This window comes from Anomalospiza imberbis, chromosome 17 (assembly GCF_031753505.1).
Source record: "Anomalospiza imberbis isolate Cuckoo-Finch-1a 21T00152 chromosome 17, ASM3175350v1, whole genome shotgun sequence".
NCBI lineage: Eukaryota > Metazoa > Chordata > Aves > Passeriformes > Viduidae > Anomalospiza > Anomalospiza imberbis.
The window spans coordinates 4,980,011-5,052,099 of NC_089697.1; the positions used below are offsets into that span (position 1 = coordinate 4,980,011).

At 44.6% G+C, this 72,089-nt stretch overlaps 1 long non-coding RNA gene across 9 annotated transcripts; it reads right to left on the minus strand.

Moving 5' to 3' along the window:
• Positions 1 to 13,148: 13,148 nt before the first annotated feature.
• Positions 13,149 to 39,729, minus strand: LOC137484011 (uncharacterized). 9 transcript variants are annotated; one of them, XR_011004719.1, is made up of 5 exons: positions 39,516 to 39,674; positions 38,690 to 38,876; positions 37,083 to 37,711; positions 19,487 to 19,569; positions 13,149 to 13,329 (listed from the first exon to the last, which is right to left on the minus strand). It is a non-coding gene; the product is annotated as an uncharacterized lncRNA (long non-coding RNA). The 9 variants fall into 9 exon arrangements; XR_011004721.1 differs by lacking the exons at positions 13,149 to 13,329; positions 19,487 to 19,569 and adding exons at positions 26,831 to 28,818; positions 32,676 to 32,776; XR_011004720.1 differs by lacking the exons at positions 13,149 to 13,329; positions 19,487 to 19,569 and adding exons at positions 26,831 to 28,818; positions 32,676 to 32,787.
• Positions 39,730 to 72,089: the final 32,360 nt, after the last annotated feature.

Consider the following 72,089-nt stretch of genomic DNA (forward strand, 5'->3'; position numbering starts at 1 on the left):
TTCATGTTATCCTTGTGACCACTTTGCAACTAACTCCTTACATAGCAGAGATAATGTTTTAGTCTTTCTGAACAGATCACCTGGCTGACCACGACCTCAACAGAAAGTAGAAAATTAAGCCAGAATGATTGACAACTGTATTTTCATTTGTTTTGCATTATCCCATCAGCACTAATTGTTACCTGGTTTAATAGGATATGGTTTTATTGGTATATTGACCCAGGATCTTGAATTGGTACACAGTCAAAGTCCTGTGCTGCTCCAAATTAGGTCACCTAAAGGAATCCAGCATCTGTGCAAGTCCAGGTCACAGAGCTATTTGTGGAATGGATACTGTACAGTCTTTGTGAGTGCATGATATATGAACTGTATGTATTACCTTGATAAATTGTTTTTAAATATTTCCTCCTTTTTATTAATTGAAGAGGAAACTCATGCATCAATGACATTTTTATGCTGGTTTACACATAAATTATTTCCCTGTGATGTTCATTTTTATTATTATTGCCGATATTATAGCAAATGCATTTTTTTTGCCTTGTAAACAAGATTTTGCTTACAGCTAAATGAAAAGAAGAGAAGTTAATCACGTTGAAATAATAGGTTTAAAAAGGTAATTCAGTAATGTTTGGCTGATGTTTAATCTTCCCCAATAGAAGCCATGCTGAGAGCAATGACAGAAATTCTGCTTTTGTAATTAAACTGTATTCATCACTGGCAGGGCAGCTGAAGGAGAGCTGAAATAATGCAGTCCCTGCTGACTCCTGGCAGAGCCTTCCAAGCAGGGACTTCAAGGTTTGTTAAGTGGCAATAGTAGTTGCAAACCTTGAAAATAAAGAGCATCATCACAGCTTCCAGTGTAAGAACTTGACATTATGGGTCTTTTTTGCCAGAGGGTGTGAAGCTTTTTCTGAGACCATGAGAAAAGCTGCCTTTGAAAGCAGCACCCATCTCTCTGCAGTAGAGTAGAAACAATCACCCAAGATATGTCCAGGGGCCTTTTTCCCACAAGAGCTCAATGTCTTCACATGTTTTTCTGAATCTGATCCCTAGCCAACCACTCTGTATCCATCATCTCTAGTTCCAGGTCTGACTGCTCCTCCTTAGCACTTTTGAAAGAAATCCAGCACTGGACAGGACCTGGGAGTCCAAAGCCTACAAGGAGCAGTGGAAAGCTCAGAAGGCTTTGAAGCTGAGCTACCCTTGCCATAAGTCATCTTCACATTGTCTCCCCATAAGTAAGTCAGTAGTTCTCAGCAGCTCAGAAGCCCAGCAGATTTTTTTTGCATTTGTTCCTAGGTCTGCTTTCTGCTCAACAGCTGAACAGTCAAATGGCATTTAGTACGTGAATTCTGAAGGAAAGTTACATTTCCCTTTTTCGCCCTCTTTAATTTGAACCTCTAGCAAACTTCTCCCTGCAGCTCTGGAAAATATAAACAATCCTTTTGCTGTTAGAAGGCAGACATGACCAAGATTTGATTTGTAATTTTCTAGGGAAGAACTATAATCCCTCAATGAGAAGATCTGTACATTGGAGTGGCAGAAGCAGGTCAGTCTCAAGCAGCATCTAATTAGGCAGATTTCTGTTGTTTAGCCAAGCAGATGTATTCATCACTGAACATTAGATGCTGCATCATCTGCTTACAACAGCTTCCAGCTCCTTAAAAATGCAAAAATAGGACATCTCCTTTGCTTCTTGGCTGGTGCTTTGACCCATGCAGTAGCAGTCACTTCCAAGGTATCAGTAAGAAAATTAATCAGGTAGCTGGGAATGAGCTCAGTGGTTCCCCAGCTTTGTGATCTGTGTTTAAGGCATTTCCTAACAAAAGGAAAGCAATAAAAACATTTGATTCTTTCCCCAGGCAGGTTTTCATTCTCTCCCACCCTCTCTAAGATCAGGTGAAATTTTTCTCAAGGAGGTTAAAAGGTGATCAGGTATTAGTTGTATTTGATGGAACAAGGAGTCTCTTCAAACAGTGCTGCTCTGGGGCTCATTGGTCCCTGCACTCAGCCCTGCTTGGAGGAGCCAACAGGAGTAACTTCAGTACCACAAGGAGACAGTTTTCTGCCTAAAACCACCATGCCCAGGCTTTTCCTCAAGCCATGCTGCAGCCAAACCTCACTAGTGCCTGCCTTTCACCAAGAAATGGGCAGGAGTGCAGAAAATCCTGTGCTGCACCATCCACAACATGTCCCTTGGCAGGATCCCACATCCCACTCTTTCTATCATGTCCCAGTGTTAAGAATAATACTTAGAGCTTCCTAGAGAATGATTTTATCCAGCAGGACTGGTGGGAATGATGTGCTTTTGGTCTGCCCTATCACCCTAATTTTAAAATAAGCTGATTCAGAGAGCGCTGTGTGACTAAACCCTGGGATCTGGTACCATGCTCACCTGTGCTCACAGGTAACTGAGTCATCTCCATGGTCCTACTGCTAAAAAAAAAACAAGTTTCTATGTCAGTGTATTGATACTTTCAAACATTTTTGCCAAGTGGCTTCAGCTTCCAAGTCTCATATACCTTTCTGGAGCCTGGGGTAGTTTACACTCAGAAATCACAGCAGATTAAGGATGATCCCTCATGACCTGTATATCCATTATGCATCTGACCAAGGTTTCACACAATGCAACAACTTTGCTAAATAACAAGAGCCCACAGCATGTCATGGGAAATGTATTCTGAACAGAGCAGGGGAGCTTAATACACAGAAATTACTGTTTGCCAAATAAAATGCTTCTTTTCCAACCCAATTTGTGTGTGTGTGCGTGTGAAAAGACTGATTTTTCTATTGAAGAATTTTCTGCTTTTCCATTTTTATAAAAATGAAAAATGAAAGTTTATTTTTCCCATTGGTTCCAAGGGACTGTATGGATTGAGCATCTGCAGTGCATGCTTACCTAAAACTATCAGCATCAGCCCTGTAACCTGTTTGAGGATCACCTGAACTCAGTGCATAAAGGGATTTTTTTAACATAGTGCTATGTATTACTAAGGTTTTAGAAAGTTATGAAGATGTTTTTACTGAGGAATATTTGCAAGTTTCAGATGGCTGGCAGATGTGTTAAAGAACATATGATTCAAATAGAAAACCTTTCTTTTTATTGCTGAAACACTAATAAGAGTGCACTTTAATATGCCTTAATGTGTTACTCCTTAATTGACAGCAGATGTTTCCTGAACAGCATTTTTAGAAGACGTGCCGCACTTCAAAACAAGCAGAAATAAAGCCTTACTGTACATACAAGAGCTTCCAAAAACAACGCCTCCCCTTGCCAATAATTGTTTTTAAAAACAGCATTCTGGATTATTTGAAAATCAATATTAAGTCCCATGGAATATGTCAGAGTAAATCTGATGTTATTTCAAGGGAACCTTAACACAGATTGTGTTCAAGGTCTCCTTTTGCTTTCCCTCCAGTCTCCGAAATGGGAACCATCACCCAGCCCTCGATGCTGGTTCACAAGAGAATGGAAAAATCCATCCTCTAAACAGGAAGCCAAATATCCATCTACCTGGTCAGACAGAGAAAACTTCCAGCACAATCAGTGCACCTCACCTGAGGAGCATGACATTATTTTTATGCTTATGTGTAAAATATTCCAAGATTTGGAACCTCCTCATACCCTGTCTGCTGGCATGACACCGAGGAGACAGGAGAGGCTGCTCCTTCAGCCTGGGGGTTCCACAAGTTACAAATTCCAGGTTACAAATGGCAAGGGATTGTCACAGATGTGAGCAGGATTGCAAAACTTCTATCATCACTGGCCAGAAAAGGAGGAGGTTTTCCCTTATTATCTTGCCAAAGTCTTGCTCCAGCTCCAGATCAAAGCAGCTCTCTCAAGGTATCTCAGAGCACACAGGGACTTTCAGAGGGGTGGAGTTCTCACCATTCTCAGTATAATCCCCAAGTACTGAAAATTTGTAAATCTGTTTATTACTGAAAATGGGTATGATTTCAAAGGGCTAGAGAGGGCTCAAGTTATGTGAGAAAAGAGAAGAAAGAAAATAATGCAGCCCCTTCTCCTTCCAAAGTCTCTTGGCAGACTAGACCATGCTTTGGAGTGCAGAAATGATGCCCTGCCCAGTGCTGCTCTCACTGGTGTCGCTGCAGACCCTTCAGCAGGTCCTGTGTGACCCAGGACAGGGCACAATCAACCTGGGCATCAGTTCTGAAGAGCTTAACTTCAAATCTTCTCATGCTAAAGGAGGAGTTAATCCGAAATCAACTTAATTTATTTCTTCTTCCCCTTCCTTTGAAAGGTTAATCACGTTTTTATTTCCTCAGCCTTAATTTTGAGAATATTTCCACTGTGTGTTGTTGCAGGACAAGTCTAGTGTTGCAAAGCAAACACCACTGTGCCAAATCCCAGAGAGATGAGCCTGGTGCTGGGCAGGGGACATGCTGCCTCTGGGACCCATGAGCTCCAGGCAGGTTCTGGTGTTGGAGTGGGAAAGGCCACACATTTGGATCAACTGAACACTCTTTGCAGACCTAAATGGCTGCAAAAGCAATAAATACCAAAAATAATCAGCATCACAAGGCAAGCAAGAAAAGAAAAAACATGGAATTTTATTGTCTTCATGAAAGGAGATGGATGAACATAATCAAATTATTGATAAGGAGAGATCAGAGAGTGACCATCCTTTGTAATCGCAGGATCAGCCTCAGGAACAACCTTTGTAATCACAGGAGCAACCTCAGGAGGCCTGCTGGTGTCCTGGGAAAATGAGACTTGCAGGATTTACTGCTCGGCCCCCCAAACCCAGGCAGGAGCAGCCCCCAATCCCCACCCCTCCTGCCCGGCGTGCGCCGGCCCCGCGCGGGGCTGTTTGATGTGTGTGTGATGCTCCCACGCTGGGCTCCCAAACCCTGCTGGGATCTGTGGCAACAAATGACAGAATCCTTAAATACAGCCAAGCTGTGGTCAGTGTTTATTTACTTTTATTATGTAAACAACCCATCGCTTTGGGTGATTGCAGTTTAGCTTGAAAGGCATTTGATAATTTAAAATTACTTGCTGTTATAACATCTTTTTCTTAAAAAAAAAAACCTTGTTAAAATACTGAGTAATTGACAGTGCTTTTTGTTATTCTGCTTATAAAATACAAATCATAGGGCAATAAATATTATTCATTTAGAGCTGATGCAAACCAAATGTTTTCTTCCTTAAAATACCCATAAAAGTGAAGTTTTATCTTCCATCTGGCAATGCCTCTTATGCCAAAATGTTCTGAGTGGAATTGCATTAATAAGAAGACATCAAGAGAAATATGTTACTTGTATCCTTTAATATGCCTTTGTAAACTGAGATACACATTGGCCTTCTATCAATAAGCATCTCTACCTGTGGGGTTTGAGAAGGATTAATAGAGAAGAACCATTATAGGATGAAAGGACAGAGCATGCTGGGAGAAAAATGAAAATCAAATATCCACCAGTGCATACACTTCCTTCCAGGATAATATTTAGATTTTATTTTATTTTCTTAATTTAAATATATATATATATATATAAATAAATAAAACATTTAAGCTGGTTTTAGAGAGCACACATCTGTACTGCAATAAGGCTATTTTCAAAAGTACAGCTCTCAGTGGGATATTTATTTAATTCGTATTGGTTTTGGACCTCAGCCTATAATGAGAAAAGATATGGGCACATGCTAGAGATGGTGGCTGCAACTGGGACTTTTTTGAACATTAAAGTAGAAAAAGCCTTTGCATGTAGGAAGGGTTTAGTGAAAATTCACTAACTTTTGCTTCAGACACTGTGCTTCAGAGCACTAACAAAGACAAGAGAGAACTGATGCAGACACTGAATTCATGACCAAGCTGCCTGGAAAATGCCAGCCGGATCTGGCAGCATTCCCCAGCCTTTCTCTCTTTGGACACTTTTCACCTTTCTGTTCAAATCTGAATTTGAAATCAATTTCCAGTCCCCCTGCATTAGTCACATCTGAGCTGTGCAGGGATGGTCTCTCTGTGGGGGTGTCTGACCTCACACATCCCTTTCTGCGTTGGTCCAAGAGGTGTTTAAGGTGTTGCTTTCCCAAACTGAGTTAAATCTGCTGCTACAACCACTGGTGCTTGTGCCATGCTGCCTTTGCAGCCCCACAAAGTGCAACCACAGCATCACAACCTGCCCATTGCACAAGCACTGTGGTTTTGCATCAGATTCAGCAGTTTTGAGAGAGTTTTCATGCAGGGGAGAGGGCAGAAGGCTTTCTCCAGGAGGCTGGAGTTTGTCAGGGTCTCTGGGCAATCTGTGGGGCAGCTGAGAGTTGCTCTGTCAATCCTGCTGCTGTACAAACCAAAACTAGACATGAAGCAGGGAAATGTTCATCATCCAGACACTGTACATCATTTCCTTGCTGCTCTATTGTGAATCTTACCCATTTTTCTGCACCTTAGGGCCCAATTCAATGACTAAAATTGATTTTTGGTACTTCAGTGGCCATGTGTGGGAACCAGAAATATTATTTTTTTATTGAATACAACCCTTAGAGCACTGGCTCACAAGCTCTCTTCAGTACACTATAATAAAGTAATACCAACATTTCCCAGCTCTTCATAACTTCATTACTCTGTGTCTCTTTGGGACACTTTTGTCTCCTACCCAGACTCTTTCATGGATGGTGGGTTTTTCCTTAGCTGACACACATGTGCACACATGCTCAGCATTATCTGCCAGATTCTGCCAAGAAAACAGCACATCCATGTGCCACCCAGAAAAATGCACTTGACTTTCGAGGAATTGTTTTCATTAAAGCAGGATCAGGACCTGCCTGCAGACCCAGAAGCGTGAATGGAAACAATTTCCCCACGCAGGAATCTCAGCTGACGTGCAGCTGCCAAGCTCTGTGTTCCCTTCAGCTATGTTTTCCCTGAAACCATAAATAGTTCCTAAAGTCAACATACAACTCCCAAGTTTATGTTGACATAACATAAAAGTTGCACAGAGGTAACATCCCATTGAGAGCACCAGCTGAGGGGGCCACCAGCACCTCCTGTGCTTTACCTGCGAGGTGTCTCCTGCACCCCTGGCTGACTTTGCACATCTCCCTCACCTGGGCCAGAGGGTTTCCCTTCTCTGTTTGTGCAACCCCAGGCATGACTGTGCTTGGAGCTCTCCTACACTCCAGGTGCACAGTCACAATGAAAGCACTGTCCCTCTTGTGATAGCCTTAACTGTACTCCCTCTCTTTCCTGCTGCATCTTCAAGGACCACTGGGATGAACAACCAGATAGGCTGCTGGAAATTCCTGCCTAAAATGAAAGCGCTGGGAAAGCCATGAAGTTATAGCTGGAAATATGTTAGAATTATTTAGGGCTTGATGATCCAGCCTGTTCAGCCCTTTCCCTCCCTCCCCAGCACTATTGAAATCAATGGGCATTTTCTGAAAATCAAATCCGGGTTAATGACGAAGGGTTTTTAAAGATGGAGCAGTGGAAGCAGTGATTACTGGGGCAGGAGGAAATCTCCTGCAGGTATTAGTCTTACAGGACGGCATGCCAAAGGTCACTGTGGCGCCTGTGATGTGGAACAATGATGAAATACTATGGGAAAAGCAAGTCCCCAGCTCCAGTGCGTGCATTTGGTGGTCATGGCTATGCACCACTTGTGATCAATGGCTGTAAAGTCAGGGTCAGGGCTGCAGCAGCCGGAGATGCTGGTGCTCTGCTATCTAGCCAGGCCCCAACCAAGGGGCTGAGTTTCCACAATTCATTTATCATAAACCAGCAATTTGCAAATGTTAGCACTTTTCCCACACATCATGAGCCCTGATGGACTTTAATAAAGGGGTGAGCTAGAGAGAGAGAGAGAGAGAGAGAGCAGGAGAGGGAGGGGGGAGAGAGAGAGAAGAAAACCTACATAATTAACTAAAGTTCCTAGAATGGCTTTAATTGTGAAGTGTTACCTTTTTGGAAGTAATTGCTGTACAGGTTTTCATTTGTTTTCTAGTTTCTGGTTTTTTATACTGGTTTCACTTCAGTTAATTAGCCAGTTGTCTCTGTTGGTGGGGTTTTGCACCTCTCTCTTTTACCCTTATGGCTGTACAGGAAAGATTTTCCAGTTAGTTTGACTCAGGTGATCATTAAAATTTGATTACCTGCATTAATTTGGTTCCTGCACTGCTTTTAAGTGAAAGGCCTCTAAAGGGAAGGGATAACAAAGAAGAATAAATTGTAAACAAAGCTTGAAAATATATGAGAGTGAGAATCTGCAAAGCTGTGCAGATTCTGAGAGAGATGCTCATCAGAGTCGCTGGCAGGTATCAGCAGCCAGCTTCAACACCTCTGAGCTCTGAGGAAGTCCTGCTCTGTGTCTGCTCTGGCCTGTCTCTAGTGTATAAATGAGTAATGTGGCTGAAAGAATGAAATCTGTAGATAGAAGAAGGAACAAGAGTTGACACTTTTCACTAATATCAATGATAGCATCACTTTAACATGATTTTCCAGGTGTCTTTTTTCCCCAGGCTCATATTCCTCTTCCCAGAGTGAACAATAACAGAGATTTCGGTGACAGGGATAAAACATTCAGAGCTGTGATTATCAGTGTTACTCCTACTGTTTCGGGAAGAAGTTGCTCCTCTCATTGAGGGAAAAATATCGCAGCTCTTGGTGCCTGTAGATGAAGTAATAGAACAGAACTAGATGGTGCATGTTTACTTGAATATTTTAGGTAGAGCTGATCCTGCTTTGGAACAGAAACATCATCTGGCTGCTCATCGTCTGAGTTCTCTTGCTGATCAAATCTACCAATGTCAGCCTTGAGTCACTCTCTGGAGGGCTCTGAGCAGGAGGTGGTGGCACTCAGGGAGCATTGAGGCTGGGTTAGGCCAGCAGTCCCATGAAATGACACTGCCTTGCTGCAGCCATCAGTATTAGGTGAGAAAAAATGATTGCTCTTGTTGGCCTTGGGCTCTTTGGTGGCCTGGCCAAGCAGAAGTGGGGACCTCTGGGCTTGCACACCTCACAATCCCCAGCAAAAAGGGACTTGTGGTGAAACCTGACCACTTTGTCACCTTTTTCACCTGCAATTCAATTCCAGTATCATAAATCTCCAAAAATGTCTCATCAGGATCCTTCTGTAGTGTGCTCAAACATTCTTCCCAAAAAAATACAGTTGTAGGGTTAGTTTGTCCCCTGATTTCCAAGCCTGCAACACATTTCCTCCCAGCCAGGCTCTGCAGCACGAGAGGCTCAGAGCAAACCCACCTTACAAAAAACACAATCCCTACGGTGTTGCTCAATTCCAAGCACCACCATCAGAAAACACCCGAAACCACAGAGACAGCAGATGAAAAACCTCCAAAACTGGCAGGACTGATGCTTCCTTGGAAATCCTTGGAGCTGCAAGTTTCTCCCAACCAAAGCCCTGTTCCCGGTGCTCCCCCCGTGGTGCCATTAGCACTGGGCTGAAGCCTCTTCCCCACCTCATTCCAGCTCAGGCAATGGCCCGAGGTGGTGCTGGATGTGAAATGAACTCACAGAGTAGCTGAGCACTGCATATCTCTCAGAGCATCTTCCCTTTATCACATCTCGTTTTTTTCTTCCTTTTCATGACCTGCTGCCAAAATCTCTCTGCTAATGTTTCTGCCACCATCGATGCCATGCAAGAAAAGTGTCTTTGTTAACACATTTAGGGCCTGCTTTTAATTTCTACAGTATTCCCTTTAATAACAATGTCTAATTAAAACATCTGTTAAAAAGTCTGTAACATTAACTTTACAGGGAGAATTTAATAGAATTATATTTGAATTGCAGCCATTTAACGGGTTTCCTAATTAGGCTGTAGAGTTTTTATTTTTTTCAACAAAAACATTACACAAATTAAAATCAGGCCCAGTTTTTTATTATTATTATTACAACACGGAGTGTGGTCAAAGAAAGGCAGGCAGTATGTGATGGTGTGTGAAGGGTGAAAAAACTCAATGCAGCAGCCAGGGACTGAAACACTAAAATACATAAAATGAAAGAAATAAGAGACAAATGTTTGAAAGGGGGAGGGGACTAAGAGACAAGCAGGGAAAAATTCTTTGGCCTTTAATTTGCACAGTTTATTTTCAAAAGGATCCCTGTGAGTATCTCAGCATTTATCTGCCCCATTCCCTTTCTATTTTTCTCAGATTGCACTTGTTTGGATCTTGTCTCTAACTGGGGGGAAAGAGGGAAGAAGTCTTGAAAAAAAATTACTTATGCCAGGTTTGTGTTTGCCTGCATTTCAGAAGCTTGGACAGGTTTGTTCCTAGGCAGAGGTTTTCTGCAGTTCATTTCATAAAGCTGAGCTTTTTCTGTAAAACTTTGCACCCATTGACTGGCACCATTTACAGAAATATGGAACATCCAGCATTTTCAGGAAAAGCTGTGCTCTGGGCTTTTAAAGGCAGGATTTGACAAATATTTTTTAAATACAAGAAACCACAGATAGAGATTTTAAAACAGATCTTCCCATTCACATGAAAACTTCATTATTAACCTGTTCTAAATCAAAATGAAAACCAACAGGAAAAAAATCAGATCTATTGCATGAAGAAATATAGTAACTGCTTTTAAAATCACACATTGCAACCCTCAGTTTGACCACACCAGGATAAGGCATCTCACAACTGAAATGGTATGATTTTCATAAAAGAGTGGTGATTTTCCAGTGAGATGGGGTCATTTTTGTGTTCAGAATGAGATGCAAGAAAACAATACAGTTTCACTCTTCAACATAAATATTTCATGTGGCTCTCAACAAGATGCTAAAGTTAGTGCCTGTACAAACATCTTGAGTGAAATCCTGGCCTCTGAGTTGTCAGTGATAAAACTCTTACTGACTTCAGAAAGGCCAAGACTTCATCTTTTGTCTTTAAATTGAACTTACAGTTGTAGTGAGCACTGGCAAGGGAAAACCCACTTCAAAGGAAGGTTCTGACAGTTGGACACTTATCTCCCACTGATCTAAACTATCAAAATCTCTTTTTGTTTCCCAAGCGAGCCTGGAAATCCCATTGAGAGCAAGTTCATCAAAATAGTTCTTTTGTTCTTCTAATTTACAGCAAATCCAACGAAGAACACAACTTCCCTCAAGGAATTTTCAGTAAGGCACAGGCCAACCTCAGACAGAAAGGGCAGGTTTAGTAGGAAAAAAATAACAACAAAATGTTCACAATAAAGAATAAGAAATGCATTAGCATTCTTCTGAGACCCAGGACACTGGTGAGGCCTTTGATCTCCTCTGCTCTGCCATACTGCATTGCTTTTGTGGCTTTTGGACTTGTAACAGAAGTCGAAGTCTGTTTGGGTCTTGTGGAAACCATCTGGACTCTTCTAGCCCAAATATCTATTCTTTAGTGGCTGTGAGGGGCCTCTCCTCATAACCAAATTATCTGTTTCAGGCCTATATTTCTTCAGCCCACCATTCTGCACATTCTTTCTTTCCAAGGGAAGAAGCTGAACCCAACTCAAATGTAAATACCAGACCCAGTGTCCAGGGGATGGATTCCATTCCCTACACTCACACAAAGCAGCCACCCAGCTCTTACAATATCTTACAAAGTTCCTCAGAGCACGTACTCCAAAACTGCCTTTCCTCACAAAGAGGGAACTTTGTACAGTGACTTGTAGGGTGCTACCCACAAACATTTATGGTCGCCAGCCCTCTGCAAATGCCCGTCCAAGAATGAGCTCCAGGGAGCTTTGCAGGACAAAGTTGCACACAGGAATTATCACAGGACTGTGGTCAGTGTGATTTCTGTGTACTTGGAGCCTCAGGGAATAAAGTTGTTTTGGAACAAATCCTCAAATCTGCTTGGGTGTTGGTGGGGAGAGGACATTTTGGTAGTTTCAAATGGCATTACACATTTGTGGAGTGGAAATTACAGTTCAGTATGTGGGCATACTTGATTGGACAATCTTTCAGTTGATGGCTTCTTCTGTTCAATTACTATTAAAATTCATCAAATGGAACAGAGTGGTTTTAATGCCCGTAATTGTTGTACAAAATGCTCTGTAATTGGTCTTACAAATGAAGCTGAAGAGCAAGATCAAACTCCATTGAAAATGAATCTGTCTTTCCACTGAAGAGTTCAAGAGTCACTTTGAAAATCCATTTCACGGGGAAGTGTTTAGCCAATTCCAATTCTGGTTCGTTTTGTGTGGCATTTTTTATTTGCTTATTTTGGCCTCTCATATGCAAATGAATCTGCCAACTCTTGAACTTGGTTCCACGTGTTCCCCTCACTTGTTAATCCAGTCAGGCAGCAGCAGGCAAACTTCAAACCCTTTCAGGTGCATTTTTGAGTGATATGGGAAGTCTGGCACTTGGGCAGTGTGAGGTGAGGAGCTGGCATGTCTGTGCTGTGCTGCCTCTGGTAGAGGAGCCAGTTTCAGCAAGCCTTGCCAACCTGTGCCTGGTGGTTTTTTGTGGATGAGAGTGAGTCTTTTTACCCCTGACAGATGTAAGGAGAGGCAATCTGAGACATGTGAATAAACAGATAGTCAGGATTTCTTACATCACTTTTGCCACCAAGAGTAGCATAACCTAGAACTACAACATGGGAAATCAAGGAGGAGTTTGGGGCATTGGTTTTATTTGGTGCTCCACAAAGAATTCACTTGCTCAGAGATAATCCTAAATTTCCACCTGGAAGCTTCCCTGAACATCAGGTGCTTTTCCCAAAGGTGGAAAACACAGTACTGGTGTGATGAGGGGATGGAGCAGCCAAAGCAGCTGGACTCTCACTCGGGCCCTTCCTGAGCTGCCTGTCCTCGTTTCCAGCACCTGGTGTGTGTTTGTGCCTCCTGCCATCAGGGTCCTGAGGCCCTGGCACAGTTGCCCAGAGAAGCTGTGGCTGCCCCATCTCTGGAAGTGTCCAAGGCCAGGTTGGACAGGGCTTGGAGCACCCTGGGATAGTGGCAGGTGTCCCTGGCCATGTGGCAAGGACTGGAACAAGATGACCTGTAAGGTGCCTCCCAGCCCAAACCAAACCATTCTATGATCCATGATTCCATGACAGAACATGATGGATTTAACCACTGGACCCAGCATGTCACAAGCTGATATTTAATTCTGTCTTCCTCCTAAAGACTCCAGACAAAATCCTCTCTCTGGCCCCTCTTCAAAGCCACCTTCTTCTTCTTCTACCCCTTGCCTCAGCCAAAAATTTTGTGGTTTTCACTATCGATTCTGGAAAACACAGCTTATTGTTCATGCTGCTTCAGTTCTTTTCTGCTTTGTCTACTCTCAAAGAATTAAAAAGAGGGTTCAGAGGGGATCACTCCTCTTTATATAGCAAGTAGAGAGCATTTCGTGGCACCTCCCCATGGAATTAAGTGATGGCTGTGGAAGAAGAGCAAATCAGAACTGAAACTGGAAAAAAAAAAAAAAGAGAAAACTACATGCTGCTGTCCCAAAACCATTTAAAAGACACAAATCCCTCTCCATGCTCCTGAGTTGTTACCAGGGCATGTTATTCACACTCACTCACACTGAGTCTGTCATCATTAATCTGCTGAGGGCGTGTGTGACAGGAGCTCAGCCCAGCAGCTCCTGGGGATATCAGAGGAGCAGAGCAGGAGCACCGTGAGTGTGTGAGCTCCCCTACGTGCCTGCGAGCAGGTAGCTGGGTTAGAACAACCAGCCCTAATTAAACTGCAAGTGTAAATAAATAGAGCAGAATTTCAGATTACATCCAACAAAATTAAGAAAAGGTCATGGACAAGGTTTTATTTTTTAAAACCTACCAGCTCTGTTTATTAAATGGGATTGCTTCGTACACACTCAGCACTAATTGGATTGCAGGTTATTTTGTATTTAGGTGGGGGTGGGTGAGAGAATAGAATAGGGAAGGGTGGAACACACTTCTAATGGCATCAGTTATGTCCTAAAATAGTCTGTTAGTCAGCATCCTGACCTTTTCTTTTCCCAACCCAAGTCCTGAACAAAACACCTTGAATTTTTGTCTGGATTTTTGTTGCTGATAAGCAATTCCACTGTGGTCTCAACCTCTGGAGCTCTTTCTGGGATGTTTGTGTGTGTGTATGTTCATGTACAGCCAGGAAAGGTCTGTGAAGCTGCAGGAAAGGCCCTAACTGCAACTAAATCACACACCTTCCTCCACATGTATCCTTGCCTGTGTAGGCTGAGCTGTTCAGGTGTGTGTTTTAAGTCACCAGGTGAAACCAGAGTGAAACAAAGAAGTTGCGCTGTCAAGAATAAGCAGATAAAAAATTTCTATTACAGAAAAGGTACAGCAGAGATTTCTCTTTGAGGGGCACTCTGGGGAGGCTGGAAAGGTTTGGGTGGAGGAACCAGAGGTGATGCCAAGTGGTGCCTGAGACCCTTCCTCACCTACAGAGGGAGAAAATAGGAGCAGAACTCTGACAAGCCACAGGGGAAGCTATTCCTGCCTGTGCCTCACCTGCCTTTAGCTCATCCAACAGGGCACAGGGCAGAAAGCAGAGCCCTGAGGGCCATGGCTCCTTTTATCCCTGCCGACCTCGGGGACTGTGTGCTGCTCAGCACTGGGTGTCAGTGGGTTTGATGAGAGACACCCACACACCCCCATTGCCAACATCCAAAGTGCCCTTTCTTCCCTCTGCCTGGGATGGACATCCCTGGTGGGGTGGGGGGGGCACTTTGTCTTTTAGAGGGTTTCCTTGTCCCCCCTTCCTCTCCCTTAGTGTCCCCAAGCAGGAAAACACAAAAATAACCCCAAAGCCTTGAAGCTGAGGGTGGGTGTAGGACAGGGCTGGCAGGAAAAATCAGAGTTGATCGTTCATGGGGCTGCCAGTGCTTGGAGTGCAATGTCCCCCAACTCTCGCTGGCTGGGCAACACCAAAAATTCTTCTCATCAGCACAACTCTGCAGGCTGAGCTGGGCTGGCTGCTCCAAGGGAGCTGCTGGAGAAGCTGGGATGGGGTGAGGCCCTACATGATCCTGCCCTGCTGCCATGGGGTGGGGGCTCCTCATCCCGCTCCATGTAAAACCCTGCAGTGCTAGCACAGATGCCAGTCTCATTCCAGAGAGGATTTTATTTAAATTGCACAACTGAATGATAAGTGAACTGACAGCCAGAGTTGGGAAGTGGGACTTACAAAAAGACCTGGAAAACGTTGAGTTTTCAGCCTAACATACTGAACATTTTTTCTCCTGAAAACCAAAATATTTCATTTCATCCAGAAGCATTGCATATTTTGGTGAGGAAAACCATGCCTCTGTGGCAAGGGAGCCTTGTCATGAAAGGCAAAACCTAACTAACCTAACTAAATTCCAATTTTCTGTTGAAACAACCATTTTGATTGCAATTTTTGGGTTGCACTAGCCATTTCTCCCAGTTCATTAAATCATGTGTCACTTTGTAGCCACAAATAGTTCAAAATCACATTGATTCATTAATTAAAATTATTCCTGGATTTTTCTTCAGCAATAATTTGTTGCTAACAAGAATCTGAATATTTCTAGTCATACCCCTGAATCAGCACTCAGAGAGCTGTTTTGGTCAGGCAGCATCACTCATTTTCTGTTTCTTGTGTAACTAAACAGCAAGCTGAGAATTGCTTTAGCTGGCACCCGAAAGGATAGTGCAGTTTACCGTATGCAGACTCATAAGTGAATTGCTGGTAACACAAGTAAGAAGATGAATTGTTTTCCTTAGATCAAAATGCACCTTCAAAGTAAAAACAAAAACTGTGGACTGATTTGAGCCTATTTTAATGACGATAACAACAAGAGGAGGCAGATTAAGGTCTTTAGCAGGGAGTTTGGGGGAAAACTGGGATTGCTAGAAATAGTTTCCAAGATCGATTGGCTTGAATAATACTCTGGGACACAGAGAAGAGAGAGAGGCAATGCCTGAAGAGAATAAATCAAATATCTTACGGCATTTTAAGCATTCTTTCCTTTCCTAGACACTGCTTTTAGTTTCCAGAAATATGAACAATTCCAGGCAAGCAGAGAATAGCCTGTTCATTTCCCCCCATGATGAATAGTTGCACGTTAGCCTGCTCATTTAATGACAGCTATATATAGTGTGTATAATAAATCAGACTCCAGCACACAAATGCCTTCTGTTTACCTTTGAAATACTCCTTTTTTTCCCCTGAGAACTGTGATTGTTGCAGGAGTCTGATGAATCCACCTACATGTACAGGGATCTGGACAACAAATTACCAGAAACTTTTGGTTCAGTGAAGTCTCCCATCCTCCCAGGACTGCTTGATGTCCCAAGACCCCAGGGCCTTACAGGACCAAAGTCTGCACAGGCTCTGGAAAATTAACTCAGCTCAGAGGGAATCTCAGTCTGAGCTTTGCATAAAAAGTCTCATTTTAATCAGGGAACTCAGTCAATTAGTCTGATTATTGCATTATAAACACTTGTCAACTTTTATAATATGTGCTTTTGAAATACGATGCCTGAACTCGTCCGCCCAGAAATAGCATATTTTTAGGCTGAAGTACACTGTGACTTCCCTGTACAGTAATTTACCAGTTAGAGTTTATATATACATATACTGTCATAGATATATGCATGTGAGTGTGTGCTGCTATTTGTTGGATGAAAATATCTGATGTTTAGAAAGTATCTGAGATATCTCACTTCTAAGAAAAAACCAGAAATTCCTTTTCCGTATAAATATTACCAATTTTATCGGGGCTAGAAGATCCACATTTCAAGTCATTCTCTCCTATCCTGAGCCACTTCCCAGCAAGCTGGCACAGCACTAATAAGATGATCTGATATTCCCACTTCCAAGATGAGAAATTCACAGATTGGATTCCCACTCTGGTTCCACTCCCAAAATATTGTTCTCCAGGGAAGAGAAGGAGCAATTTCTATTTTTTCCTCTATTTTGGGAAAACTTTTCATGCAAAGAAATGTAGTAAAAAGTATTGAGAATTGCTGAAAGACATACAGATTATGTATGTTTTTATAGCCATGAAGTCACTCAAATGGCTTTGTCTCCATTTCCCTGTTTGGCATAGATCACTTATTGTGCATATGTTTTCAGACGGAAATGCTGAATTAGACTATGGTGAAATGGATAATGCAGCCCTAATGCTGGCATGAGCTAATAAGAAAACAGCAATGAATCCACTGCTGCAGATTGAAGTACATGCATTTCATATTATTACTCAAGGCTTGTCTCTCCGATTAGATGATTGCATAACCTTAATATTATAAATCTTGCATGATGTGAATTGTTCAGCTGTAACCATAATCAGTTTTTACTAAGGTGGCATTTCTGTCATCTTGTTAAACACAAACATTATATATGCTCTAGCCATAATTCTATAACAGTTGCTTTTAGCGGGTGACGGCTTTGTCAGTCAGGAGATGCTGTTTAGCTCAGATACTCAGTGCAAGTGCTTAAGACACTCATAATGGCAGTATTTGCTTCAGAAAACATCTCTTTGTAGATATTTTAATTTTCTGAGTGTAAATTTCTCTTCAGAAGAAATGCAAAATCTCGCCAGGTCTTAGACAGAAACCTCTAACAGCCGCTTTTCAGATCCTCCAAGAACCAAGTTTATTTAATCAAGTGAAAATGGCTGTACACTCCACAGAAATCATGGCATGCTGCTGGTAGTCAAGTTCTACTGTTCAGCTCGGAGCTCCCACTTGTTTCAGTCCAATTTTCCACATGTCCCAGCTCCCCATGTGTAAATAAATTCCCCAAGGCCCAGCTTTATGGGGACCATGCTGCCGCCAGTGTTTAAGGGTTTAAGACCCACCATATAAACCTCAGCCAGATTCCCTCCTCCCATCAATTCACTGGGGATTTACACAAAAAGCTCACAACGGGGTGATAAACTTCAAGGCATATTGTAGGGAGAAGGGGACACGGTCAGTGTGGTTGTGCTGCAACACCATCCTTCATGCAGAACCCGGGGATTAGTTAATCCAATTTACGTCTTCAACCAATTTATTGGCTTAGTCAGATGCTCTGTAGAAAAAAAAAAAAAAGGCTAAATTCCCGCCTTCTTCGGGTAGTGGACACTTTCCTATTTTTCCACTGTAGATCTTGTGTTGAGACACTCCTTTACAGAGAGGAATATGCTGAAGAGATAAAGGCAACATGAGCACTTCCACATTTCTTCAGGTTTAGGAAACCCTGAGACTGCATAATCAGGGAATCAGGAGCATAAAACAAGAACTACCTCATCTTACTAGCTCTACAATAAATCTAATCATCCTTGTTGGTTTTAATAGCAACAAAATTGGCCCTATACTCCATAATTTTATACTCAAAATTACACCTTAACTTTTATGTAAAAACCAAGTTCAAATAGCTTTTATCAGGCAGCCTGTGGATGTGATTTTTTTTGGTAGAATATATAAAACAATCAATTGCAGCGGTCTTTTTGTTGGAGAATAAGAGTCTTTCCTGTTTTCTAGTATGTTCAGCATCCCTGCAACAGAACCTGGCACATTTGTAATCATGGAAAGCACAAGGGACAAAGAGAGCAGATTTAGATTAGATATAAGGTATAAATTCTTCCCCTTGAGGGTGGTTCATGCTTCCCAGGGAAGATGTGACTGCCCTAACCCTAGGAATGTTCAAGGCCAGGTTGGACAGGGCTTGGAGCAACTTAGTCTGGTGGAAGGTGTCCCTGCCCACGGCAGGGGGTGGAACTGGATGAGCTTTAAGGTCCCTTCCAACCAAACCATTCTGTGCTTCTATTAGGAGAATGTTTTTGGAGGTGAGCATTGTTGGTGAGAGGTAAAGGTAAGAGGGCAACAGCAGAAGATTTGCCTGCTCCATGCTCCTGGGGACCAGAGCAGAGATGAGAACAAGCCAGCCCAGCACTCCCTGAGCAATTTCAGCCTGACACGAGGCAGTGCCAATGAAATCTCACACACAGCCAGTCCTCCCAAGCAGTTCCCAGACCACCTGTGGCACTGTGTCTGGCAGCAGCTGCCTGTTCTCTGCCTGCATCTTGTGCTGTGGGAGGGCTTGCAGAGCCTTGTGGGAGAGTTATTACGAATGGGTTTATTTTATGGTTCAGAAAGGGACCTGCAAAAGCCTTGTGTTTCTAAACTCTCTGAAGCACAGGGCTAGCCCAGCCCCAGAGCTCAAGGTCCACACCCAGGTGTTCATGGGGTCCTATTGTACATGACTCCATGTAGGCAAGAGGGGGATGGCTTGGGTGGCAACTCGTCCTGCAGGAAAACCCATCCAGTGATTATCCTCAGTGCTCTGCCAGCTGCTTTACTATGCTGAAACTCTGACACCAGAGAGCCTTTCTTACATGGTTGGGAGGGAAAAATAGTTTTTAATATCAGATTTTTAAAAAAAGAATGTATGGCCCCTATAAACTGTTAAACTTCACTTTATTGATCATAAATCTGTGTTTTGCTCAATGCAAAAGTTTTTCATCTTGCACAGAAAACTGCTGAAACAGCTACAAATGTCAAAAACACAAAGTTTTCTCTCCTGGACAATTTATATGGAAGTTATTGGATTTTTTTGTTGTTGTTTAAAAGCACTCTTACCACACTGCGCTCGCCCACTGGGTTAGGAGAAATTGCCTTTCATTGCCAAGCTTTGTTCCTGCCCTTCACTGATGGGAAGAGACCTGAAAAATAAAGCAAGGGTGCTAGCCTCTCCTACATGCCACTAGGGATAGAAGGGCTCAATTGGATAAGAAACCCAAGTGGAAATAAGACCTCAATAATAGCAGAGAAGGAGACATTCCTTGGCAAAGCCACTGCTAAAGTAGGGCAGAGGCAGTGAAAGTGCTGGGGCTCAGAGCAGAGAGACACCTCACTGAGATTTATCCCGAGGTCCACACTCAAAAACAACAGCTGCTGTCAGAGCAGGATGGGCAGGCCAGCCCTCAGGGTGACATTGCTGGAATTAATGTGGCCCTGGGGTGCATCCCCCTGCTCCGTGACCAAGGGCATGGTCCCACCAGTGTCCCAGCCTCTCTCTCTGCCAGTGGGTCGATGCACCTTGGGACTAAGAGATTAACAGCCCTGTCTTGGTATTAATGACCTGCAAAAGCTGTGAAGGTGCAGAGCAGGGCCAAGAAATCTTGATTTATTAATGGTAAAGGAGAAAACTGGAAGGAAAAAGTGGAAGAAAAAATTCCAGCCCAGCCAAGGGTGGTATCGAGACAGATTTACCCTGTTGTATCATGCATTTAAAATGGGTCATTTCAGCTAAGGCAGCTGTGTGTTAGCACATTGAATATATTTGGTCTCCTCTATTTTTTTTAAATAATACATCCCATTCAGGAAGATGAAAAACAGGAAAAAAAGGATTCTTTTCTTCTTTGTATCCAACTGTCCAAATTACAAAAATTGCGCTTTTCCCTCATAAGCTGGAAGCCTTCTTTTTCTGCTTGTTCTCCATCACATGGTACAACAGGTCTCTGTGCTCCACTACAGTGGTCAGCATCTCCCTAGAGATAATGGACTGGATCATCACCTGGATGCAATTCTTCCCTTTGGTCATAAATCATGATGGGAATACAGTAACCAAAAGCCATGAAATATGAAACCACATAAATAAAGGAAGGAAAGGACTGTGAATTGTCTGGGGAAATCTGTGCAAAGAAAGGGAGGAGGAGAGACTTGCACTGTTGGAGGAACCACGACAAATATGCATCCTGATTTTAAAGTCAAACTGTTGCTATAATTATTTAAGATTCTCCTGTGTCTCACAGGATGAGGCTTTGTCCTCCTTTCCACTAATTTCATGTTCTTTCTGTTCCTCTTGGGCTTTGCTTTTATTTCTGTGCTTTTCCCACTTCTAGTAGTTCTGTCTACAAATACCCCTGTTATTTCACCATCCCTCCCAGTCCCCAGCTTCTGGACTGTTTCTTCTTCCTTTACCTCTGTTCTGTTGAAATCACATGATTTTTGTTACCAACCTGAGAACTCCAAACCTGAGCTCCTACAGGGAAAACACTGGTCAGCCAAGTCAACAACTTCAACTCTTACCCACATTCAAAAGGTGACATCCAAGCACATCTAAATGTTTAATTAAATCAGAAATGTTAAATCTTCCTTCACAGCTGCCCAGCACAAATATGATCAACTCTACAGTTTTGGAAACATGATGAACAAAATTTAGCATATTGTCCTATTAGGAAGAAAAGTTAAAAGAAACTGAAAACAAAATATTGAAAAGTTTAAAAAAGGAGTCCTAAAACCTTACATGGGGATCCTTAATTAAATTAATATTTGATTAAATAATAACAATAAAGAATAATAATAATAAATAATTAAACTCTGCTTAATCTTGTAGGCAGCATTTTACCCTTTAGATTTCCTGAAATCAAGGCAAGGTATCTGTCACTGCTTCGTTCTGCACCAATAGCTGGAGTAAACCTGCATGTCCATTCCACTGTGGAAAGAGCTCTGTTTTCCTCAGAATCATTGCAGACATACCATGTAGTCTAAAATACCCTGGGATTTATAATTTGAGCACAGTTATTTTATATATGTCAAAACCAGTGGCTGATCCTGCTGTCCTGAGGCTACTTCCATGTACTACAGCACTAAACACTTTTTTTCCAAACTGCTGGCTGCCACCACAGTTCCCTTGTCCCTGGGAAACTCAATGTTTCACAGAGCTGAAGGACACTAATTATAAAAAAACTAGTCCTATTGAAACATGCATGATACAATTTTTGAAACATATTTTATTTTCATTGGATTTTAGCTTGTCCTTATGGACACAGTTATATATTCACATAGATACTAATATTTAAGATTTGACAAACTACCACTTTTAGTGGCTGGTTGTTATGTTCCATTCTGGTTTCTCCTAATGAATTAAGGCATCGATGAGGATTTTTACCACTGGTGTAATTTTATTTTCTATAATAACACACATCCATCTGTTTGGTGATGGGTGCATATTAGAAGACAGGATAAAACAGAGTGTGGAGCTTTGGTTTGAACCATGTTTAAGTGGTACAGGTAGAATGGTGTTTCTTTTGGATCAGCTGCTTTTCTTCAGCTCTGCAGTGCAGTTAATAAACACTGCAGACTGCTCTTTCAGAGCTTATAAACTTAGCAGAAATAAAAGGAACTGAGGGGTCTGACAACTGAGTGAAGCTTATAAATGTCACTGAAAGCCTTTGGGGCCCCAGCTCCTGGGGAATATATCAGAGCCCCTGCAGGGTCTATAAATTCTGCCTATTTATGGGCAGGTTTCTCTCCTGACCATAAAAAACACAGGTCAAAAAGCACTGCTAGAGGGGGAACACAAAGCCTAGACTTCAGTCAACTCCAGCTTCTTCTTTCACAAGCCCGTGCAGCTCATCAGCAAAGCTGTGGTGCCTGTGCTGGGTGTCACACCGAGCCCATCACGGGGAAAGCATCTGCAGCTCCTGGCTTGATGTAGGACTGATCCCCTGCAGATGTGAGCTCCTGGCACCTGCTCAGGCTCTGCTTGCAAAGCTCTTCACAGCCTGGAGGACCGACCTTGCTAGGTAGCTCAGATGGGAGTGTTTTGGGGCCAATGGTTTAGAAACACTAAGATGGCTGAGCTGCTTCTCAGCAGAGGACAAGCAGGGCCTCGGGGCTGTGTCACTGCTCACCTTGTGTCCCCCAGGGTCTGAACAGCCTCCCAGGCCCCCAGGACATAAATCAAAACTGCTGTTTGCACCCCCTCTACAAGCCCACCTACGTCTCAGCTTCAAGGAGGCTCATGAATAGACAATTTTTTTGTAGGAACCCAAAAAGCCTTTCATCAGTTCCGTGCTCCTGAGTGCTGTAGGCAGTCATCCACCTAGCAGCAGGAGGAGAAAGCACCATGAGCACATCAGGTTTCCTCTCAGCATCCTGATCCCAGCTCCATTCTACCCCACCCACTGTCTGACAAGCTGCCTTAATGGATGGGCACTGGCCTTCCGTGGAGGGGCTAAATGTAAAACTTCCCTATGCTTCTCTTGTCAAAGTTAAAAGCTTTTCACGTCTGCGTTAATGTTTCTTTCTTTTTTTTTTTTTTTTTTCCCTCCTGTCTGCTGGCACCAATGACAAATACTACATCTTGCATTGAGTAACAGTATATTGAATGGCTGGCAGAGGCAGAACACGGCACCTGTGATTTATCTCCGGGAGTTTGGGTTGGATGACACTGCTGGGAACAGACGGGGGCTCTGAGCTGTCACCTGATTACTAATTCTAGGATTTCTCCTCCGAGAGTGAGAAGGAGTGAGCTAGAATGAAGGGTACAAAAAGCAAATCAATAAACAGGTTAGTGTTTGCATCATTATTAACACTCGGGCTGTCAACACACCCATTGAAACTATCGCTCAGGGCAGCTCCAGATTTAATGGTCAGTGTAACAGATTTACTGTAAATGTTAGCTAAGGCAGGAGGGAGGGGGGATCTCACTGACAAATAACGGAGATTTCAGCGGGATGCATGGAACCCTTTATGTGTGTGCATAAATAACACCAGGATTGCCAGGCAGAGGCAGAGGGCTTTCTGCAGTACTTCTTCTGGCAGGGCTGTGGTGTGTCCCTGTGCTCCCCTTCCCTCCCCAGAGCCCCTGCCTCCCTCCACTCACAGGCAGCAGCTGCGCATCAATTAAATCACCAAGGGAGCTTTGATCTTGGGAGCCCCTCACAAACCCCTTAATAGCCTGGAGAAGGGAGGGGAAGGGAAGGGTGGTGCTGCCATCTTCACACTAAATTAGCCTGTGATAAGAAAAAGCTTCACATGAAGTTGGGTTTTATTGGTTTTACTCAGCTGATAGGGTCCTGCCATTTTCCCCTCTCCACAGATAGTCACGTTTGCAGAGGTTTCTTAGGAACACTCCTGGCATTGCCCCTTCCCTGCTGATCTGTCCTCACACTTTCCACGAGTAACACACGACCAAGCAGCTCTGAGCTGTATAAACGAATGCACAATCAAATGTCTCTGCTTAAATTACTGATGAAATTATAAATCTGCTGCAGAGTAAATTGGCTGAAGACGAATCTTTCCAAGCCCTGTCGGTGCTGCCACTTTTTCAAATGAAAGCACTCATAAAGAAATTAAACTGGTTAAAATGAAAAAGTATCTAAATTCAAGTAGCTTTTGCAGGAGAGGGCTTCCCAGATTGCACTGTCATGTCACGTAGATCCTTCTCCAAGAACACTCTGCTGCTATACACATTCATAATAGTCCATCAATCTCCAGGTAACTGCTTCTGCTCAGTGCTGCTGCCAGGAGAAGGAGGGACCCAGAGGCTGAAACTTCTGAGTGTCAGATGTACCAGTCACACATAGCTCTCCCTGCCTCCAGGGCTGCTCACTGTCCTGGAGGTTTGGGCCTAATGGCAAAATAAAATATTCTGGAGCTGCACTGCTTTGATATTCCCAAATTCTTCATCTCCTGCCCTCCAAACAGACATCTCAGGAAGTGCCTACTCAGTGCAACCTCAGGAAGTGTGGGTTTGTACTATGAGATAAATCCCCTGCGTTCCAGGCTTAAGGAATTCTTCCTGAGAATGCCCACCCCTGTGGAACTCTGCCCTCAGAGCATGGGCTCAGGACACAGTGAAAGATGTTTGAAAGGTCCTAGCCATGTCTCAGCTAGTGCAAAAGCCTCTCACAGGAAACTTCCACTCAGAACACCTAGAGACCCAGCAGAGACCCGGGGCAGAGTCTGAGACCATTTGAGAGTCACATCTCTGCAGGGCACGGATCAGTCACAGAGCCCAGGGAGGGGGAGACTGGGCACCCAGGAGGTATCTCAGGAGCAAGAGCAGCACAACTCCCTCTCCCCCTTGCTCCAGACGGTCCCAGCCCTCACCTTCCTCGTGCATGGTCTCAAGGTGCTTTTTATGCTTTTCTGCCCCAGTGATGTTGATAAGCTCTGTCATTAGTGCAGAACTTTGAACACACAATGTGGTGAGAACAGTCTTCTCTCAGCCCTCAATTTCATTAGAAACAAACCCTAGATGAAACCCATGGAGCTCACAGATTCCTGAATGCCCTTTTCTGCCAGGACAAGCCTACAACAGTGGCAGAGGATTTACTTACCTGTTAGTACTGGCACCTCTGGGACAGCACCTCCTGGGAATGTCTTCCACACTCTTGACTTGCATTACTTGCCAGGACCTCGAGCTCTCTTGAGACCCAATAGGAACGTGCAGGAATCAGAGGTCTGGTGGAACATGAGGGGATGCAGGCAAGACTTTCTGAGGTTACAGTTTGTAAGTGCCAGTACTGAAACCCTTCAGTATCTGACCCAGGCCCAGCAATGCGGATCTCCTCACATCACTTGATTTTGTGATGCTATGTTGTGGTTCAGCCCCAGATCCCCAGAGCAGATCTGGTAACTCTGCCCAGTGCACAGGGGCACCTCAGATCCCCAAAGTGCTTCTGGGATAACCTGAGACTGTCATCCACTCACACTCCACTGTCAGTGCTGAACTCCTCTCCAGAGAGCACATCTACTTTGTGCCACAGCAGTGTCAGCTCAGACTTCCAGGCTTCCTGGGACTTGCAACATTAGAAACTCAAACCCAAATGCAGCAGCTGCAAAATCAGCATTAACACATTTCGGTTTGATTTTGATTTCTGAAGGGCTGATGGCAAAGAAAAGCTCTGGAGGCTCTCTGTGGAGTTGAGCTCTAATTCCTGCAGAAGAGAGCAGCCCCATGAGTTCAGAGCTCTGCTTGCTCCCTTTAATCCCTGCACTATTGACTGGAGAAAGAACAAACCTCCTTGGAAGCCTTAATTGGAGCAAGTGGCGTCTGACGATTTTTGTTTAAACTGTAAAAGAAGACTCCTCCCTGGTGGGAGATGTTCAGCAATCAGAATGAGGAGGAACAAAACAAACCCTTGCTGCACACAGCTTGGCTGTGCTGTGGATAACCCAGCGGAGAGCAGCCCTGGGAGCTGCTGGAATATTTGGACAAGGTGACCCTGCACCGAGCACATTAGCTGCATTATCAGCCTATAAACTGTCTGCCTGCTTTACATATCTGTATGGCCCACATATTGAAGGGGAAGATTAGCTTGATTATCAATGGGGGAATGAGCCAAACAATTACTTTCATTATTGAATATCCAATTAATTATTCAGGAGGCAAATCAATTATTCATATCTCATTTAAACTGGGTCGGGGGAGAAGCGTTGCCACTTGACAGAGCTGTTCACAGCTTTTCTGGGTGCAGCAACAATTCTGCTGCAACAGGGAGGAATTGTATGGGGAGCAAAAGCCATGCCCAAAATTATATTCCCCAGACCATATGGATATCCATCCATACACATTTGGTGGCCAAGGCCAATTCCAGAGAACTGTGAGACTTTGGAACTCCCTGCAGGGCCTCCTCAGCCATGATTATTGCTACCTTTCTAATGTGCTACAGAGCATCCTCCAGGCCAGAACCAACAGGAGTTCAGAAGCCCATGGGAGTTGAGCATGTGCTGCAGGAGCACTGAGACGTAGAGGACTCAGATGTATTTGGTCTTATGTGAAAGAAAGAAAAAAGCTCTCATGCAGATAGCAGGAGGGAATCTCCTGGAGAACAGCAGCCTCAACCATTTTTCAAAACCTGATATCATCATAGAGATATTTTACTATCTCTATAGTAAAAGAGATAGTTTTAGCAAAATATCTGTGTCTTGCTTCCCTCACTTAAATAATGGAAATAATAATAAAAAAAAAATTGTTTGCCCACTCTCTTGTTGTATTTGCTTTCTTTGGAGGCAGGAATGGGAGCACCACATGCAGTATGGTCTGAATCCAGAGAGCAACACCCCAGTGCTGCAGTGCCCAGTACATCCACTCACTCTTTGCCACGGCCACACATTGTTCTTCCATCCAAAGCATCAACAAACAACTTACTGCAGTTCCAGAGCACCCATGGCACTGTGACAGAGAGAAAGGGAAGACTGAGACAAGGCAAGGAGAGAAACACAGCCTGGACAGAGCAGATCCAGGAATATAACCAGGGTGAAAATTGTATGGAAAGGCCAAGGCCTGAAAACTCTGCTTTTCTGTAAAACTACCCACACAGGCAGTGACAGCTGGCTGCAAATGTTTGAAAAGCAGGGAACCAGAAGCAATCATAACTCTGTGTGTGTGTGTGTGTGTGTGTGTGTGTATTTCCAAGACAAATGGGTCCCTGGGACATTCCGTGTCTGGGAACACTCCTTTCCTCCATGCTCTCTTACACAGTCACTTGTCCTCACTGCAGCCAAGCCCCAGCCCTCCAGTAATCTCAGTTTTGTGTCTTTTTCCTTCTTTTCACAAGCAGAAGCAAGTGATACCATATTGGAAATAAATTGTCAATTACTGAACAATCAAGCCCTCCATTTGTTTGTTAGATTGACTCTCAAATAGCCCGATTAATTATAACAGCACTAATTATTAAGATACACTGGTAGTCATCTCCTATTCCAGAGAGAAGAAGAAAGTCTTTCCTTCTGCTTTTGCTGTCAGAGTAGCAGTCCTACCCAATAGGGTGATTTATCTCTGTCAAGCCACTAAAATGATAATGCCAATTAAATCACACAAGTAATTGCTGTTGGGGTCCCCATGGATTTCTCCCAGCAGAGTCAGGTGGAATATGAATGCAGGCTGTCCAGGGAGGGCTGGATTCTGCTCAGCGAGAGCTCCATCCACACTAGTCCCTGTCCTGCTCTGATCACTGTCGTGGGGACCACAGGAAAAGCTCCCCAGCTTGTGTTCTCAGGGTCCCCAACATTCCCAGCTGAGCATTTCTGCAGCCAGGAGTGGGGAAAGTCACTCAGCCTCACACAGAGATGCCACTGAGCACTTCAGGGCATGAAGAGGCACAGGGCTGCCCCTTTTTGTTCTCTGCAGATTCAGCTGCCTTGCAGCTTCTCATGGCTTTGGGAGCCTCCAGCATCTCCTGCTCCTGTCCTGCCTGGACCTGGGCTGTGTTCCCCATCCCCTCAGACCAGAAACACAGATGAATCTGGTGTTACAGGCCTTCCTGGGCACTCACACAGTAAAACAAGGATATATGTACAGCACAAACCCTCTGTGGTCCAGAGAGGGCTGAAGGATCACAGACACAGGTAACAGTGGCTGTGACTGATACAGCTGCTGCCCCCATCCCCTGTCCTGTGCTTTTGCTTATTGTAATGAATCGATGTCTCTGTGGCTGGGCAGACCCCACCTAAAAAGAACAGTGTGATCTAACCCAATCTCGCTCCTCATTCGATTAAACCCCGTGAAAGCAGGCATGTAACCTTGTTAATATCACATTTATTAGAGGGAAGGGGGACAGAAAATTAAGATATACTTCATGTTGTTGCTAATTAGAAAAATTGAGACTTTGCATCTGTGCAAGGCAGAGCAACATGTGGCATTAACAGATGTGAACTCATTACACAGCTGCATCAGAGGAAATTGTGCCACCACAGCGACAAAAATCTCAAAATCAGATTTCCCCCAGTGCCTCAGCTTCCCATTGACTTCTTCTTCCTTCCTCTAACAAAAGTTTGCTCTGAGGTTATTGGGGTTTTTTTATTGTTTTTCTTGGGGAGCAGAGAGGAAGGGAGGCTTTTCTTTTTGCAAATATACACTGAAGCCCCCAGAGAAGCTCGGAGCAGAAACAAGCCAGGCTGCAGCACGACAGCACAGCCTCTGGCTCCTGCTGAAACACAAGGTGCTCTGCAGCTGGAGTAAAATCTATCCTGCCTTTCCCTGGCTAGAGGAACCACAGGGAACCAAGCAGGGAAGTTGCAGGCAGCCTTTTCCCGGGGGCTTTCCAGACATGACTTCCCTGCAAGGTGGAGGGAAGTGGGAGTAATACCTTAAATGAGGTGTCACATATAACGTGCTTCAAATCCTGCCTTTCAATCCCCTGGGAGTCATCTAAGATCACCAGACCACTTGTCATCTACAGTAAAGAGCAGCCAAACAGCATGAAAATAGGTCACTTTTTTATAATTTCCTCTGTATGTTCTGCTTAACTTTTTGTCTCAGATAGCAGAAGCCAATCCCAGAGAAAAATCAGAGGTCAGATTTGGGATTTTTCCCTTGCAGTCCTCCCAGGAGCTGATTTGCTCCCTGGCACAGCAGAGAGCAGCCCAGCAAAGCAGCTGTGTAAAAATGCACCAACTTTGCTGATGCTTGTTTCATTTGTGCCTCATTCAGCTCTGGAGAGGCTCAGCTGTATTTCTGGGCAGTCAAAAACATCATGGTGTTATCAAGAGGCATCACTCTAGCAGGCTAACAGGTTTGGGGATGCACAGGCAGGCTCTTGGGGTATGGGGGCTGGAAATCACTTCCCAAATAGCTGGGCATTGGATTTAAAAAAAAATAGAGACTTGAAAATTAGTTCCAAAGACAGTTTTTTGCCTTTCTCTGAAAAGATTTTGCAGGGACAAAGGAATTTTTTTTTCAGCAATGCCAACTCTTTCCAAACCACCTCAGGGGCAGAGTAAGGTACAAGAGGTACACCTTGGACAGCATCTGGAAAGTGAGATCAGCTTTCCTCCTGGCCATAAGCTCAGATCCCTGGACATTTTGCTAAATGAACTCCTCTGTTGAAGAGGTCTGCTGAAAAAAAACCTTCAGTGATTTGCCTGCTGCCTCCCTCATCAAGGAAAACATTGAAAGGGCAACAAAAAACCCCAAAACCTTATTTTTAACAAAAAAAATCTGGGTGGTGGGCATGCTCTGGACTGTCTGGCAAAGTTCTTCCCTTCATTTGCACAGGCAAAGGGCTGGTCAGCACTGGTTTCACACCAGCTGCTCTGGTAGAAATGTTCCTCACTTGCACCATTTCATTGCAAGCCCTTTATCATCCCTTTGTCCCAGGCAATCACAGCCCGTGCAGCACAGAAACCCGTCACCCCACACGCTGCTGAGGCCCTCAGTCCCTTTGTGCAGGCTGTTTCATTTCATAAACTCAAGGGTCACTTTTATTGTGGTCTCTGCTAAATGAAATCACAAAAGCAATTTAAAATCGCTTAAGCAAATCATGAAAGATGCAATATGAGGAAAGGGCTGTGAATAATGGTTAGCCTAAAGCATTGCAACAAAGGGAGTGACTGTGCTTCTGTCAGGTCCTTTCTCTTGGTCTGTATCCTTCATGCTGAATTCCTCATCTTCTGCCTAAGATTTTGGGCAGGAACTCATCAAAGGAGAAAGCCACTCTTATCAAATTTCTAACATTGCCTGCTATTCTTCATGGAAAAATGATCTGCAGGATGTAGAGAGAGCTGCAACTGAGTCTGGCATTTCAGATATGCAGTAGCCAGAAAATAATAACAAAAACACAGGATACCATTTTTATCCTGGAAATTATTTTCTGGGGGGGAAAAAAAAAAAGTCAGTGTAGCCTGTGAACTTCATCCTTATCTGACCAAGATTCAGAAGAAACTTCTGGCTGCTTTGTCCCAGTAGGAAATAGTCCAATATAGAACAGAGTTGGAGGTGACTAAAATGGCTGTGAGACAAATTCTCAAGCAACTTTTCTTTCCATCCCATCTCCCATCATCAGCAATATGCTTCACAGAACATTTTTGTTGCTCCAGGATGACTTTCTTATAGCTCTGAAATGCTCTGTTCACCTTTCATCAGGCCTTTTACATGTATGGCACTGGCTCCCATGCTGCCTTATCCTACAAGCAGAACAAGTGTTCTCTCAGATATTCCTTGGTGTCCTGGATCCTGTGAGATCAGATTTCCCAGCTCTCAGTGCCCAGGTAAGGGTGAGAACTCTCCTGAATGCAGCAAGAGGCAGCCCCTCTCTGTGTCTCCCAAGATAAAAGATGCCTGGGGTCACTCACAAGCCAAAGTGATGCCTGAGAGCTCCACTGCTCCAGGTTCCTCGGTGTCAGAACTCACTTCTACCCATGTTTTCTTGATCCAGGTTTTCTAAGGCAGCCACAAGTCAGCAGCATTCAAAGAATTTACAAAACCAGCAGTCAGCTTTGGTGGCTTCATTTCTGGCTGGGGTGGGGAAAGAAGAAAAGGAGAGGATTTGATGCAGGAGTCTCAAAGTGAAGGTCAGAAACTGCACTCAGCATCACAAGAGGCTTTTGAAAAGCCTGTACTTTTGCTGTGGTAATGCTCAGCTCTGTTGAGGAGGAAGGAATACCCAAATTTCCCTCTTGTGGCCAGCACCTCACAGCTTCCCAAAACTGAGGCTTCCAGCTGGATCTATTGGACAATATTCAAAACTGGATTAAGGTGCTGCAGCAGACTCTCATCTATAAAATGTGATCCAAGCAGAACCTGCACATCTGAAACAGCAGAAATTCTGCAGATGGTGGGCCAGATATGCCCTTATTTTAAGCCAAGGATCACAATGGATCTCAACAACACCTTCTCAAGTGGCCACACTCTGCCAGCCACAAAAACAATCCTGCAGAGACACAGCCCACGAGCCTAAAGATCCCCAAAAGCTGGAGAGGATTGGGTGCAATGGAAAGGTGAATTTCCACTCCAGCTATTCATAAGATCCCAATCCTGCTGCATCACCTGACCACCAACCTAAGGATCCCCAGAGTGCCTGGACAGGTCAGCATGAAAGCAGTAAAGGAGATGGCCCAGAAAAGAAGAGCATTTTATTTCTTCCCTCAAGAAGGGTGCAATAAACGCTTTCAGCATACTCCCCTTCAAAAAGAAAATCTCTTCTAAGCTTATGCATGATAATAACATTTCCCACATTTTCAATTAGCTGAAATAATCTTGCTAAAAGCTATTGATACCCCACCTTTAGCTGCTGAGCACACGTGCACCTGTGTGTGCAAGGAGACAAGCCACGCCTGACAGAGGGAGAGGCAATGAGAAATGAACTGCCTGAAATTAACTTTAAGCGTCCAAGTGATTAAACCATTGTGCTGTGATTGTGTAGGATACTGCCTTTCTTCGGCAATTAAGACTGTATTGATCAGCTAGCAGGAGGAAAGGGGCCGGCAGAGCGATGCTCATTCAGACTGCCATAATTAAGAGTGATCATCTATTGTTCTGGAGCACACGGCACAGCCCAGCCCCATCAGGCTCTTCCCTCTCCCTTCCCTGGCCCTCACTCCCATGAACACGTGGACTGAGCATCTGCTTGGAGTGAGAATTGGAGCAGGAGCTGGCTGAAGTTGCTCTGTAACAGGTCAGGATTAAATCTGTATTTTCCACCACCCATTCAGCCCCAAGAGAAGTAGCTTCTGCTGTTTACTAGCAAGATAGGGAAAAATGGGGGGGGAAATGGAGCATGAGAGAATACAGACCACCACATCTGAAAGCAGTTCTTGGGCTGACCATGGGGCAACAAAGCTCACCAAGGCTTTGGGGAAATTGTACCTCTGCTTTTGTGTGGGCCACTCCTCCAAGAACAAATGCTTCCCAGAACAGATCCTCCTGCTCCCAAAATTAATCTTTTTTTAAAAAAGTCATTTTTAATGTATTTTTTCCCTTCCCAAATGTACTCAAACCAATCTTCTACCCTTAAAAACAGCTTGAAATTAGCTTCTTATTTATATCTTAACTAGCAAAATTATTTCTAACAACTTCTGCTGAACCCTTGCTAACATGTGTTAGTGTTGCTTTGCCTTTCTTCAGTTTCATGGCTCCAGCCTGGGAAAACTGGCATGGAATAACAGCATTTAATATATCAGCTGACAGACTGTAAGTTCATGATTTCTATGACAGCAGTCCTTGGGCATTTAAACTCTTGTGGTAAAGGGTATTTCCTTACTTAATTACTCTAGTTCCCAGTATATCACTTCTCAGGGTATGGATGGTACTTACTGTGAGCCTCAGAAAAACGATCCATGTCAGTCAAAGTGTGTTATTGTGGGCTTGAGGGAGGATTTGGATCGTTTCCTCATGAAAACTACAGAATACAGCACCTGAAAACACACTTGCCCAGAAAGCAAAGGAACGTACCACTGAGTCACAGCATTCCAGAAGTGATGCAGTGATTTATTGTTCATCAACAAGACCTTGAAAAACCCTGATGCTGGAATCTAAAACATGGTGATAATCACTGATATTTTCCTTCATCTCCATCGATTGCTATCAAACTTAAAACAAAGAGAAAATATTTGCATACCTGGGTGACATTACTTGCCACAGCCACAAAACAAGTAGCCTAATTTTCATGTTGGTCCTTTAAAACTAAATGTGTCTTCCCAGCTGTTTATTGGAACCCACAAGTGTGACTGAAGCTTTCTCATTTTCCATGTCTGTTCCAGCCACTGAGCTAAAAGCATAGACTGACAGGTAGGGCTGGCACACAGTGTCTGTGTGCAGCCCACACCCATGTAGTGCCTTCCTTCATAATAATAACTCAAGGGCTCTGTCCTATCCTCTCAGCCTTGTCAGTCTCCCTTCACTTTAAATACATCTCACTACTTTAGTCACAGTTCTTGTTTAAGTAGATGAGATGTGGCCTTGCCATTGTTTTTCCAGTTCTCTCAGTCCTGGCCCTTGTGGAGATGATTGTTCATCCCTGTTAGCCCATGTTTCCTGCTGAACACAGCTCTCCTTCCTGCCCTTCCATGAGGAGCAGTTGCATTTCCTGCTGCTTGACAAAACCCCTACCCATGAAAACAGTACATCCAGGTCCTGGCAGTCTGTACCCTGGCACTGTGCAATTTCTTTTCATTGCCCTACCTCAATCCTGCCTCCTTGCTGACTTTTAATGCTACAAGCTGCCGCAGGACAAGAGTTGGAGATCTCTGCTTTGCTCCTTTCCTTCCTCTCATAAGCTCAGTGTTACTGAACAGCTCTTTCCCAGGCAGAGTAAAGGGTTAATGATGAAGATCTGGAAGAGGCAGTGCTGTCCTGTCACAGAGCTGCTCTCTTGCCTCTTCCTCACACATCCACACTGCTCACATAGCCTGCATTCCTCCCCGTTAACACCATTAAGCTTTGACCTGAACTAGACATAGAGCTAAATGTGTGTGCACCTGTCCCCTTATAATGACCTGCTATTATCATTTTCCACCCCTCTTTTTTGATTGATGGATATTATATGCAGAGTGACCCTCAGGATTTTTCCCCCCCTCTTTTTGTTAGGCCTTGCTAAAGCAACCTGCAAATTAATTTAATATCCTCTTTTGGTTGGGAGCTATGAAACGAGGGCTCGAGGCTGATGATGCGTAAACCATTTGTGGCATGTATTTAATCTCTGGACAATGGATAGAGATGTTAGTGCATGCTACACTAAGTTCTATTTACGCTGGCTATTAAGTGCAGTCAAGCTGAAGGCAATCGGAGCACATTACAGGGCCTAATGGGAGAGGATGCTACACAACAGTACATTAAAGACTGAAAATGAATTAAGAAGGAAGCATGGTAGAGAAAGCAGACAAGGAAAGGGTTCTGTATACAGATAACTCTTATTGACAGCACAAATATTCATGTACTCTGAGTTCCCAAATCCAATTTTGGTATTGGATACCACTCTAGAGGGAATGTTTTGAATTCCATTTTCATGCAGATACAAAATGACTCGAAGCCAGCCTGCCCCTCCCACCTCCACCTCAGTGGTTTACATAACCCGATGCTGGGAAATGCATCCCCTTTTTCTGCCTTGCAAAGCTAAGCCTCTTGACCACCCCTCTTGACCACCTAAATCAGGCTAAACTTTCTCAGCCTGCTCCCTGAAATGAGTCTATCCCAGGAATGACAAGTAGACCTTGCTGCACTCCCAGTCCTGCTCACTCTCCTTGGCACTTCTTGCTCTGGCTGTCACTGAGAAAATTCAAGCCCTCTGGGAAAGACAGGAGAAAAATGTACAGTGGGAGCAGCCTGCGAGCTGTGCACACTCTATCTTTGCTCTTGCCTTTTTTGTTCCTGTTATCTGGATGGGAAGAATTTAGAGATGACAAAATACTGGCCTGCTGTCTTCTCAAAAACCTAGCTCCAGAACCCAAGAGTGGCACTGCTTTATTCCATCTCAAATATACAATTTTATGAGCTTACTTTTAGGCGTAAAAATCACTATTTGTGAAGATATTGACTTGCTATGTCTTCCTGAGCATGGTGGCTTCACTTAGATTGGTGAAAGAAAAGTCCAGTTTATAATTAAAAACTTGCACATAAGGAAAAGAGAAGCAGCAACCAACCTGCTCATGCTCACACTGATCAGCTCTGCTCATCATTCCACCAAGGCTTTCCCAAGATCCAGCTCTGACTGACACTGTTCCTGCCCAGCTTGCAGACCCTTACCTGACCCACTCCTTGCTCCCCCAGTGCAGGGAAATAAACTGTGCCCTGAAAGCATCTGCCCATGGTAGTTTTGACACTTATTTTAGGACAATATTCCTTTGACTCAAGGTTTCCCTGCTTGTCCTGCCAAGAGCTTCACTGACTGTCAAAGGCTGGCCACCAATCCTGGCAGAAGAGCCCCACCCCTGAGATCTGAGGACAAGCCCAAGGAGTGTGTCCTCTCTTCCTTTGCAACTCCCAAAGGTCAGACTTGCCTCTGACAAGAAGCTCCTTGCTGCTTTTGGCAGGTTGGACTTCTCCACCAACTTGATGGCAGCACAAAATACCTGTTAATAATCAGAAAAACAAACCCTATTTATACCCAGTGAATGCACCATGAATGGACAGAGAGCCTGCAAGGAACCAGGTGCACTCTGACATCCCAAAAGCATGAGACTACACCTGGATAACACAAGAGAGTTTTCCTTCAGAATAAGATTGTGCTAAAGAAAAAAAATTCTTTCTTTTGTGTGTCCAAGACTTTATTATCTCCTCTTCCTTCCATTTCTTGAAGTGTAGAGTGAAGGGCATAAAGGAATTAGTTTTCACATAGTCAGTTTACTCTAAAAGCAGTTCTGGCAATAAAAGAATATTAGAATCCTTTAATAACCATCCTGGTTTGGCAGCAAGGAAGAGTTTTGGGTCTTTTAAAATGCTAGCAAAGTAAAAAAGTCAATTCATTGCTAACACAAACAGAAGTATAGTGAAACCAATACCTGAGCTTAAACTACTACGTACACAGGAATTCAAACAAATCTGTTCAAGCTAGGCATTGACTAGCCAGTGACTTTGTCTGGTTACAAGGAGCAAACTTGCAGTTAAGCTCTGCAGAAAAAGAAGTGTAGTTGTTTGCAAGCAAACCTCCCAAGTCCAAGACAAATTACTTTCACGCAGTATTTGGATAGTGCTGGAAGGAAGAGAAAGGAAAGAAGTGTTGTTTCAGGGAGGTCTTTCTTTCCTTGGCTGGTGAAACACTTCCTTCTCTCGAGGATATTCTTGTAACAAGTGTTCCTTCTGTTTTCCAGAGCAAAACATATTCTGGAATAAATATATAATTTATATTTTCTGTTAAACATACCTTAATTATTTATTTAATACTTATTTCCCTAGGAAATATAGCCTTGCTTACGCTTATGGAGATTTGAAACCATCTCATATTTCTGCAGGAAGTTCCTTTGGTCACGGTCATTAGAGTTTAGAGCCTGTTGTGATACCAAGACAGTCTGAATTAACTCTGGGCTGTTTGTAGGAAGCAGATGCTACACAGCTACCACGGGCTCTGCTGTGTCTGATAATTTTAGCACAACTTCCTGCCCCACTCCTGTAGCCACAGTCTTGCACACTCAGTACTCAGCTCATAGCCACAATCTTTCAACAATGCCCCAAGAGTGATGAGGCAAATTGCAAGCCCAAAAAGTGTTCATGGGCTTCTTGTCCCTTTTTGGGTGTTGAAGGTGATGCTCAGCTGCTGTGATCTGCAGAGTAGTTCAAGAATGAACTGTTTTGACATCAATTTACGATCCTTCCTATTTTTAAAAGCATCTTGGGAGGAGGAACAGTAAGGGAGAGAAGTGAGCAAGAGTTTCCTTCCAGCTATCACTAAAAATCCAATCACAGCTTTCTTTTTCACCTTCTTCTTAAGAGTTTCCCTGTCTTCCCATCCCCACCGAAAGACTGGGTAAGAAGAAGAAAGAACAGGCAGGGGAGGAAATATTCTCAAAACTCTTACAGACCTCAAAACTTCTCATCAGAAGAGAAACGGCTGAATGAAATCAACTTGCAGCCTTGGAGTAAAGAAGAGGGAAGGAGAAGTGAGTCAGGAAGCAAAGCAAGTATCACACACAATCAGCAAGCAATATTTATCAAAGACCCAAAGGTCCTCTTTTCCTGTGGTTAACAGGACCAAATTCCCACTGTGGCCAAAGAAGAAGGTGCCCCTACCTTCAGAGCACCCCTCACTGGTCATTGGTGAACCAGGAAAATTCTCTGAGGCCACCTGCAAGGACCTGTGAGTAACACAAGGCTGGCAGCACTTTGCACTTTGCTTCCTCACTGAGGGTTATCCAGCTTAACAAGTTCTCCACGGTTCAGGGAGTGTTTAAAAGGTTCAAAGTTCCTTGTTGTTTATAAGAAGAGTGTCTGAGTTTATCATCAATGCAATAAAGCTGCTGAAAATAATCATCATAATCAGAGGATGCCCAGCAGGAACGTCACAGTCCAAGGCAGCACCTTCCCAGCCCAGATACAGCCATCATCTGCTGATCATTAAACTCTGAAAGCCAGTGCACAAATGAGAACCCATTGGGCACTGCCATGACCCTTTCTCAGGGGTTAAAGCAAGCAACAAGGCAGGGTGAAGGACTTTGAAAATAGCCCTGTGAACACTTATCTGCTGGGATCCAGCCTCACCATCATCATCTTGTCAAACACACCTCTCTGGGCCCTCTGCACATCCTCAGATGGCCAAACCACTCCTTGGTGCTGTCTCACATGGGCTGACATGAGGTAAGGGAGCAGAGTCTTCTGGAGTCACATTGCCATTGCAACACCATCAATTTGAATACACTGCTCTAGAAGAAAACACTTGTTTTCATTATTAAAACAAAACTACATTTCTAAAACTGTCACTGTCTCTGATCCACTGGTGTGTCCGGAGAATATGCCATTGCTCACACTAACATGGGAACATTCCCTCTTCATGCAGGCAATCAGAGAAATCTGTGGGGTGTGTGGAAGGAGGGGGCAGGACAAGCAAACCCTCAAGGACATTAAAATCTTCTATTGAAGGCAGAGATGAAAGACAGAGAGAAGAGCGGGAAGGCAATACATTAAACAAAGCAGAGGAATGCACTGCTTTGTCCAGCTGCTGCTGATGATGAGCAGAACAGGCCCACGTGATGTGAAGTGGAGGAACCACAAAAATTATCACATAGGATAAATTTAAGATAGTGAACAAATGACAGCCCGTAATCCCTGATTTTGTTTTCCAAATCCCAGGCTCACATGCCTATTCTGCAGGATATATGCATTGGGGTAGATGGCAAAGGGTGGAAAACCCACAATTCCCATACAAGTTCCAAAATACTTCTCCTTTTACTAAATCCAAAAATTAAAAATCCATGGTTTTAGTTTGTCCTGATGACTTTGTGACGTTTTTATAGATGATAGATACTGAGTATCCCCCTGACAACCTGGGAAAGAACAGGGTAAATAGAGGTGCTGAGGGTAGGAAAAGCACATTGTCCTGATCCAGGAGGTTGATAGGAGAGCACAGGTAAGCACAAGGGTCAGCAAGGGAGGTTAGAGCCTGAGTTTTGTAGAGAAAAACATTGGTTCAACAAGACTGCTGGAGAAATACCGCATGATTCTGCACGAGCTGCCTTATCAGGAGTTACGCATTTATTTAACTGACTTAAAATCATTTTAAAAATCCATGCAAGGTTTTTGGATTCTGAGACATCTTTGGCAGCACAACAAAAGAACAGAGGCTTTAAAATACTGTATTAAACAGGAAATTGTGCAGCTCTCCACCGAAAATCTCTTCCCACCTCATTTTCCGCATTCTTTTGCACTCTTCATCATTCTGGAAATTGAATTTTTAGGCGCTCTCAAGATGGCCACAGCAGATAGTCTTGGCAAATCCAGCTCTCAAGGAGAAAGGCAGATGAAGGGGTCTGCAGCCCCATACTATTCCTTCCTGCCATATCTGACACCTTGTAGATTGTGATGAGTCTGCTGTGGAAAAGTGAATATTTTTATTTTCTAGTTCCCCTAAGGAGTTTCTCAGTAACAACCTTTGCCTTGTAACCTGTAGGTCAAGCAATTACCTCAGGTATATCCATTTACCAAACTGCAGCTTTCTCTTTTTATGTTTGTAATATATTCTTCAATCAGAAGGGATTGAAATAATTGTACTTCAATATTTTGATTTGCTGAAAGATTTTGGGAAAAAACATTAAAATAATCCTTTATATACCTGAAGTGTCTTGCCCTCCTCAGTACTGTTTCCTCAGTTTCAGTTTTCTTGTTCTCTTTTCCATATAGAAAATTTTGTTCTGTAATTTTTATTTCAAAAGGTATCAAATGTCTGGCTATCCATCTCCAGTAGTTCTCAGCAGCCTGTAACAATGCCAGTTTCTCCAAAGATCAGTTTTACATGGTTTTTCATAGCTTCATCATGAAACTTGTAAAATGAGGAGCTGGCTCATTGTTAACCCACTTTCCACAATTTCACTTTATATTTTATAGCAAATTTGATATTCTAAAAACCAGCCCTCTGCCTATCCCCTTTCCTTACCACTGTATTTCATTAACCAGCAAGGCACGATCTGAGCTGCAACATTCGAGAATCAATAACCAAAAACTTTCCCTCACCTCTCCGTGCCTCACTGAACATCAGACCATAACACCCCCTGGAAAATACATATTAGGGATGTTACAAGGTCTGTTGTTACCAAACTCGATTCATTTCAGCCCCTTCCATGCAGGACCAATAAACACATGCTCTTTTCACCTACAAATCTCCAACAGCCTCTGCAATTAATACCTAATTAACAAACAAAAGCAGAGATGCCAGGTGGAACAGCACAAACCCATTCACAGCTCACAAAGGGAACAATTAACTCCTGCCAGCTAAGGACAGTGAGAAAAATATTTTGTTTTTGAATAAAGCCCTCCTGCCAGGCTTGGATGTGTTTATAAAAATAAAATAAACCAGCTCCAGTTCAAGTGCAAGATGTGGGCTCTGAGTCAGGAATTGTTTATGGTAGGCCAGGGGCTGGACCAGAGGATCATTATCATTCCCTTCTGACAATAGGACCATAAATCCACTGTCCTTCCAACAACTTTTAAAACAGATTATTTCTGTCTTTTTGTGAGCCGTGAAGTTGCTCCCACAAGAGATAAAGCAGACTTCACCACTGAATAAGCTAAAAACTGCACAAATGGGCTTCCTCCAGCAAACCTCACACTTCTACACGGCTAACAAATTAACAACGACATCTGTGGAGGGGAAAAATACCTTCACTCTTCCCAACTTGAGTGAAGATGTGCTTGAGCTCCAACTGAGGTTCAGCTCATGGGGTTTGGCTGCCTGAGACACGAGCTTGGTGCACGTGTGTGTCCTTGCAGGGTAGATCAGTGCCTGTCCCCATCAGTGGAGCCCAGAGGAGGTGGCTGCAGCAGGCTGGCTCTGCAGCAGAACTCAGTCCTCCTATTCCCTTTGCATCATCCTCTGAGGTGGGCACTGGGGAAGTGCCCAAATCCATCCTCCTGCCTCTCTTTGTCCCATTTTTTCTGAATCTGAAGCACTTCTGTCTGGTGGATACCCCTGGCCTCAGAGCTTTCAGAGTGGTTCTGCTCTCAGCCCACCTTCCCTGGATTTGGGCATGTGAGTGTAAAGAGCACCAGCCCTGGTTCATACTCAGCAAAGCAGGGATGGATCCTCTCCAGGGAGAGTCCTGCAAGTGGGCAAAGAGCAGGGTAAACCTCTCCTGCTCTCTGCCCATACATGACACATTAATTATATTTAGGGTTAAGAACTTTTTCTCTTCCTAGAACGGTGCAGTTGTTAGGCAAGGAACATCATTCTCATTAGTACAGTGATGTTCCTTGCCCCATCCCTGGAAGTGTTCAAGGCCAGGTTGGACAAGACATTGAGCAACCTGTCCTAGCAGAATGCGTCCCTGCCATGGCAGAGGGTTGGAACAAAATGATCTTTAAGGTTCCTTCCAACACAAATCAATCTGTGACTGATTCTGGGATAATAAAAAAGATAACTCTATGAAAAATCTCCTTTGCTCTCAAGTCTGAGTTTTCTTTGCAAGCATTGTATTTCTGTTGGAGCAGGTTATCAAACCAGGACTTGGCAGTGCCCACGGGCACAGATTCCCCAGCCTTGCTGTCAGCTGCACATCCTGACAGGTTAAACTCTATTTTTTTCTGAATTACTATTCATGTATTTCCCACCAGCTACTCTGTGTGGGGGGTTTAACTCCCAGGTACGAGGTCAGCACCTGAAGATGTGTTTGGAGGGGGACAGACAGCAGTGCAGCAGCAGCAGTTGTCCCATCCACCCACCCTGCCAGGGCTCACGTGGTGACACTCTGTGCCCACCTGCCCAGCCCTCAGGTTTATTTTCAGCCACTGTGATGTGACCCTGCACTTTGCTAAGTCCTGCCCTCCAACACCAGTCACATTCCCACTGCAGCCAATGCACACACAGTTCCCAAGCCCTGCATGGACTAGCCAGTAAATCAGGGCTGTAAAAGTATTTTTGGCCCCCTGCCCAGTATGTGTACCTCTTAATCCCTAATTCCAATTGTGTAAACAAGGCATGACATAACGGGTGTGCTATGGAAATATGCTCTATAAAGTTGATTACCGTGCTTCATCCTATTAGAACAGCAGTCACTGTAAAGCTCTAGATAAGGCTAAAGCAATTTATTTGTGTTTCTAAAGGAGATGGGCACATTTTGGCTTTTCAGGGCATGATCAAACTTGACAGGCAGGCTCTAGAGCTATTTTGCAGCTCTTATAACAGCACATTTCAACCTCTACTGGGTGGGAATTTTTAAACCAGATATCCTAAAAGGTCAGATCAACTGTGTCTGTTTCTCAAGTATGCAAAGAGGGAGAGCATAAAAAGCCTTGGATTTCCTGGGTGACCTCTTCAGCCAGATGTCAATCCAGCTCCTGCTCTCTCCTGAGTGCAAGGGCAACTCTGGGTGCTTTTGGAGGTCAGGAGCTTCAGGCATTAGAGAAAGAAGAGCTGCAGCCATGTCCCTGTGCAGCCAAGCTGCCTGTCACAGTCGAATTTTGTGCTGGGATGACAGGAGGCAGCTGTGCTCCCCTTGTCCATCCAGCAACCTCCAACAGCCTCCTCCAGATCACAGTTCCCACCTGCAGCCGACAGGTCAGGCCTGAAACCCCAGCTCAGGATCATCCACAGCTTTGTGACATAGCTGGGACTGGAGCCCAGGTTTCCTGAGTCCCCTCCCAGAGCTGCCAGCTGCTGGAGGGTGAGCACTCAGGTCAAGACTGTCCTATAACCCTCACTTCCCATGGCATTGCAGCTCCAAAGGGAACCAAACCATCACAGACCTTCATTCCAGGAGGAACTGTGGACAGGCAAAACCCAGAACTGCTGAGCCCATTTTTCTTTCCCTGCTTCATGGGTCGAGGCCAGAATTCTCAAAAACACAAGGAACCTTCCTTGAACCTGCCCCAGGTTTGCAGCAGGCAGGAAACTTTTGCAGTTTCAGATTTCACTTACAAGTCAGCTCTGAGGAAAACGGCTACTGTGATCGAAGGCATTAAAAATTTATATAATTAACACAAATCAAGGGTATAATATACATCAACTTGTGCATGAGTTCAAAAGCTCCTTTTAAAGCCATAAAAGCCAAGGAATTTTTCCATTATCTCAAAAAGAACTTGATAAAGTCTTTTGCTTGTAGAATTAAGCCTGTAGCAGCTGGTAAGGTTACTGAACCAGCTACAGCAGCCTTGTGCTGTGTTATAAAGACATCTCTGTCGCTGGAGAAGAAACGACAACGTGCATTCAAAGAGACATTTTTAACCTGATTCTGTAAGCATCTCCCACCCTCTCCCTCTGTCACCTCTTGAAAAGGTTTTTCAGACTGGAGCTGTACTTGAATTTAGTCTAATTGGAAGGAAATGTGCGACCCAAATCTTGGTTCTCATTGGCATGGAGACACTTGCATACAATCACTGTATGCAAAACAGCAGAAGTCTGAATTCATAATTGGACGTTCCAAAATGTAATTATGAAAGATGAAATGCTCCTTTCAATGAGAAGGCTGTAAATAGAATAATTAATTTTGTGTTTGCTTGAACAATTCTGTATTATGGACCTTACACTGGAACTGAAATTAATTAAGTGCACCAGGATTTATGGAGGAGGTGAAGAGAGAGGGAAAAAAAAGAATTAATCTGAAGTAAAAGATAGATGACTTTGTGAGTGTAATGATGCGTTAGTCTGGGGTATTCTTTAACAAATTTAGCAGGCATGTTCTGGGTACAAACAGCACTCACTGACAGAATTATCTCAACTAATGCAGCTGCTGGACTCTGAGCAAATTGAGATTGCAGATGAGTACTTTAGATTTAGAGCTATTAACCCTCTGTGTGCTGGAGATGTGTTTCCATTCCCTGCGTGGCAAGGTCGGCTGTGTGTCCCTTGTGCCAAGGTCTGCAGGACGTGGCTGTGCAGCAGCTCCCCGGGCTCGTGTGAGCACACAAACACACATGAATATGCACAGGGAAACACAGGAACACACAGCAGCTCACAGCAACACACACAAACACCCAGGAACACTCATGAATACACACAGCAGAGGAGAAGCAGAGCACTCACAGGAGAGGGAAAGGAAATGAGGAGAGCAGAGTTCAGTTACATCTCTCAGTGGACTCAGGGACAGAAGGGATAGTGGCTACCACCAGTTGTGATTTTTAAAGCAAACAAAGCCCAAGTGAGCAGCCAAAGGAATAACTGTAAACCAAACAGCTTAGCTGTGACAAGCTGCTCCTGAGGTCGCTCCAAATGGAAACCCAGAGTTACTCCTTTCCTCTGCTAAGATCAGGCTATAAAAACCCAGGTGTAAAAATCTCTTCCGACACTTCATTCAGGACTAAAGCACTTTCCAGCCCTGAATGAATGAGGGATTTCAAATTTACCAGCCTGGCAGAGACCCCTGAGACACCCGGGGCAGTAAGCACTTCCAGCATCCGGAGCAGTCACTCAGAAGACATTTCCAGTCCCATAAACGTTATGCCTTACTGGTATAATTTTGAATAAAATAATGTAATAGGCCATAGATTCAGGAATAATCAATGTGATACTTCCCCTCCTCAGAGTCACTCTGAGGCAGCACTTTGTGGAGTGTTGGCTGGGCTCTGCAGGATTCCTGCACCATGCAGGGACACTCTGTGTCTGTGGAGTCTCAGCTTTCCCTGCCCGAGGACCGGCCACTGAGAGACACATGGCAGCTGGAACCAGCCTCCTGGGAATTTTTTGAGACTCTGGGAAGCAACCAATGAGGATGTGCTGGTGCAGCCCTGGAACTGAGGGAGAAGCACCAAGTATTGAAGAGAAGATCCCTTATCTTTGCTTTATCATCTGCTCCTCCTCTGCTGGGATTTCTTTGCTAGGGAAGTTTCTCAAGGCTGATTTTATTCCTTGGTGGGATAGGATTCCTCAGTGCAGGACTTCCTTGTGTTTCATGGACATCTGCTCCCAGAGGCTGACAATGCAATTAACACAAATTGTACCACAGTTTATGAAAGTTCAGCATGACAAACTTCTCCAAAGACACTTCTCCGTGGAAAGCTGTGCTTGGTAAAGTCACAGGGATGGGAAAGGTGTGAAACCCAAAATGCTCAGACATGACTTGAGCTGCTCACAGCCAGGGCAGCTGGTGGAATGTGAGTCTGAAACATGTCCCTGCTCTTATCAGATCAAGCTGTTCCCAAGCCTCAGTGTTACCTTTGGGCTGGAGGAGACTCCACAGAGATGTGACTGCTTTGCACCAAAAACTGAAGCACCACCGTGTTGGGAATAAGGGCCTCCTTCCCCAGGGAAGAAAGTGCAGGGACTGCAGCTTCTAAGAGTTAGAAGCTGCCTGGAGGATGGTTACCCAACTCCATACATTGATCTCTGGGTAGCAGAGTGCACTGGGGTACAATACCTATTTGCTTGCTAATATTTGCTTTCATTTTCCACAATAAAATGCTAAATATGAACTACTGTTACTCTGCCCTAAACTGCAACAAGAGCTGCATTTTCCACTTGCTTGGTTATAGCTCTTTAAGTGATACATTATATTGTTTGCCAGAATACTTCTACAAAGTCTTTGCTTCATTTAACTTGTAGAACAATTCAGCCAGATTGGTCTATAAAAGGTGTACTTAAAATCAGGATTACCCCAGGACTCAAAAGTGCCGGGTGCTAAAATGCAGTCTCTCATTTCCCATGGCCTTCTGAGCATCTGAACATATTTATACCTTCTGCATTGCAGCAAACTTAATCAGAAGGACAGGCTTGCTAACATCTGTGCATTCCATTCACTTCTGGAGTTGTCTCAATCTCTCCTGAAACCTGATTCTGGCTGTCAGAGCACATAGCTCTCCATGCTGGCTATTATTTGGACATGTAGACATCTGTCATCAGGAAGTGTGATAGATGGTTTTATTAACCCACACAGGCAAAGACTGTGGCAGCAAGGGACCCTTACACAGGGAGAAAGTATCCTGAAAACCTTACAAGTCTGCTTCTTACTCTTGCCAGCCTGGGGTTGCAGCAGGGACTGGACACATGGAAGTGGAAAATATGTTATACATCTCGAGATGGACATATTCCCCCAGATAGCTCTGGGCAAAATAAGTAAAACAAGGACCACAGGTGATATGGCATCTCCAACAGCAGAAGGAGAAATAGAAAGAGAGGAAGTTTAGATTGGATATTAGGAAGAAATTCTTCCCTGTGAGGAACAGGGTGTCCAGAGAAGATGTGGATGTCCCAACCCTGGAAGTGTCCAAGGCCAGGCTGGACAGGGCTTGGAGCAACCTGGGATACTGGAAAGTGTTCCTGCCCATGGCAGAGGGTTGGAATGAGACGATCTTCAAGTTCCCTTCCAACCCAAACCATTGTACAAATCTATGATGAACTGATTTCCAATAGCAGAAATTCCTACAAGTAGGAGGGTTTGTAGCAAACTACAGCCATACTATGATTTACAAATAAGTTTAAGAAAAATGGAAATCTGTTTTAATAGAAATCATCACAAAGATTTAAGTCATTAATGAATTAAATACAAATTCACTAATTAATTCCCTAACTAGTCCCCACAGCTGTTTTTTCATCTCAAATTCTTTCTCCTTCCAACCTCCCATCTAGCAGTCACCTGCAGGTAGGACTTTGCTCCAACAAATACAAAGGCAAAGTCTAGAGCCAAACTGGAATTTTTTGGCTGCTTAATTTCAGGGTTTGGTCTGTATCCACATGTCACTCCAGCCTGAGTAGGGACAATACTTTCTGTCTCCCAACATTCCAAAAACAGTCAAATGCAATAAATCCTTACTGGTTTTCCATTCCCTAGGATTTCTGTGCTGAAGCTCCCAGAGAACTGAGACCAGATATAGACAGAAGAATATGTCCCTACTTCTTCTTTTCCAAAAGGCCTCTGTCTACAGAAGCCAGTGGCTCACAGCTGGGAAGTGACAGGGCTGGTTTTGGGCATGTAGGGACCTTCATTTTCCCTTCTCCTCTCCTCGCTCTCCACTTGCTTTAAGCTGATTTTTTTTTTTTTTTTGTGAGCAACGTGGTTTCCCCACACTCCCTCTGAGCCTGCATTTAAGGTGAACCCCCCCAAAAATGCCAGTACATGTGTGTATGTGTGTTGTGTAGAACATATCATATTCATAGACATCTGAGTATGTAGAGCTACATACTGTGGTGCTGGTGAACTTTACCTTTCTAAGGGTACCAGAAAAATGAATAACATTAATTCAGTTGTATGTTTTTATTTACAAAAGGGCACACTCTGGGTGTGTCCTTGCCATTTGGGAAAAGCTGCATTTGAAACTTCAGATTTGTATGTTTTGGATTGGTTTATATATATTACAAACATTCCAGGGTAATGTTGTTACGTCCCATGACACCACTGCAGACTGTGAGAGATGGACAGATAGTGATTTCCTTTAAGCCCTAATTTCTGGAAACAAATGGCTGTCTAGAAACCTTACACTTAAAAACAAAATGAAACAGGTTGGTAAAATTTCTGTGTATGGGAAATCTGAAAATGGGATTTAAATGAAAGCAAGAATCTTGCAAACAAGACTGGATTTAAAAGTTTATGTGGAACAGAGAACAAGCAAACTCATAACCTTGAGCTGATTTTTCTTCACTTGCTTTGACAATGGTGCCAAGCACCACATCCAAAACATAATGTTTTATCTCATGCAGATACTCAAAAGCTTATTTTCAGAAACATCTTGTCAATAAAAGCAGAAAAAAGGCAACTCTCACTCATCACTATAGCAGGATAACTCAAGCTAATAACATAATCTGCCATTTTGCAGCTTTATATTATTAGAAGGAATGAGAAAAAAACCCTCACCAATCCCCCTGACACTGATTCATCACATAAATTAACCATGTTCATCAGTTAACTCTCACTGGTCAAATAGGGTTAAAATTCTTGGATCTCATTCACGCTGCTAATTTTGCAAAGGGGGGAAAAAGCACAGTGGGATAGCAGGAGCCAAATCTGCTATTTTGCCATAACTGACTGAACCTTGGGGGCTTGTGTTTTATTCTCCTAATATTTCTTTTAATAAAGAAGTGCCTGATTAAAACAGCCTTTTAGAAAACATTAATTCAGGAGCTGAAAAAAAAAATTCAAATGAACTCAAATAGATTTTCTCTGGTATGTTAATGTTGCATTTAGGATAATGGATAAGGAGAAGGATGGATTCTGTAGGTATAAATCAATAAACGAGGGGGGTTGATGAAACTGCAACCTGTGAGAGTGAAGCCCTGGTGGTTTGTGATATCATCAGGAGCCTGAGATTAATTTGTTTGACAGTCCAGTCTCTGGCACTCATTATTTTAGCAACAGGACCACGATGCACACGTTAACCAGGCAGCCAAGATACCCTCACTCAGATCCCCTACAAGCACCTGGGTTACAGCAGAAATCCCAGCTGACTTGTCAGGAGGACACAGGACCAGATTATCCTTTTTACTGCTGTAAGAAAACTGATAGAGAGGGGGGTTAGGGAGAGATGGAGTAAATTGGCAGTTTTGGATTGGCCCCACTGCTGGTCACACTGGCTGGTCACACACCCTGGCTCTGCCACTCTTACAAGACTCAGTGCTGCCTTGATGAAGCTGTGTTAATGATTTCATTGGGATTTCTTTATCCAGCATGGATAAAGACAACACTCTGCTCCCAGCCTGCTCTCTCAATGGTTTCTGCCTTTGAATTTTATCTAGCTGAAAATAAAAGTCTTAAGAGAGAATTTTTTTTTGTTTGCAAGAAAAAACAAAAGCATTAATGTAAGTCAGTCAGGTGCTGGAAACCCCAGATAACCTTCTGTACTCTATTTTCTATAAAGATATCTCACTGCTCATTTTTCTTTAAGGATTACGACCAAATCCTGCTCACCTCGTGCACCATCTAAGGGCCTCTGAAACCCCATAAAGGGGCCATTGATTTTAATGGCAGTTGGATCAGATCCTTACTCCTAGGGATAGCCCCATTAATTTGATATGGCCTGTTTATATGATTATATTGGCCCCAGTTTGGCCCCAAGTCTGTGACTTCCCTAGCCCTGGGAACAGGCAGAAATCCCTGTCCTGTTCTGCTGTACAGTCTATCCCATCCAGCTGGAGTTAAGTGTACCTCATTACTCAGGGAAATTTGGATTTGGACAATTCTTCACTAATAAACAACATATTGCTATAATTAGCAAGTGAGGACTGGGAATCCTGGAAATGGAGTCTGTCCAATCTGTCAATTTAGGAACATATTGTTTAATTTACACAGCGGAGCACATTGTGCAACCTGAGAAGGCTCCTCCAGCCTGGGCCAGAGCAGCGCTTGCTGCTGCCTCCAACTTTGGAACGCAGCTTTCAGCTTCAGACAGCAATTTTGACACTCTTCCTCTTCCTCTTGGCCTCCTCATCTAGGTTGAAAGTGAAAGGGGCTGAAAAGACTGAAAAAAGCCACACACAGTTCCTGTACAACCACTGCCAAGCTGTTTTTACAGCCAAACCCTGAGGATCCCCATTTTCCAGAAGAAAAGTCCCCCCTTCTGAAAGATTTTGTGCAAGGAGTGTTGTGAGGGGGACAGTACAGTCCAAATCATAGAATAGAATCACAGAATCATAGACTCAATCACAGAATCATAGGATGGTTTGGGTTGGAAGGGATCCTGAAGACCATCTTAGTTCCAACTCCCACCATGGACAGGAACACCTTCCACTATCCCAGGTTGCTCCAAGGCCCACCCAGCCTGGCCTTGGACACTTCAGGGATGTGGCAGCCACATCTCTGGTCATTGAGACATTCTCTGGTCAACCTGTGCTGGTGTCTGACCACCTTCACAGGGAAGAATTCCTTCCTAATACCCAATCTAAGTCTGCTCTCTGTCAGCTTGAAGCCCTAATGATTGTGCTGAAGTGCCAGGCTCAACACCCAAGCCCCTGTGCTGGTGCACCCAGGCTCTGGGAGTCCTGAGCTGCAGGGTGAGAAGTCAACCAGCCTGGAGTGCAGCACAAAGTCCAAAATGACCATCCAAAACCTGCTCCACAGAAGGATGTTTGGTTTGTTTGTAAATTATAATTTACACCAACAGAAATGCACAGCAGAGTTGTTTTAATACAAATATACACTGTTAAATTTCCACCTAGGCTGACCAGATTCATTGAGCAGCACGTTTTGCATCGCATTCTCCAGACCAGATTCTTCTTCACTTATCAGACTTCCTCTTCACTCTCCTGCCAGGCTTCCTCTTCACTCCCCTGCTTGTCTTCTAATCAAAGGAAACCACTCCAACTTTTAAATGAAACTAATTTTCATATTGCCCACATATACATACAGTTAAGAAATTACAGTGACAGTGATAAAAAATGTTAATTTTTCTTTCCAGATGCTTGTAAAACAGCCTTAACATATGTCCGCTGTTTAATTAACAGAGCGGCAGCATGGTGGAGGGAAGCCAAGCTAATAATTTAAAGAAGCTTTTTCCCTCCCTTGATTTGAATTCCAAAACACATCCATCATGAGCATTTCTGAAACTGCAAAAGATTTAATTTTCTGAACTTTCAGCAAACATCATAAAACAAGTCAAAGAGAAACCTGAAGTCAGGAGTGATCGCCTTTGAGAGAGTTCAGTTTCAGAACTTGCACAGAAATTCATTTCGTTAAGTGACTAAAAACTCCAGCACACTTTTTTTTTTTTTTTTTTTTTTCCAAATTAGCTTTTATTGTCACCTCCTGCTGAGTGGCCAAAAGGTGCCATTTTGCTGCTCAGGTTCTCGTTTTGAACTGCCTCCTTGCACAAGATTGATGAGGATATAATTCCTTTCTCCAAGCAGAGCCAGGATGAAGCCAGTCACCTCACCAATTCATGGAGCCTTTTCCTGTAGTATTTGTGTGCCGCAAAATGTCTGGGGTGTCTGTCTTTCCTCCCCAGGAGGTACAGACTTGCTGCTGCCCCAGTTTATAGCTGGGTGACTGAGACAGTTTAAACTGCTTGTTCAGCAGATGCATTTTAACTCACTCCACTTTTGGAGCTGTTCCTCAGCCCAGCCTCTGGAGGGGGAGCAATGAGGATGCTGAGGACCTTGGTGTGAGGTGAAGGTCTCACTCTTGCAGTCCAGAGTCACCAGCCCAGCACACAGCTGATGCCTCAAGCTCTGCTCTTGCAAGGGCAGCACTGAGGGTCTGAGATGGAGCAATAAGAGCAGGAGAAGGTGCTGGTCTCTGAGCTCACATCTGCTTGCCACGCTCTTCTTTGCCCCCTCACAAAGACAAGGCCATAGGGACAAGGCAAACCTAAAACTGTCACCTCCAAAATTGGCACAGAGGTCACATCTCTGAAGCCAAAGTGAACTTCCCAGAGAGGCCCTTGCCCTTTCTCTGAAAGCACATCCAGAGCTTCATCCCGTTCTGCCCTTCGTGTCTGGGTTGGCTGTAGGATATTTAAAGGTGCAAAAAAGCTCTCCTTACATCCTTCACCCTGTTGTCAGCAAACAATTTGTATGAAAAAGGTATCAAATCCCTCCTGGACATTACTCTGAGATCCATGGGGGAGGAGGAGGTGCCACCCCAGCCATTAACCTCTTCTGGGAGAACCAGACACACAGAAAATCAGCACTGCCCACTACTCACAGCCAGGAAATGATGCTCTTGGCCCCCATCCTCTGCAAAGCTAATGACTCCTCCTGAGGGACCAATATGCCTGGGGAAAGAAGTTAGTGTTTTATCAACCTGATGGAGCAGTGTCTTCATCCCAGAGAGACACATGGTATAAAAGACAAAGCAGCACGGTGCCAGCTGGGGAAATACACCCTTTCCTCTGTGGAAAGGAAGAGATTTGTCAAAGGTGATGCGGTATTTTATTACTGTATCGAATGGAAGACCACATCAACAGACTAATGTTAAATATTAACCAGGAAGAGGAAAGATGGGAACAAAGCATTTTCCTTCTCCAACTTTTGTAGGGAGCACACAGTCAAAGCAACTCTGAAATTAATCTGCTGATAGATTAGAGACTGTGAGTGTTAACTGACCCTTTGATCCCCCAGTTGTTATTTTGGGCCTTGCAGGGAGGGATATTAATGAATCTGAAGTTATTAAATGAATTCCTCACTCGCTGTGGCAGCATTTGGCTCCCAGCAGAGAGGATCCCTTTGGACTGGCCCTGCTCTGGCTGGAGTTCTCAAAGGGGTGGAGACAGAGACAAGTGCTCCATGGCAGGCAGGAGGGGACGCCCAGCTGCCGTTTCCAGATAGTCTTCACGCTCTACCTGACTAAAGGGAGTTGAAAACTCCCCAGCTTGAAATCGAGAGCGTTTCACAATCTCGGATCAGTGTCACTCCTAATTCCAGCACAGCTCAGAGCCAGGGGATCTGTTTATCACCTTCCTCCTTTCAGAGCCCACCAGGAGGGTGGTACAGACAGACCTGGTCAAATTTCCCCAGGTATCTGTATCCCTGGAACAGCTGTGTACCCTTTGAGAGGGTTACACCAGGCGTTGGTTTTGCCTTGTTTTCAACATGGAACCTCAGGCTGTGTTTTCCAGAGGTCCTGCTCCCTAACTGTGAGACCACTTAGGCCGTGGACAAAGTCATTGTCCTGTGGCAGGGACTGAGTGGCAGAAACCCTGAAAAAGTGTGAGCTGGGCTTGTTCATGTCATGGCCCCAGGTGTTACTGTCATGATCAGACAGAATTTCTCCAAGGTGCAAAGAGAGCGGAAGGACCATCTTCCTTCCTGGAGTGGAAAACTCCATCTTGGATGGAGTTTCTTCTTAGTCTGAAAGCTGGAGATAAACATTTGGGGAAAAAATTGCCTGCAATGAGTCAGTTAATACAGCAGGGCCTTTCTCCAGAAACCTGGCCAGCCCTTCCCATTACAGAGCTAGTCTTTGGCTAGCTCTCCAAAGGAGGCTCAGTGACTGTGTACATTAAAAATGCTATCACCATTATGGGCTCTTCACTAAAGGTACAAGAGCATGACAAATATATGTAATTTGCAAATTGGCTGGTCTTTTGCAATAATTTAGAGACACTAGTTAGCGGCAATAGAAATCTAACAATTACTGATGTTTAAGGTTTGCATTGTTGCTCTGTGAATATTTCATGCATAAATGAACTTCCCCTGGACCAACTGCTGTTTCTGATGAGGCGCTCTGAGGCTTTATTGCCAAATACACAGCGGGGCTCCCCCAATGAGCCACATAACGGATGATGCATCACCTTCACAGCTTAAATAATGCAGAGTATCTGCATTTTATAGAGTGGTGGTACACTTTATTTACATATCAACTGAGTGGCCAGGCTGAATATGAAGAAATTTGTGAAGGAAAGAATGTGGCACTTTTAATATTTCATATTAGCAAGCACCCTGCAGGAAGAGCCTCAGCAGGCTGAGGTGTGAGCTTATCTGCCTGATTTGTGTCTGTGCATGTCTCTCTCTGAGAAAATCTCTTGCAAAACTGATGCAACAAATGTCTTTTCCCATTCTTGTGAACTTCTTCAGCATTATTGAAAACAAAAGGTGCAGACTGCTAATCAGAGGTTGACTTTCCAGGTGCCATATGTTTGGGAAGATAATCAAACCCACCCTTAAAATCTCATCCTATTCCTTCCTGGGGCTGCTGGGAGATGTAGTCTTCCTCTCTATCATTCTGGAGAGAGCTGCAGGGCATTTCTGCTCATAGGGAGGCCACGCATAAAGCCTCATCCTGCTAGGACTGCAAGGAGGCCCAGACCTCATAGAAAAATCGTCATCCAAAAGAAGACTATTGCAACAGCTGATGATACTTGCTGTGTCAACAAGTCTGCATTGATGGAAGGGGAAAATAATATATGAAAGCAAGAATTACTTCTTCCCTACAAACAGTGTGGCTTGTACATCATAGGGTATATGGGACTGTATCTCAGGGTATGGGTCCTCTTTCTGAAGCAGATTACCCAAGCATTCACACTTGAATCCCACACAAAATCCTTTGTCCTTCATGAAAGCCCCTCAGATCTCATCCCAAAAAGGCCCTGCCCAGGGGACTGGTCCAAGACCTGGGATGTTGGCCATCACTCTTGTCCCCTCATAGCAAAGAATTCCAGTGACAAAACATGGCAAGGATATTAAATTCTTTAAAGCAACAATCTGCACCCTCCATGGAAAGAATGGCCCAGCAGAGCACAGGTACCAGTTCTTCATCTGCTTTTCTGCAGGACTGGTGGGGATGCGCCTGCCCACCACAGCTTCCCTCTCTGCCCAGCATCTGGTGGCAGCATGCAGCATCTTCCTCACATTATGCCTCATTCAAAGAGGAACTGATGTGTACCAGCCCTTTTTTGTACAAACCTATTAAAATTCCAATGCAAATGACCGGATTCATAATCTGGGCTTCATTGAGAAACACAGTTTCCTGCTTTCCCCAGTAATGAAATTATTGGTTGTGCAGATGCTCCATTTCTAAGCTAATTCAATCTCTGACTGTTTTTGTTAAGGCGGGATGTGTGAGGGCAGAGGAGTGAGGATGTGCAGGTTTGTGTGCCTGTGCACACAGCCCAACACATCTGCACAGCATGTTTCCCAGCACACAGATCCACAGGCTATTTAGTTAGATAGCCAATTATAATTATAAATGCAATGGGAATACCAGCAGTATATTGTATAGACACAATTAAAAAATAAACTGGGAAAGCTAAAAGCAGCTTAGTCGCCAGAAACTAATACACTACTGGGGCAAGTTGTGGAAATGCCTGATTATTCTCTTTTGCTCACTCCATCCCTGGGGGATCTTCCTGAGCTGTTACTTTAACTGCTCAACTTGCCTTTTCCACTGTGATAGTCAGCAGATGAAGCCCTTCACATTTAAGTGTAATAGTGCCAGAGAGACCAACTGCTCCTAAGAGTTACAACCTATAAATGTCGCTTCTGTGTCAGAATGGGAATGTGCCACTGAAGATGCTGAAGTCTGCAGAGGGTTTGCTTGACAATTCATGCAGGCCATTAAATTTACTCCTCCCCTCGTCCACCCAGCATTGTGTAGGCTGGGATTTCTTGCTTGCTTTCACAGCTTTCTGAGTAGCTCCTCCAAAGCTGGCAACAGCTGAGCAATTTATCCCTGGGACAGAGTGTTCGGCACAGCATTTGTTCATGTTGCACTTCTCTTCACCTGTCACAGCTAATGAGAGCTCCAGGACAGACTGCCTGCACTCGCCTGTATCAGATGTGGGTATCCTTACCCAGGGCAGAAAGAAATGGAGATGGACATGAAGTGATGCCAGGATGAGACAGGGAGTCTTGTTAAGTGGACATAAATCATCCCCCTGTCCCAGACAGCTGCCCTGTGCAGGTCCTACTGCCCTTTCCCTTCACATGGGACCACACACACACACACCCTGTCTGACCCTTTTCTGGAGGTGTTCTGGGGGGTCTGCAGGGAGAACAAGAACTATTTCTATTTCTCCACAGCACTGAGATGTTTCTGGCCAACTGAATAAGAGGGATTTCAGTCTGCCTTGGTCATGACTACATCTTTGCCTGAAGTGTATAGCAAGAATAATAATAGCTGACCACAGGGTTGGGGTTTTTTGACTCACAACCCAGTTCTGGCCTTAGCTGAAAGCCCAACTCACCACAGCCATAAGCACAACTCAGAAGAAAGGCAGGCATTCACACCACGTTAACATTTAGCCCAATGTCCACATTTACACAGGTACAAGATAGAAATATTTAATACTTAGTTATGTTGGTTATCACTTAGACCCTGACAGCTGGTCCCCAAGCAGATTCAGATGCATCATGGAGTGCACAGTGTAGGGCGTGGACAACACAGCTCCATATGCCCTAGTGTTGCTGCCCCTTTTCCTTCTGAGACCTTGGGAAAGGCGGAAAAGCACCTCTCTGAGAGGAATGATGGTGCAGAAAACACCATGGCTTGGTGTTGCTCAGTGTTGGGGGTGGCAGGGCAGAAAGGAAGCCACAGATGGCAGAGGGGATGAGGTTGGGGTGAGTGAGGGGCCCTCTCTCTGGAGCAGGCCCAGGCAGGGCTGTGCAGAAAGGCTGAACCATAGGGACAGTCTGGAAAGGGTGACAGACCCTCTCCACCAAATGGAGGTGGATCTTATGGACAGCTACTCTCTGGATGGGAAAAGGGAGTAGGACAGAGTACCGAAAGGCTGACAGGCAGGATTGACCCCACTTGGGGTGTTATTGTGCTCCATATCAGCTTGAAATCTGGAGGAATGAGCCTGTGATAGCCCAGCCTGTGGACAGTCAGTCAGATGCTGCCATCCCCACTCCCACTGCCTCCCATCCCAGTGTCCCCACAGTGGCTCCCTCCCCTCCCCTCCCCTCCCCAAAAGCCTCTCCCAGCTCCATCCCCTCGGCAGCAGTGGTGGCTGCCAGTGCCACCAGCACACAGGCAGGAGGCAGCAGCTGATTTCACAGCCACTTGACCAGAGATGTTGGTTGAATTGGGACCCAGACAGGGAGGGGGAAGAGCTGAGGATCCTTTTGAGGCCGCCACCTGGGACTGGCGGCACTTCTACTAATGCACAGTGAACAGCTAAATCATACATTATTGATTTGTCAGACGTATTTGCATATAAATAAGCATGATCATTCATACAAACCTTAATGTTGTTGTTCTCCCTTTAGTGTTGTGATCACAGATGAATGACTCTAGTTAGACACAATTCAGGAAAGCTTGTACCACTGCAGCAAAGTAAGCTACTGATTTAAAACTACATTTATTGGAGCATGTAAGTGTGACAGTCTGTTGGTGAATTTGGGGATAATTAGTCTAAAAGACAAGATAAATGAATCCTGAAAGTGGTATTGTGATGAAGAAATGATCCCTCCATGCTAGTAAAGCTTTGATGCCAGAAATATTGTAAATGATAATTAACTGGGAAACACAGAGGAATTACATTTCAATTGTGTTTTCAAAAGGACTTAGAATTTTACAGGCAAATTGATTTGGTTCTCCCCTCCCCCATCCCTGTGATTATGAAAGATTGTCTAATTTACAGCATGAACTATGAAGCATATGACAAATCGCTGGCTTGCTTTTATGCATCTTGTTTGTACGTTTCTCCCTGGTAGATATCTGCTTATTGTTTTTAAGCAAACCAAGACACGCATTTTTCAATTAGTCTTTCCCTAGGCCTAATCTAGACAGATCTGCAGGCCAGCACAACACACTGACCCATGAAAATTATATCTGCTGTATTAATTCATTAAGCATTGCAGGATCAAGCTGTAAGATCTCACTCGCTGATAACATCAGCAGCGTGAGCAGGGTTAGTCTGCATCCCTCCCCTGAAAAGAAAATATTATAGATTGTGCAATGCAGGGGAAACATTGCTTGCTAACACTTCATTTTAATTGTCCTAAATTAGAGCTGAAGACTTACAAAACTGTGCGTGACAGCCAATGAATACCAAATGAATTCATTAGGATCAAGGCTGTTACAATGAATAACTAACGAATCTATAACAACAGCTATATCCTTTATGCCTCGGCTGGCAGCTGGAGCAGGGAGCCCTGGAGGGAGCTGTCCTGACCCTGAGGCCAGCACACTTTGCCCCATGCCAGCCTCTAATTGCAGCTGTAAGGGAAGCTGCTGTCACCTGGATTGCTCAGGGTTAGGGGAGCAGTGCAGGTGGATGGAGAAGGGGAATCAAATAGGATGTTGCAGGTGAATTGCAGGAGTAGGGCACAACCACCAACCCCTGAGCCTCAGAACCTCCTGCCTGGACTCCACAGAGCCAAGATGCAGCTTGAGCCACATCCTGCCACTTGTTCCAGGGTATCCCAGCATTGATGCTATTGAGTCCTGCCTGACTGATGGTATTTTCAGCGTGAAACCCATCTATTATCACCCGTAACGGCTGCATCAAGCATCTGATCCATCCACACTGATCCATCCACTCTGATCCATCCCAGAGGATGCAAGTGTCCCGTGATGGTTTGGACTGTTCCTGTCTGTGCTTTTGGGAAGCATGTCCCTGGTGAACACAGAAAGGTGTTGTTGAAGGAGGGAAAATGATGCGGTCCTTTTGCTCTGGGTGGTCTTCTCCAGCTAGCCCACACCCTTCAGGATCGCATCAGGAGCAGCCGCCCCAAATCTCTTCCAAGATTTGTCTGGGTGGGGGTGCACACAGGGGTACACAGCCCCCTGTGACAGCAGTGGGTTCCAGGCAAAGGGGCAGAAAAGGTCCCACACCGAGGATTGAGATGAAGGAAGCGAGAGGGGCCGCTTGTTTGGGTCCCAAGAGGTTTTATTCTCAAGGAGGTTCCAGAGACAAAATGGCCAGGTTTGGTGGGAGAACGGCTGCTTTTAAGGAGGGGAGGATCAAGGGGAGGATACAGCTCTTGGCAGGGGAGGAGTACAGGGTAGGAATTAACCAACAGGAGATAAGGTGGGGAGGGAACAGGCTTGGCTTGCCAATGAGTTTCTGAGAAAATGATGATGGGCAGGGAAGATTCCAGAACAAGGGGTGTACATTCCCTTGACTGACAGGGGACAGGGGTGGCACTTTAAGGACAAATGAGGGGACAGGGGAGGTATCAGGGGGACTGGTGGAGGGATTGACATTTCTACTGCTGAGAAAAACTGGGGTAAACAATTTCAGGGGCTAACCACCGGGGAGCAGAGCAGGGCACATGGAACACACCATCACAAACTTACAATGAATATGCCTAAAACAAATCAATTCAATGGTAAAAAAACATCTACCACAGGAAAAAAAGAAGAGAAACACCTTCATCTACGAGGAGTTTGCACTTTGTGTTTCACTGGTGGGACTCACCATAACTCATACAAGATTCAGTGAGTTGGGACTGTGAAAGAAGTGGGGGAAAGGAGCTTTTATTACTATGGAGAGGTTTTATGTGGTATTGTCTTCCTTAGCAGAGGATGTTAATTTTTTGGGTGGCTATTCAATGGAAGAAAATACAAAAGACAATGACTCAGCTAAGTGGCCTCTCAAACCACTGCAGCTGTGTCAGGGAAGGGAGCAGGAAGGCATGGAGACCACCCTGTCAGGGAGCATCTCAGGACACTGCAGAAGATATCAAGCCATCATCAGGTTTCCACCAACAAAAAAGAAGAAAACAATGTACCAAAAGAATTTCTTCTAATTGGATGCTCAAAGAAACACACGGAGAACCAGGGGAATGCTTTATTCTGCATTGCTACATCAACGCTGCCCATCCCCAGGAGATGCTGAATTCTTCTTCCTCTGGTCAACGTTCCCATATTTTTTTGCGGAGACACAGTGCTTGTGAGGAGGAAAGAATATTTCTGAGTTGAGGAAAGATTTCCAAGGAGCCCAGAAATTTGCCAAAGGTCTCAAGCTAACGGCATTTGTTTCTTTTAACAGAGGTGTCCCAGTGTAAGTAGAAAGTTGCTCAGCCTCCCTGCCCCTCTGGGCTTGGGGCAGCCTTGCAGGTCAAGGTGAACTTGTGCCCTTGCCTCCAGCTTTCTGCCCCACTCCCTAAATAATGGCTCCTGTCCTCAAAAGGGAACATGTTCCTGACATGAACTCCAACACACTTTCACCAGCACTTTCCACTTCCCATTTGCAGGGAAGCTGCAAGGACTGGGAGACAAATGTCTGTTGCTTGGAAGTGGAGCAGGACAGACAGCAACTGCTGGGCAACTGCTTCTTAACCTCACTTTAGCAAAGCTTCCTGAGCCAGCACATCTTGGCCAATGTTTCCAAGTAATTTTGAGGTCTTGCAAAAAAAAAGCCTGGGTTTCGTATGAAAAAATGTTTGCATTGTAAGGAAGAGACTATTGGAACCCTGGGGAATGAGTTCTAGACAGGAGACAAGCAGAGCTGGGAAAAGCAGGGACAAGCAGTAATCATCCTCTGAAATCCAAATAGCAGGAGCAGGGCCCCTGCCCTTGCTGATGTGCTTTTGGGAAATGTAGCTCATCCTGGAAAGAGAAAGCAAAAGCCAAGCATGTGCAGGGAGCCTCTCTGGTGTGCAGCCTCCGCCTCCGTTCAGGCTGTTTGCAAACTCTCTCTATGCTTATCATCATGTAATTGAAATAACGTGTATTGACAGAGACTTGAAAACAACTGCTCAATTTTCCTGAAAATTCAATTAAACTTCGTTTATTCTGGGGATCGATCCAATTAAAAGGGGGGAAATTTCAGATGGTCCAAGCCTTACAATCCATCTTAACACACTGTGTCTATCACCGTGATGTAATAATTCCCCCAATCAATGCTTTAAAAGCATTTAGCAGTCTTGATAATGAACTTTTGTCAAAATAGCCTTACAAAGCAATAAATGAGAGCAGATTAATATGTAGTCATAAAGCTATGAATGGTTTAACGCTTTGAAAGGTTTGCTTCATAAATTAGACTTCTTTATTTATTTCTTTATCATAATCTCTCTCTCTCTCTCTCTGATACTATTGCCCGAGGTTTTGGTAGACCTGGGGTGAGTCCTTGTTACAAGAGGATGGATGGATAAGAACTAAGGATGTCATATCCAGGCCTGGTTTATTGACATTGCAGACAACTCCCATGGCCACCATGGGCAAAGCCAGAGCAGCTGTAAGTAAACTTGTCATAGCACTGATTTTCAAATCCTGAACAAAGGGATTTCTGTTCAAACTTCCAGCCAGACTCATTCCCACCCATTCCAGCAGCCCCATTTGACCACCCCAGGACTACCATAACTGTGTGAGAGTCTTTTCACAGCCACTGAGGGTTGAGAAACCAGCCCCATTCTGACACTGTGAGGGGTTATGCAATGGCTCTTAATTGTGGCACTTCTTCAGGAAATGCCCCATTTCAATGTCTGCCTTCCCTGGTACTGATTTAAGATATTAAATCATCTTCCTAATATTGTAGCTTCAGGCTGACCCCAGCAACTCCCATCCTTCTTTATAACATCTGCGGATGCTATGCACTTTGATTCCCAGCTAGAATCACTTCTTGAACAGTTTTCTGCTTCTTGCACATAACTGTGCTTAGGAGAGTTACCCATGTCCCCTACTGCACTCTCAATGTGCTGTTCACAACAAGCAGGTTTTCTTAATTGTTTGGTATTCACTAGAAGAACCAAAATTAGCAAAGAAAGAAATGGGAACCTCAAAGGGTACATTACTGCTGGAGACAGGAGCAGGGAAAATGCTTCTTCTCCAAAGGAGGGCATGAGGTCCTGGTTTAGAAATGCAGATTTCTGGTTTTATATTAATTTTTAGTGCTCTGGCTAAAACTCTCTCCTGGTGAAGTGTAATAGAGAGTAACCTGGGTGCAAGACCCCGCTGCTGGAGAGGGCAGATGGTTTCAATCATTTTTATTCTACTAAAGTGCCATGAAAATTTGCCTGCAGCGTGTGTGTGGTGTTGAAGGGTGACAGCTCTCAGGAGACAAGCAGAGAACAGCTTTGCCCCTTCCTCCTCGGGCTCTTTTAGCACACTCTTAATGCCCTGGGCAAGCTGCCAGCTTCTGGAGAAGAACCCATGGGTCACAGACCTTCAGCTGCACTGAGGGTTTCACTGTCCTGGGGCTCAGTGTCCCTCTGGAGTTGAAAACACTGTGAAGAGAACTGCTCTGCAGGGTCTTCACCAAATTTTAACAGCATCCCACATTAGAAGGAGAACTGGTCTGGTTTTCAGGGGTGCTGTGGCCACTCTGCACTCACTGCACTTGCTGTGAAAGGCAGTTCTCACCTCCCATGAAACGTGCCCTTCTCTGCAGGGGCACAGCAGCCGTTCAGCATCTCAGAGCAGCTGCCTGGTATTTTTGGAGACAACAAATGGAGGGAGAAAAACCCATTGCACTGAGTGGGAGCTGCAGGGAGAGCAGAACCTGCATCCATCTCTCCCATGGTGTCAGTCAAACAGGTCCCACACTATTCCATTAATCCCTGTGACTTGCTAGTTCCTGCAAGCTGGATGTATGCCGAATCCATACAGGGTTGATTTACAGACATTTTGCCAGGGCTCAATAACTGTAAAGCACACCAGCACTGCATGAAAAATGCTATCTGTAAGAAACCTTTTAGCTCAGCAGAGATGGTAGTAAGTGGCAGCATTTCCCTTTCTGCAAACTTCCAGTGGAAACATTTCATTTGCATATGATATTAATTGCAGAAAAAAACAGGCATGCTCCTTCCCATCTAATCCACACAGTCCTTTATGTGCTGTTTTCCTACAAGAGTAAGGAGCTGGGATGAAAAGTGTAGGTGCAGCCCATTCCCTGAGCAGTCTGCAAAGGAGGTGACCTGCTCAAATTGTTGCTTTCTGAAATGAAACTATGCTAATTGCACCCAGTGCCCTGCTTTTTGGCTCACTATAGGCAGCAGGTTTTTCTACTGCATCAGAAAAATGTGTGTCTTTCCCTCAGCGTGACCTGGATACTATGCAGATACTTGGTTGAACAGCTCCTAAGTACATGCCCAAAATTAATGTAGGGAAATTATAACCCAGGGAAGATCATGGCACAGATACATGGCCTGTTCACCTGGATGGATCTGACAAAAATCCTGCCCTTGCTATGCAGAGGATTGACATTCATTGAAATAAATGTCATTAATAATTAATGTCATTAATTATTATACATAATAATAAGGTATTTTATTTTATTTTCTGACCACCCAAACCTATGGCTGGGCCCTTCACACAGAACAAACTACAAGGTGAATATCTCCCAGGTTTATCCCACCAACCAAGGCAGCCACTTTTCCCCCCCAGGCTTGTTTTCTCTACAGCCTGGACATGCCCCATGTCATTCCCTCAAGACCTGTTTCTCCCTAGGGATTTTCAGCTGTTCCTCTTCCTTTCCCTGTGGCCACTGCTGAGGGATCAGCCCAGGTGGGGCTCAAGGGGCAGCACTGCAATGCAATGGGAGGGCTGGGGCAGCACCTCGGGGCTGGAGCTGCCAGCAGAATCCTGCCAGCAGCTCGATGCCACAGCACGGATTTTGCTCTTGGGCCCTTCCTTCCTTCCCCTCAAAGAGTTTCTATTTCATGTTTTCATTTTGGGGGAGGATAAGGGAGGATACAGCATGTTTCAGGAATAATCTATTCCTCAGCATTCAGTCCCTCATGTCTCTTCTGCTGGTCCTTTGAAATAAAGTATTATTCAAGCAGAAGAGAAGAAAAAAAAATTATGAAAGAATCCTACTAAATCCCAGATAAACATAGGTTAAAAAATAATTCCAGGTAGAACCATTACAGGTTAAAATTAAACTTATTTCTTCCAAGTGTCAATAAAAAAAAATTTAAATACCTCTCCTTCCTGCCCCCCCTTAATAAAAAAGAGATCATTTTGATACCAAAGGTACTGCAGCAGCTTTAAGGGACTCACAGATCAAACATCATTTGGGAAATTTCAAAGGGTTGTTTCAACAGTATCACTTTCTACCATTTCCCACTCTGAATCCCTTCTTCCTATATTTTGGTTCCTGATGAAGTTTCAGCTGCTCCTGAAGTCAGTCCTTGTGTTCTCGGCTATCAAAGAGCATTGCAACATCAACGTCAGAGTTAAACTTAAAAAAAAAAAGAACCTCTAAAAAAAAAAGCATCCCTTTTCCTTTGGAGATCAGAAAGTCAAATAAAAAGGATGCTGATTTGTGGAATAAAGGGTGGGATTCCCTGCTGAGACGATAGGAATCTTCTGACTTAACTGAGTTAAGATTTGAATACATTTGGCCCAGACAAGGGGAGAAAAAAAAATCCATTAGTTTTGAGAAAAGCCTCACACAGTTTCAAAAGGAAATATGTTAATATAAAAAAATATATTTTTATAAAAGGGAAAAAAAAAAGATATTTGTATGTGTGTTTCGAAGGCCAGGAGTTTAATACTATCAGCCAGAAGCAAAGAGAGAAATTAAATTACATGACTAGCAAGAAGTCTTGTCTCCTGCTGCCAGGACATGGATGAGGGAACAAGAGACTCCTCTGCAGCCCTGCTGGATGCAGGCCCTGTGGCCACTGGAAAACCACTCTGGCCACCGTGACCTGCCACGGCCATCCGTGGGGCACTGCCCAGCCCTCCGTGGGCAAAACTCACAACTGCTCCTTGCTCTGGCTCCCCAGGGCCTGTGCCTGTGTCCCAAAGCTGCCCACACGGAGGGGACGTGAGCCTCCCCCACCTCTGCCTCAGTTTCCCCCTGTCTGCAGGGACCCCAGAGTGCTGTTGTCTGCTGTGCAGTGCCCCAGACCCTCTGATCCCAGTGGGAATCTCAGTCCCTCCTAACACCACAACCTGATTTCCAGCAGCCTGGTGCCACAGTGCCTGTCTTTCAGAATCCCCGTGGGGAATGATAACTGACTTCATGGAACTCCATGAAACATTGCTGATGGTCCAGGTGCTTTTTCCTCTGGCATATCCCTGGTGAGGGCAACAGACTCTCTACATCCGAGGGGAACTGGCAGGAGTGTTCTGCATCACAGAGCACTGCTGCCATTGCTGCCCAGGAGCAGGGCAGGAGGTCCCACAGCCACTTCTGGCTCCAAAAAATGAGATTTTTCTACCTTGCAGCAGCCAAGGAGAGCAGACAGCAGCTCATGCTGGCTGTGGCTGCAGAGCACTTGAAATGTCCCGTGTTCATCAGCAGCCTGGGAAGGACAGGGCAGAGGTGCCATGTCCTTTCCTCCCCACAGAGCTTTCCTGCTCCTCCAGGCCTGAGCAGTGCTGAGGCATGTGAGGACTCACCCAAAATAATCCTAATAGTGTGAGACTGCCCTTCTTAACGAGGCCCTGGGAAAAGCTGGTGGCTGGGGAAAGGTTCAGTCTGGCCATGGAGTGGCTGTGGCTGAAACGTGGGGTTGTCAGAAGAGCAGCTCAGTATTAAATCCTTTTGATGGTTCTCCTGCTGAGAGAAGAGATGATATCTCATCATTAATGGAGTTGAATTAATATAAATTAGCCGAACAGCTCCTCGTCGCTTCCGTTCAGGCAGAGAAAAGGGGTTTATTGGGGAGGCAAAAGCAACGATCCCTTTCACCTCACATTCACTCTGCCATCCATAAAGATGCTGCTGACCTCGCAGTCTCAGCCCTCCTCCTCCCCTCCCCTGGCAGGGCCAAGGCGACATAAAATAAAATGATTATGTGACATCCCGAGAATGTGGGGACTGTCCACAGCACAGACCTCTGGTGACCTTTACACAAGTGACAGGTGACCTCTCTAAATCAGCCCTGGGGAGCCTTGAGATTGCCAGGAGGGCTGGAGCCTCCACAGCCCTGCGGCAGCAGCAGCACTGCCAGCCCAGAGGCTGTAACTCATGGGCAGAGCAGGCTGGGGAAGAGGGGACACATCTCTGGAGTCCCAGGTGGGGCTCTGAGGGCTATTTCATCTCCTCTCTGCCTTGTATCCTCCTTCTTCTTCCACCTGGACTGAGCAGTTTCATCCTCACACACTGAGCAGTTTCTGCAGCCCTGTCCAGATCTACTCACAGCCAGGGACCTGCCCAGCTCCTGAGAAACACAGACTAAGAAATTATTAGCGCAAAGTTTTGAAAGCAAAAAGGGTTATTTCTTTATTGCATGGGTGATAATTATTTAAGAGCAAACGTAAACCTTACAGGGTGTTTCAGCAAGTGCAGGAAGGTGGCACAGTGTCTGTCTGTGTGTGGGGGTGGAATGGATCCATATGTCAGAGCATATACCTGATCCATTTTTAAAGCTTTAAAAGACAGACAGGACAGACAATGTATATTATATTATGCACTTTTAAAAGCTACATTAAAAGAACATCATTAAGTCTGCAGAGCCAAGCACTCAGACAGTAGCTATGTCATGTTCAAGGCTGCCTGCCCAGGTTCATTTGAATGCATCCAGCCTGTGAACGTGTCATGGCACAGACTAATAGTATATTGTCCAGGTATTTTCCCCTTCTCCCAGTGCTGGACATGGAGTGGATGACTTGTGCCATCTTAGAGCTTTCTCTAGCCTGGTATTGTCTGATTGCTGAAGCCATGGACTCGTTCAACCACAGCCCAGCAGCAGCTCCAGCCCTGGCTGGTGTGAATGTCTGTGCTACCTCCACACCTTCACAGCCAGGAGCTTTCCTCTTAAGCCACACCACTGCCTGCCCTGTGAGCCCAGGGACAGGACCCCAGCTGGGCACCCACCCTGCACAGTCTCCAGAGGCAGAGAGACAAATTCCTGCTTGTCCCACACGCTGCTGCAGAACCGCCTGCACAGAACCAGAGGAGGGAGATGCTGTCACTGTCTGGCTTGAAGAAGGAAAAGAGAGCGAGTGGGAGAATTCAAATGAACTAATTTCTTGTTCTAAGACCTTTTTGCCCCTTTGCAGCTGCTTCTGATACAAAGGCAGAACCTTATCTCCCGGCTGCACGGATCCAGCGCTACAAACAGCTGCCTTGTTGTAATGCGCAGAATGTGTGGCATCTGAGGCAGCCTACACAGAGCCAGAGTGAGCGGGAGCCACATTCCCTTCCCCTTTCTGACCAGCTTTTCATTTTCATTCCTGCTCCCTCTTCCTCCTGGAGCCTGCAGTGAGCTGGTTTGTGTGCAGCATCCTCCCCCTGCACCCTGCTGGAGCACAGCCCTGGTCCGTGGAGGCAGCAGCAGGGGAAGGAGCCTCACCTTCCACTCTGCCAAACCTCCTCTTAGCCCATGGCATGCACAGCAAACGGCCCCTTCCACCCTGATCCCAGCAGGGAGCAGAATGGACATCTCTTCCCACATCCCTGGCCTCAGTTCAGGCAGCGTTAGGGAAGGAGGGAGATGATGAAGTTATAATCCATCCCAAAAAGCAGATTCTAATCAAAGATGCTGACATTTGAGCTTGGACTCTGGAGTCCTACCCTAGCAGCTTAGCTGTCCAGGCCTCTAGCACTGAACTACAAGGTGTCTCTAAGACCCCTGTCACCACCACATCATCTTTACCATTTTTAATGTTCTTATATTCAAGTTTCACTTTGAGGCAGAAAACTGCTAGTTTAAAACAGAGGGCAAGACTACTGTCAACCCCAGGTGTCCAAAGCAGAGTCTGAGCCTCTCAGTATGCACTTTACTTGAGCAGAAGACATATAGCTGTTTCCATTCTTCATTTCTACAATCTGAGTTTTGTTTACTATCCATGCTGTCCTATAAAAACTACTGTAGTTCTCTGAGGAAATTGAGTATTTCTTTAAAAAGAAAAGGAATAAAAGAGCCTAGACAAATGTAGGAAAATTGTTAAAATTTTGCAGTCATGCAAGAAAGACTGCATGAAGAAGAAAGTTCAGAGGAGAGAATAAGTTAATACTGGAGGTAAATGAGAAGTTCAGAGAAATTCAACATGATTTTGTGCTGCAGTAAGAAGGAAAGGAAATGTGTTAGAATTTGGATGGATTCCAGACTACTAATACTGAGATCTTCAAATTTACCCCAGCAGTTGTCCATGGAGGGGAGAACTGAGCCCTCAAGCTGGCCCTACAGGGTAATGCAGAGACTGAATGGGAGGAATTCCCACTAGAGAAAAGCTGGAATGTACATAATTTTACACCGCATTTCAAACCTCATCAGTTATTGCTATTCAAGAAAAGAACCTGAAGCAGGGACAGAAGAAGAAAAGTTTACTGGGATGCTGAGAGCCATCAGGAACCTTTCTAGACAAACACAAAGAGGTTGATTTGCTCAACCAGGATTAAAAAAGAGACTGAGAAGTGACACAAACATCCCAGGATCTATCTGCCCAGGAAGGAAAAGAATTAATTAAGTTGAAGGGGAAACCTGGCAAAGATCAGCTCCACAGGAACTGGATATGAATACATGTAGAGCTGGCTTCCAGCCATCAGAGCAGGGATGCTTTTGAAGACCATTCAAACATAAATAGTGGAAGAGAGAAAACATGCTGCTCTCACTTAGTTTGAAGCCAAAGCCCCTGTAATACTGGGGCTCAGGCAGAACATCCCTCTGTGGGACCAGCAGGGCTGCAGCTCACAGCACTGCATAGAAAATCCTGTGATCTGGCCAACATGTGGCCCAGGAATGCAATGGGATCCAAGATCTCCATGCCTGCTGAGGTGGGAAACCCTCACCAGGAGGCATCTGGATGGATCCTCCTGAAGATCCTTTCATTCCTGGCACAAGAAGACTGGAGGGGTTAAACTGGAGATGGTCACCACCACATCCTCAAACACCATTGTCAAGCTGCCACAGTTTACAAGCCGGCGATTTTAAGGAGGAGATGGGAAGCACTTTTTCTCCTCTAAGGGAAGGGAACATTTTTTTGAATTCATGTTTTCCAGGTAGTTTGATAAAATTGTCACTTTTCCTGCCAAAATCACACAGCTGCCACAAATACCTTTCATGCCACACAAAACTCTTTCTAAATGCCCCAGATCTGTGGAGTGGGGGGAGACAGAGAGAGGGAGAAGGAGGCAATCATAGCTCCAATCCACTCCTCTGCGGTGCAGAAGCAGGAATTTGCTTTCCAACTGGAATGTGCTTGCTCATTAGGGCCACAGAAGCAAAGAGGCTGCATCTGTAATGTTTCTGTCAAAGCAAATGAGGTCATTAACAGACGAGTCAGTGATGGAATTGTCTCTTGTAGTATTTATTATATGGTCCTTTTCCTGACACCTCCCACTGAGAGAATATTAAATATTTAATGCACACCAAGGCTCTGCTCATTTTTCATTCCCACTTCAGCATTTCAAGTTGGCTCCAATCTGCTGCTAGCTATAAAGTTGACTGGACAATGGACCATAATGAATTAACTCTTTGGAAGCCACCGTAGCATTTACAGGACTGCCAAAAGACTGGGTGCTTTATCATCTCTGACTCAAACGTGTGCTCTAGAATTCAATCCTCAATTCATTAAAACAAAGTAGGGGGAGGACGGTGAGGGTGGAGAATTTGGGAAATAGGTTTCAGGAACCATATATAAATAAATAATGAAGGGGGAGATGGAAATGTTAGCCTGTCAAGGTGACAGAGTTTATTTACTCATTATTTCAGCAGTTGCTATCTTCAAAAATGAAGGTTGTTCCTGTGCAACAGTCTTCAAAATCCTGAATGAACCACTGATCCTGGGATAAAGTGGAAGCAAGACCTTTGAGAAACAGCCCATGGTCATTACAAATCTAAAACAGATCACCAAGAAAAGCAGAGCAGGATGTTTCCCAGTGTATGGTGGTTGCTGCCCATCTGGTCAAGCAAAGACAAAGTTGGTCTTGCCTGGTAGCAGAACACTCCCAGGATGTCTATACCTTAAAATGTCTAAACTTCCAATTGTGTCTCCAAAAATACATGATAAAAAGTCGTCTTAGGTGGTGCTTCAAGAGGAGAAGGTCTCTGTCTACTGAGGACATGCTGCTCTGTGGAGTTTTCGTTAGATAGTTCTGGTAGTTAGAACACCTAGAACTCTTTACCACCCCTTTTCCCAAAAGTGGCAACACTAAAACTGTATGGATATTATGTCTACAGGCTGCTGGAGATTCAGTTATGTGTGGAAAGGACCATCAGGGTGGCTTCTGTCAGGGCTTCAGCTGCAAGATGAGGCCTCAGCACCTCGAATCCCTCCCAGATAAAGGTATTTACCAGTAATGCTTTTCCAGGGCAAATACTGCATTTATTTACTGCTCCTCTTCCAACTTCCTACAGCATCAGCAGGTCTGCAGGAGCTCTCATGCCTGTGGTACCAGGACCACACTGGGCAGGGAAAGACACAAAAGCACAGTCAGGCTGTTTTCATCCACAGGGTAGAAATGTCAAAGAAACCTAACCACCACACACTTTTCCTTGAAAAGAGATCCCCTGGCAAATTACTCCTGGTTTTAGACTTAGAAGCTCCCATTTCCTTATCTGGTTAACACTATCTGGCACTTTTACTGAGATACCAGGAAATCTGATTCCCACTCATGGTGTGAAAGCAACCTGTATGTGCTTGACCTTTCTAATGTTTTTTAATTTGATTGGGTGGCTATTCCCATATTTCCTTGTCACCAGCCCTAGTAATCTGAGAGGCAGAAGTGCAAAAGACAGACAGTAAAAATACAAGCAAACACAAGTGGGAATTACTTGAGACCTTAGGATGCCAGAGTTACTCAAAGCTACATCCTCGCTCAAAGCCAAAGCTCAGCTCAGCTCACGGCCAGGGCTCTCCACAGTGACCTTTCCATGTCACCCCAGTCTTCATTCCAGGCTCAGATCCTGGGTTCAGGCTGGAGCTGTTTGCTAATGAGCTTTCAGAAGTGCATTTTTAAATTATTTTTTTCCTTTTTTTTACAATTGCTCTGCCCAGTATGAGCACAGTTACACCAGTATAACCCTGTGTATCCCTCACATTAGGGACTAATTCCATAGGAAAAGCTGCACTGTGCATTGGTAGCAGCATCTTAATACAACAAACTGTCAGTTACAGAAGTGCCTTAGGTCTGGTTTCTGACCATTCTGCCTTAAAATTGGGACTGTTTAAATGGGCAAAGCAAACTTGGACAGGAACAGGTATGTCAGAAAACCACTTGCAGGCTGCTCTTGTTCTGCCTCCATGTGCCGATGGAAGCTTGAACAAGTGCACAGTCCTTCTGCAGAGATATTTCTCTTCTCTGTGTACTTTTCCCACCAGCAGACTAGGAACAGTGATGAGGGGAAAGTATAACTTGGTACCTGAAGGCACAAATGACAGGTTTATAGGAGAGCAAAGTAAATTTAGAAAGTTTATTTCTAAAATTTCTTGTAAGTGCTTTCTGCCCTCAGACTCCCAAAACTCAGATTCCCTGTGTGGCTTTTTGCTGAATAAATCAGTTCTCCACAATTAACATTGTTTTAGTTCCTGCACCAGGAATCCCAGCAAAATCCCACACATTTTCTCCCGAGCCCTTGTGCCAAAGGCTCTGGGTCTGTGTTTAACAGCTTCTCCTGCTGCCCCTGCCAAGGGAGGACACAACCAGTTGTTGCTGACAACTGAGCAGTGTCATCCCAGAAGCAGAAGCTCCATTTGTTTTTGTTTCCTTTTCAGCAAACCTATCCCCACAGATCGATTCCAGCCAGGCTCAGCGTGCTGGTAAATAAGCCTGCAGTAGCTGTAGCAGTTGGCATTTTCAAATATTCATCTTTTCAGAGGATGGCTTTTTCTCCCCCAGCCCCTTGGCAGAGAGTTTTGCTCTTCCCTGTACCCAAATTGTCTGCCACAGATACTCAGTTTCTGACTTAAAATATCTCCTTTTCACTCCAGTGACTGTATACAGAGAGACAACAACACAGAACCACCCAAATTAGTGCACGTCGTGGCAGCCATTCAGTTTTATTTATTTATGTGGATTTGGCCGTTTCTTTCTCCAGTCATTAATAAAGTGCGGTGAATTTGAATGTGTACAACTGCAAATGGCTCCTAAAGGGAACCTTCTGTTGTGGAGAGGCTGCTGGGCTTCCATTGCCTTTCCCTCAATGCTCAGAGTGAAACAGCAGAGTGAAAAAGCTTCTTAGCTGATGTAGACAGGATGAGAGAGTAGGGACTGTTCAGCCTGGAGGAGAGAAGGCTCCAGGGAGACCTCAGAGCTCCTTTCAGTGCCTAAAGGGGGTCCAGGAGAGCTGGAGAGGGACCTGGGGACAGAGACATGGAGTACAGGACAAGGGGCAGTGACTTTAAACTGCCAGAAGGCAGGGCTAGATGGGATATTGGGAAGGAATTCCTTCCTGTGAGGGTGCGGAGGCCCTGGCACAGGGTGCCCAGAGCAGCTGTGGCTGCCCCTGGATCCCTGAAGTGTCCAAGGTCAGGCTGGACAGGGCTGGGAGCACCCTGGGATGGTGGAAGGTGTCCCTGCCCATGGCAGGAGGTGGGACTGGATGAGCTTTGAGGTCTTTTCCAACCATTCTATGATTCTATGACAAATAAGTATTCTTCTTCATTTCACCCCAAAATAGCCTCTAGCTCAGTCCTGCCAGTGAGGGGCAGGGAAGTGACCTGCTCTCACTCAGATCAGCGGCACATCTTTTCTCCTCTCTTTCCCCAACTCCTTTTTTGCCTTTTTTTTTCCCTCTCTGGCTTTTGAGCACTGATGCAAGAATTTCAAGCAACATCAACCCTGGTGCAACTCCATTTGATTTACTGGCAGCTGGAGGCTATTCTTTGCCTGCCATCATCTGAATGGCAGATGTTATGAAGGTTGTGTTCCTGCCTTGACAAATCTCAGGTTAAAATAAAGGTAGTAGAGACCTTTAGACACAAGAGCAAGTCGCCAGGGAGGAAGAACCTAGAAAGTTCCCCTTGAATTTAAACAGTAGGGACACCAGGCACATTTACCATGGGCTGGATTTCAGTAAATAACAGCACCCATTTAGTAAAAGTTAGTAAAACTTGGCATAAATTTTGACCCAAATATAAAAGTCCGCATTTAAGGGAGAAAAGGAACATCCTTAATTAAAGACAAGAATGTTTCCACTTAAAATACTCTGGCTTACCTGCTAACAGGTTTGCTCCTGGAAACTCCCTTTCACAAGTAACCTTATTCATGATCAGCCCTTCCCAGCTCAGTGTTCACACAGCCATTTTCCAATAGTTTGTGGCAAGATCAGTGCTGAAGTAATACAGATTTGCTAAATATTGTTCCTGCTTTTTTTCCCCATGTAAACCTGCAAAACACTTTGCAAGGTTCATTTTCCTTGGGTGTCTGTAACAAAGACAACGAGGGGCTGTGATGCTGCAATTTTCCATCCTGTTTGAGGAATCTCAGGATTGTCCTCACTGAAAGAGTTGC